At 38.7% G+C, this 72,089-nt stretch overlaps 2 protein-coding genes and 1 non-coding gene across 4 annotated transcripts; 2 read left to right on the top strand and 1 right to left on the bottom strand.

The window, feature by feature from the left end:
- Positions 1–22,064: 22,064 nt before the first annotated feature.
- NHLRC3 (NHL repeat containing 3) lies at positions 22,065–33,039 on the bottom strand. Its single transcript, XM_047723244.1, has 7 exons — positions 32,747–33,039; positions 32,151–32,303; positions 31,699–31,846; positions 29,351–29,551; positions 26,828–26,919; positions 23,258–23,370; positions 22,065–22,530 (listed from the first exon to the last, which is right to left on the bottom strand). Exons 1-7 carry the CDS (start codon positions 32,828–32,830, stop codon positions 22,278–22,280), a joined length of 1,044 nt encoding a protein of 347 aa, XP_047579200.1. The 5' UTR covers positions 32,831–33,039; the 3' UTR covers positions 22,065–22,277.
- A 1,059-nt stretch (positions 33,040–34,098) lies between these two features.
- On the top strand, positions 34,099–61,352 carry PROSER1 (proline and serine rich 1). Of its 2 annotated transcripts, XM_047723242.1 has the most exons (13): positions 34,099–34,233; positions 36,894–36,959; positions 39,090–39,158; positions 41,157–41,251; positions 42,414–42,507; positions 44,441–44,551; positions 46,058–46,141; positions 47,506–47,584; positions 48,186–48,281; positions 52,792–52,836; positions 56,800–58,579; positions 59,041–59,191; positions 59,989–61,352. In XM_047723242.1, the coding sequence occupies exons 1-13, from the start codon at positions 34,189–34,191 to the stop codon at positions 60,109–60,111; spliced, it is 2,838 nt and encodes a 945-aa protein (XP_047579198.1). In that variant the 5' UTR covers positions 34,099–34,188; the 3' UTR covers positions 60,112–61,352. The 2 variants fall into 2 exon arrangements, with proteins under 2 accessions (XP_047579198.1, XP_047579199.1); XM_047723243.1 differs by lacking the exons at positions 34,099–34,233; positions 36,894–36,959 and adding an exon at positions 38,890–38,992.
- A 1,250-nt stretch (positions 61,353–62,602) lies between these two features.
- LOC125096663 (small nucleolar RNA SNORA1) lies at positions 62,603–62,723 on the top strand. Its single transcript, XR_007126326.1, has one exon. It is a non-coding gene; the product is annotated as a small nucleolar RNA SNORA1 (small nucleolar RNA).
- The last annotated feature ends 9,366 nt before the right edge of the window (positions 62,724–72,089 follow it).

Raw genomic sequence — 72,089 nt, 5'->3', positions numbered from 1 at the left:
GAGAGAGAGAGAAAGAGCAGGGAGAGGGAGAAGCAGACTCTTCGCAGACCTGGGAACCTGTTGCTATGCTCAACTCCAGGACCCTAAGATCATAACCCGAGCCAAAAGCAGTTGCTTAACCAACTGAGCCACCCAGGGGCCCCTATACATTTTATTTAGAACATTTTTCTGCCACAAAATCTCTGTGCCTATAAATGTACATTTCCTCAAAATCTTAAGGTAGTGCAAGGGGATGGGCTCATTATAGAGAACGAGGTAGGAAGTTATGGGTAGAGAAGCAGGGGAGAAAAATAATGTTTTCCCCTTCCTTTATGGTATGCTCTCTCTTACTTTCCCAATTTGGTAGAAGGAGCTTAAAGGATAAGAAGAACTAGGACAAACCCCACTGCCCGTTCTGTGGTCCCCCATCCCTTCCTGTGTCAACTATCCCTTCTTTCCAATTTTTAAATTCTAGTCTCCCCTCAGCAAAATATTTACAGTTCTCTCCAATCTTAAAACCAGATACACAAATGCATTAAATCCTGGATCCTTCCTAGTTAGCTACCACTCTATTTCTCCCCTTCTCTTCTCAGGTAAGCTTCTTGAAAAATTATACTCTTCATCTCTCCTTCTTCATCTCCAATTGATTTCTCAGCCCACAGAAAATTGGTTCCAATTTTTCCTACTTGCTTAACTGAAATTGCTGTTAGCAGTTACTCAGAACCTCCTCTTGTCATTGTTTGACCTGTCTCTAAAAAGTTTTAAGTACTGACCACATCTTCTTCTTAAAATTATTCTTCTGCTGCTGTAACTTCTGACGCATTAGTCTCCTCTGGATTTCCTCCCATTCTTCTGGTTGCTCCTTCTCAGTGTCCTTAGCCAACTCTTCTCTCTGACTCTCCTCTTAAAACTTGTTGTCTTGAGACTTTCTCAGTCTTCTATTGGTCTTTCCACTCTGTGTGATCTCACCTGTTGGCTTGGTTTCCATTGCTGCCTAAGCAAAGATGTTTCCCAAATCCCCATCTCAGCCCAGACCTTTGTGCAGAGCTCCAGGCTGGGATATCCAACTGCCTGTAAGAAATCTAATGTTAAATATACCACAAGCATCTCAACTTCAAACCATGTCCCAAATTAAGTTCTTTGCTTTTTCCTCAGAATCTGTTGAGATTCTTTAGCTTCCTTTTCCAAAAATCTCAAGCTAGAAATCTGGAGTCATTCTTAACTCCTTAGTGTCCCTCGCTCTCCTCATCTAGTTCTAGGGAATCCCAGTACCATGGACTCTAAGGTCATATGATTCCTCATTTATATTTCCTCCTTTATACCAGACTGCTAGAGGAGGTCATCAAAAGGATGTGGCCACCTGCTGGACCCTTGAGCTGAACCTGGGCAATTGGAGGCTCCTCACTTCCTCTCCCATCTCTGAAATGTACATTCTGCCCACCATTTTCATACAAGAAGTTGCCACAGGGATGCAGTCTTGAGAGAGTACAGTGTTATTGAGACTACCTGGCCTATACACAGGACTGAACCCCATTAAGACCTCTATATAAATTCTTTAAGATTCTTGAGGGCAGTTATGGAGATCTATTCATTTAGTGGCCACCCAAGACAAGCCTCATACGTCATTTCCCTTGCTTATTAAAATTGTTACATACCAATCTGGAATGGTTTCTTTCTTTGGTCTCTCCTTGCCTTCCATGTACAGGGTCCAGATTCAGATTATAACTGGGACTTCTAAGGTTGTGAACCAACACCGATTGCCATAGATCCTCTTCATACCTGACCTCTATTACTTCAAGGACTTGGAGAATCCTTGCCATTGGTCATCTGTGCCCTTTATCTTCTTTCCCAAATATCCTCCCCAAGGTAACCACTGTGACTTTCCCAAACAGTAAATTTTACCTTGATGTTATACTTCTGTTGGATACCTATCAAGGTCTTCCCACATCAACAGTCCCTAAACATGCATTCAGGGATCAGTGCTGGGCTGTTTGTTTGTCTTTTTTAATTTTATTTATTTATTTATTTATTTATTTGAGAGAGAGAGGGAGAGAGAGAGAGAATGTGAGCAGGGGGAGGTGCAGAGGGAGAGAGAGAATCTCAAGCAAACTCCTCACTGACCACAGGGCCTGATTTGGGTCTTGTCCTTTAGGACCCTGAGATCATGACCTAAGCTGAAATCAAGAGCCAAACACTCAACCAACTGAGCCACCCAGGTGGCCCAAGAAAATGTATTTTTTAAAAGCTGCCCCCAGAGTATTCTAATGCACAGACGAGTTTAAAATTCTCAGAGGAAGAAGCTGACCCAGAATCACATGGGCAAAAGGAGATTAACCATTTTGGATGAGCCACTCACACTAATGGGATCGTGAGCCAAGCAGTACCCTGGATACTCAGGACTGTGAGGTAGATTCAAATGAAAACTCACCTGGTACAGAGCGGCATGCCCTATAACCTGGCCCCTGTTTTAATTCTCTGTGCAATCACCCACCCTCCCCAAGAATCCTTTGTTCCAACAACATCAAGCTATCCGTAGCTTCCTGAGGTTTTCATACTATTTTGTATCTCTATCTATTTGTAGATGCTTTCCCTGGTTCTGGAACATCTTTCTTCTCTTCTACCCAGAAAACTCCTACTCATCCTTTAGGCTGTTTTTAAGCTTCATTGTTAAATCTTTCTACACTCAGAAAATCAGAGCAAATCACTTCCCATTGATGTCCATATTCTTCCTTGGACATATTTCCATCAATGCATTTACATTGCATTTAACTTTTTGCTTATATGCCCATGCTACTTATTAGCCTGTGATATCCTTAAAGACAGAGATAATATCTTAGACATAAGGCATTGGTACCTGAAACAATACCTAATCTACATATATTTGTTGAATGAATGAATTCCTTCAAAGGAGGTCTTTCTAAAGTATCAATTGCCCAAATGTTAGAAAATGAGGCTAAACGGCAATAATTAGCCTTTGATCTAAATTAGTTCCAGTAAGTGAAGAGCTTGATGATATCAATCACCAGGATCTTTTAGTTCCTAATCTTTACTTTTCCATCTGATGCTCTGACCCATGGGTCATTTTCTAAGGGGTATAGCAGACCCTGGAGAGCTTAGTGTTTAGAGTATTTATTTATCCAGGGATGAAACAAACAAAAAATTTGTTTGTGATTTCCATCAAGGATCAACTCTTCTCTCTTGAGAACCCTAATCCAGGCCAGGGATTGTACCTGCCATTGAGCATACAAAGATTAAATACAGTGGAGTTATGCCCAAAATCTAATGGGGCACAAAAATGTATTTGATTAATTTCTGCCTAAAAGACTACACTCAGTGTATGATTTCACAGAATATTAGTTTATAGAAACTAAAAGGTGATTTTTATTTTTTTATTCATTTTTTAATATATTTTTATTTATTTATTTATTTGACACAGAGAGAGATCACAATTAGACAGAGAGGCAGGCAGGAAGCAGGCTCCCTTCTGAGCAGAGAGCCCGATGTGGGTCTCAATCCCAGGACCCTGAGATCATGACCTGAGCTGAAGGCAGAGGCTTTAACCCACTGAGCCACCCAGGTGCCCCGAAAATAAAAGGTGATTTTTAAAGATAAATGGTTATTGTTCACAACAGAACTTGTACAAACAAGATGAAAATAATGCATTTGTAATAGCTGCCTGGATGGGACGGGACAGGATGGGAGCTCAAGCTGTGTTAGATACCCAAAGTGGCTCCAGCAAGACTGTAATGGTGAAGTATTCAGTGGAGACATACCTATGTGTAGTTGTTTATTAATAGGCTTAATTATTTTTTAGATCAAGGAGAGCCCTATGCCTTAATTATATTTGGCAATGGGTAAAACTATTGACTGATCCTGCATTCCTGTTGTGTAAGTAGAAATCACAATGTAGGCTCTTCATCACTGGGTCATGTCAACTTCAAGGAAGGCAGGATTTCATATAATCTTATTTTCTTGGAAAAAAGAAAACCTATTATTTTATACAAAAGGAAACTGAAACCCCAGAGAGATTTCAATAAATGATTCAAAGGAGCATACTGGCAGTTGATTTCATTTTAGACTCCAAGCCCACTCTCTTTCCACTGCACCCAAAATTGGATTACCATAAATAATGGGCTGGATTTACAACACAAGTGTAAATTGTCACTGAATTCACTTAACTGATCGTTTCTGTTCCAAATATGCTGTGGCCCAGAAAACGGTGCACCAAATATGAAAAGGGTGCATTCCATCAACACTCTTATGTCTGAAGCCTCTTATTAGATGTAATACATGAGTAACTCAGGAGAAACTGTAATTTTTTCAAGAGTACCAGGGGACGAAAGTTATGGTTTAAAATTTCAGGCAGCTTCAAGAGGAATCAAGTCAGTGAAATTTCTCATTCTGATTTCTGTCTTCATGTGGTAGAGCTTATGACCTAAAAGATGAAAAACATGGCAAGAATTCTGCTTATTAGGCATATACTGGCCAGTAGTGGGAATAGCCAGGCTATAGAGGCAGTCAGATTTGAAACCTGGCTTGGTCACTTTCTATCCTTATAACGTCTGCATTTGGCTTTGTTATATAAGTGCTAATGCTACCAGCTGCCTTGAACGGTAGCTGTCAGGAGTAGAGGAAAGAACGTAAGAAAAGGAAATTGGTATGGGATCTTCTTAGTGAGGCTTAGTGTCCTTTTCCGTGTGTGACTCCAGGATTATTTCTCAGGCTCCAATTGGTTCCCCCAGCCCTTCCCTTCCTCCCCAAATTGGGAGTAGGATGAGGTAAATGAGGCACTCAGCTCAAGCATAAAATTTAAGGGGTTTCCAAAAGTGCAGTAATGAAGATAAAGAAATACATAAATGCAGTATTTCTAACACTCATCTTGCATGACTTGGCCTCAATTGCTTCCCCTGATACCATCCTTGTCAGATCCTGTCTTTACTTAAAAGTTTGACATTTTCTTCTTCATAGGTTTCTTTTTCTGCCTTTTTAAAAAATTTTCAAAAGTATTTTATTAAAATATTATTTATTTTGATTACTGAGTATTTTGGTGAACCTTCAATTGTATATCCAAGCCAAATGGCTCTCTTGCCTCCTCCGAATCCTAAACCCAGCTCTTCTTTCTCTCCAGCCTCAGGTCCCAGCGCCTTTCCATTCTTCTCAAATGCCAACATTCTAGCCTTAGGACTCCTTAATTCTAGACTGGTGGTACAGTGGGAGGCAGGCTTTTCAATGCTCCCCTTCTCTTGACTCCCAAAGGCAAGAAAAGAGATTTTTGTAATCATGTTATACAATTCCATTTACTTGAGAATTGTTTAAGATGATGTGTCTTGGGGGCACCTGGGTGGCTCAGTTGGTTAAGCATTTATCTTCGGCTCAGGTCATGATCTTGGGGGGTCCTGGGATCAAGCCCCCATCACGCTCCCTGCTCAACAAGGGCTCTTTCCCCCTCTCCTTCTGCCCCAACCCCAGCTTGTTCTCCCTTTCTCTCTCTCTCTCTCTGTCTCAAACTCTTGCTCTCTCTCAAATAAATAATATCTTAAAAAAACAAAAAAGATGGTATGTGTTGGGGGGTCTTCCAAATAAGAGGCATGTAGTTCTTTCGCGGTCCTACAACTGACTTGAATTCGAGGCAGTTACAAAGTGTGTTTCAAGTTCTTCAAGTGCAGTATTTCAATGAATCCTCATGACAACCTTGTGAAGCAGGAACCATTGTCATGATCACATTTAGAGGAGGAGATGGGTCCAGAGAGCTTGAGTGACTTGCCTGAGATCACACTGCAAGAGGAGGGTGGAAAGAGGGCCACCATTCACTGCTTTTCCAAATTCCTTCATTGTAACATGAAGGACTCTGAGACCATGTTGCTGATTCCTACGCAGAGGTAATTTGACTATTCTGTGGATGCATGTTGTTAAAACGAAAATGTCTACTTCAGTGTATCCCCAAATACGGAGATATCCATTTTCAAAAGATTCTTCTCATTTTGGAGAAGTACCTTTGGGGCATTTCCTTTTCTTTTCTTTTCTTTCCTTTTTTTTTTTTTTTTTTAAGATTTATTTATTAAAGAGAGAGAGTGCACACACCTGTGCATGAGCAGGAGGAAGAGAAGAGGGAGAATTGGGAGAGAAGCTCCTGCAGACTCCCTGCCGAGTGTAGAGCCCATCACAGGGCTCAATACCATGACCCTGAAACCATGACCTGAGCTGAAACCAAGAGTCAGACACTTAGCCAACCGAACCACCCAGGCACCCTCCACTTTGGGCATTTCCTGCTCTATATCTGTGTGCCTGGAATATATCTGTGTGACTGGAAATTTATTCAATATGCACAGACATTATGCAATTCAAAGGTATAGAGGAGCGACTTGGAAGAAGGCAGATGACATAGCCAGTAGGACATTACATCTGGGAATTCCTCACTTCACCACTGCATCCCATAAGTCACTGTATTAGATGGCAGCATTCCAGGTTCTGGAGGTCCACTGATAGACAAGAGAATATAGGTGAGCAGCTCATGCTACTGTCAATTTTCAATTTTCTCCTGATGAGAAAGATTAAGATTTTTTTTTTTACCCTTGCATATTCACATAGGGGAAAAAATGTTAACCTGTTTAAGGCTTTGTTTCTGACTTGACAACAGAGGGCTCCTTTAGGCCTAACAAGTGGCTCCTTAGGTTTTGGAGGAAGAGCCCTGCCTCCTTCCTGTGCTTGCACCAGCCACTGTGAGAGACTCTCCATTGATATGCCATTGCTGTTCTTGACTCCGCTCTGATACTAGAAATCCTGCCCTACAGCTCTCCTATTCTCCCCATTGAAGGATCTTGGAATACAGATATGATTGTATTAATTGAGCATTTATTATGTGCATTATGGGTGAGGCATTACAGAAGATAATGAAATTCCATTCTTTATTATTTTGCAAGCTTGATGGAGGTCAAGACATATAGAAGCAACTGAGAATAAGACATATTTAAGTACAAAACTGCTACATAAACAATAAATACTTTAAGAATTGAAAGGGGAGAGGCCAGTCCAAGAGGGGAGTCTTTAAGAAAGATTTCAAAAGCTATTAAAAAATTATGGTCATGATCTTGATAGCTGATGTCATGTCAAATGTTCCTTTTGACAACTCTTTTGTTTTAAACTTGCCTTTTCTATGCTCCTAGCCAGGAAAAGTAGTGGTTATTGTTATTATTATTATTATTACTATTATTATTATTAATTATAAGCTGTCATTTCTACATAGATACATAGAGGTCTGACATACCCAATTGGTGCAGGTAATAATCTTTGTGTGCATTTTCCAAATTAATTTACGATTGACTTTAAATTTAATCTCTAGCCATTTCTTGAGGAGTCAGATGCTTTATTGATGAGCTGAAATCTCTTTGTCCTCTTTTTCTTGGTAGAAACCATCCATCATCAGCCCTATTAAGGCCCTGGGAGGCTAAAGACATTTTAGTCCATTTTTTTGTCTACAGTGAACTTGTTTTCCGCTTTTAGGAGTTGTAACTTAGAGCATGCCCTGCATTACAGACTGTAAGGCCCACAACACACTGAGAGACTGGGCATAGAGTAATTCTTGAAAAAAAATATGTCATGGAGAGCCATACATTAAGGAGGATGTGAAATACTTTACTGTCAAAGCTACAAATTGGTAAAAGTTTGATGTCCACTGAAATTATTCTCTACAGAAAGGAGAGAGACTTTTTATAAGTCAGTCTGGTAGAAGTGTTTTATATTTTCAAAAGCCTCAGCTTATATAATTTGGAAAGCTCATGCTGCATTATGTATCAACTAATTATAGAAAGTAATTTTTCTTAGTCCAAATCATTCTTACCTTTCGCCTTTCTTATCTTTCATACATGCTGAACCTCTTCTTCACTAACTTAACTCCTACTCCTTAAACTATGTAGCCCTATCTATGTTGCTTTTCCTAACACTGTGTGCTTACTGGCCATATGTGCTCTGCAATTCCTAATCCTCAGTAATGCCTACTCACTGCTCTCTGGAGGCTGCAAATCATGCCTAAAGAAACTAAAGGAAATGAGAATACCTGACATTCAATATTCTTGCTCTCTGGTTTCAGCTGGCAATGAATTCACTCATTTTGTGTTTCCTGGCATCTGCTATTCAACAGCTGTTCACATTCTTTTTAACCTCCTCTTACACCTAATCACTTTCTCTCACTCACCAAATGTACTTGGGGGTCAAGGTTATCGAATAGGTATTCTCTCACATACCATTCTTCCATCTGAAAGTCTCTTTCCTGTTGCTTTCATTCTCCACTTTCCCATCTTCTGTTTTGTTTCTATTTGCATTCTCTAATCTTCTGTTTTGTTTTTTTAATCAAATCTATCGAGGTTTAATTTACAATCATACAACACACCCATTTAAGTGTACAGTTTGAAGAATTTTGACAGATATATAATACCTATGAAACTACCACCAAAATGCAGATGTAATTTTTCCATTATATGAAAACAGTTGGCTCATACCACTCATAGTTAATCGCCAACACCCATCATGGCTTCAGACAAACACTGATCTGTTTTCTGTCACTCTAGATTACTTTTGCCTTTTCTAGGATTTCAGATAAATGAAACCATACAGTATGTATTCTTTTATTTCTTGCTTTTTGTGCTCAACATGATCCTTTTCAAATTCATCCACATCCACGATTGTGTAATTTTTATAAATAAAGTTTTGTTTAAACACATCAACACTCATTTATTTACACATTGTCCATGAGTATGTGAAAAGACCGCATGGCCCATGAAGCCTAAAATATTTATTGTCTGGCCTTTCATAGGAAAAGTTTGCCAACTCTTGATCTATGTGGTAAAATTTCATAGTATGGAGTTTTTTGAATTTCTTTATTATTCTTTTAATGTCTATAGGATCTGTAGTAATAAAACTACTTTCATTCCTGATATTGGTAATTTGGGTTTTTTCTTAATCAGTATAGCTAGAGGTTTATAAATTTCATTGATCGTTTCTAGTGTCTACTTTTATTTCATTGTTTTCTGCTCAATTGATTTCTATTTGTTTTCTTCACTAATCTTTGGTTTAATTTGCTTTTCTATTTCTTTTCAAGGTGGAATCACAGACCAGTAATTTTAGATTTTCTTCTTTCCTCACATACATATTTAAAAGTCAAGTGTATTTCTAAGCACTGCTTTAAATACATTTCATATATTCTGACCTGTATTTTTACTTAGTATTTTTTTATTCTTTGTGATTTTTTCTGTGATATGTTACTTATAAAAATAACATTTAATTTTCAAATATTTGATGATTTTTCAGATTATTTTTTATTTCAAATTAAATTCTAATAAGGAGAAAATATGTTATGATTCCAAACTGATTAAATATATTAAGACTTGGTTTATTGCCTAGCATGTGGTTTATCTTAGTGTCTGTCCCCTGTGCATTTAAAAGAAATGTGTATCCTGCAGTTGTTGTACATAGTGTTCTATAAATATCCATTTGGTAAACTTGATAGTATTATTCAGATCATCTATATCATTGGTTTTTTGTGTGTGTGTTTTGTGTGTTTTTTGTTTTTTTGTGTGTCTAGTTTTTCTATCAGTAGCTGAGAGATAGATTTTAAAATTTTCAACTTTGAAAAAAAATTTTTCAACTTTGATGGTGGATTTCTCTATTTCTGTTTTATTGTTAATTTTCCCTTTAATCTATTTCCAAAGCGATACTATTAATCATATATACATTTTGACTTTTAGCTCATCCTGACAAAAACAGATCCTTTTGTCATTATAAGCTTTATCTGTGTTTATATTTCTTATTCTGAAGACTACTTTGACAATAATATAGCTACTTCAGCTTTCTTATAATACTGTTTATAATGGAATCATACTTTCACTTTTTTTTTTTTCAAAGATTTTATTTATTCATTTAACAGACAGAGATCACAAGTAGGCAGAGAGGCAGGCAGAGAGAGAAGGGGAGGCAGGCTCCCTGCTGAGCAGAGAGCCCGATACGGGGCTTGATCCTAGGACCCCGAGATCATGACCCGAGCCAAAGGCAGAGGCTTTAACCCACTGAGCCACCCACGCGCCCCATCCTTTCACTTTTAATTATCTTGTCTTCATATATAAAGCTTATCTTTGTATATTTTTATTCAGTCTGACAATCACTGAATATTAACTGGAGTATTTAAGCCATTGACACTTATTGTAGTATCTAATTATGACAGGGTTTAAACCTATCATCATGCTGCTTTCTAATTTGTCCCATTTGTTTTGTTCCATTTCCTTCTTTTTCAGGCTTCTTTTAGAATTGACTATTTGTATAGCCTTTTACCTTTTCCTACTGGCTATTACATATGCATTTGTTTCATTTTTGGTTACACTAGAAGTTACAATACTCCTCTCATTGTCAGACTCTATTTTCAAATGACATTGCATCTTTTCTCATATTCTTACAATAGTGTGTTTTCATTCCTCATCTCATCCTTTATATTTTTATCATCTTTTTACTTCTACATGTCATACAAATTCATCAAAGCACATTATTAGTTTTGCTTTAAACAGTTTTCTTTAAAATAATTTTTTTAAAAGAAAAAAAAATGTCCTTTATATTTAGCCACAAATTCTCCAATTCAGGCTCTTTTTATTCCTTTGTTGATACAAGTTTTCAAATGGTATCATTTTCTTTCAGACTAAAGATCTTCATTTAATATTTCTTATAGTATAGATTTGATGGCAATGAATATTCCAGCTTTTGTTTGCTTGAAATATCTTTATTTTTCTTCAATTTTCAAAGAAACGCTTGCTGGATACAGAATTCTAGATTGACCTTTTTTTTCCAGCAATGTAGATATTCCATTGTTTTATGATTTGTAGCCATTCTTACATTTGTTCCCATTATATAATACATATCCCCTCTCCTCTAGTTTTTAAAAACATGTTCCTCATTTTCTTCTGAGGCTTTAAAATTCAAATTTATACTAACAATCTGTTTACAATATACACATTCTCTAAGATGATATAGGCTTTCACCACTGTGTTCAGTTTCTTCTGAGCCCTCAGAAGTTAACTTCGTCATACTTCTACCAGCAGTCTAAAACAATCTAAGCTTTTTTTTTTTAAATCATATTCTCCAAAATTTTTCCAGCCTCTACCTATTATCCATTTCTGTGTTATACTTCTACATTTTTAAAGTATACTTTACAGCATGACCCCCTTTCCAGGTAGCAAATCTGTATTAGTATCCTGTAGCTGCTGTAAAAAATTATCACCAACTTAGTGGCTTTAAACAACAGAAATTCACATTTTTCACAATAGAAGGATAAAATCAGTATCACTAGGCTAAAATCAAGATCCAGGCAGGGCCATGTCCCCTCTGGAAGTAGTAGAGAAAAATCTACTCCCTGCCTCTTCCAGCTTCTGGTGGCTGCTGGCATTCCTTGGCTTGTGGCTGTATCACCAAGTTCTGCCTTCATGGTCACACTGACTTCACTTCTATATGTCAAATCTCCCTTTACCTCCCTCTTACAAGGAAACATATGATTATATGAGGGCCTACCCAGACAATCTAGGATAACTACATCTCAAAATCCTAATGTAGTTACATCTGCAATGTCTTTGTGTTTTGCATGTAAGGTAACATTCACAAGTTCTAGAGATCAGGACTTGGATATACTGGGGATAGTGTGGGGTTGGGGGCATTTTTCAAACCACCTGTTTTTTCACAGGAAATGTCATCCCAGCTTCACTGAATGTCAGTTGGATATATAAAATTTAGCAGTTGTATTGAAATAACTTTCAAAAGTAGATTCATGGGGAGAAACAATAGAAGAGCAGGTTAGAGATATCTGTGTAAAATGTAATATAGAATACAGAATATTTCAGAAGTTTCTTTGAAAAGTCACAGTGTTAAAATATAGTATTTAAATACCTAGGAAAAGACAAAAACTTCTTGTACGCAACTGGATGATGAAGAAGAGGGAGATAGCATAATAGTCATACCTTTGCAGAGAAAAATAACTAATAAAGATGGCAATAATAGTTTATGGTTACAAGGTAATGAAAACCATTCATTTAGTCAACACTTGACATATATTTGACCACCTACTATGTGCCAGGCACATAGAACACAGCAAAGTCATCCAGCCTTGAATTGAAGCTTATATTCCAGTGAGGGAAACAGTGAAAAATTAAATGAGCAGTATCAGAGAATTACAAAAGCTATGAAGAAAATAAACAGTGTAAGAGAATAGAGAATGACAGGAGTAGATGCTTATTTAGAACAATCAGGATACACCTCTTTAAAGACATGTTATTTAAGTAGAACCTCAAAGAATATAAAGACTGAGCCAAATAAAGATCTGGAGTAAGTGTATTCCAGGTAGATGGGAGAGTAGCTCGATAAATAAATGATGGTATTAGTTCATCTGAGAGTGGGAGAAAGAGAACAAGTATCCATTTGTGATCTGTTAAGTCTGAAATAGCTGTACATGTCCAAGTGGAAATGTCAAGGAAGCAATTGGGAATGCAAGTCTCTAGCACAGAAGAGTACTTTGAACAGAGGTGTTATTTTTGGGTATGACAAAGGTACATACCACTACCTAGGGAAATGTTGCCACAAAAATAACCAAATCTTTATCTGATGAAGCCTCTGGAACTAACTACCAATTTACAGGAACTACAGAAGACAGAGTAACATGTTTAATGAATCCACAAGGATGAAATCAACAAAATCCAGACTCTGGGAAACTGGAACTGATGACTGCTTTCTTCAACAAATACCTTATAAGGGAAGAGAAAGCGAGACCCAGAGCTGGAGCCACAGAGAGCAAGAAAAAGAGGAAGAGAAAGAAACTCCAGATTAAATTTAAGAAACAAATAAAAAAACGAAATTTATTTCAACCCTGGAAATTTAAAAAATATGTGAGATGCTGAGGTAAAATCAGAACAAGGACAATATTTAATGGTATTAAGGGACTACTAATGTTAAAGGTGGTAGCGTTATGTTCAAAAAATTATCATTACATTATAAGAAACATGCTGAGTTAGTCAAAGAAATAATATGATGTTGGAGATAATACAAAATATCAAAGGGGCAGGGTAAATATACAAGGATATCAATAAGATGACATTGTCTACAAGTTGATAACTGTTGAAATATTTCACTAAAGTTCAAAAAAAATGGTAACAGAATTATTTAGAATTTTATTATCTAAGCTTTAAAATACAAATAAAGATGGAAACTAATGCAGTCATTAGTAAAGATGTAATAATTCAACTTTACCAGTAATGAAGCTATGATTGCATTTTATTACCTTTCAACTTGATTTTTAGGATGTCTGAAACAATTAGGAGTGAATACCTCTGTGGGACACATAAAAAACCTACATGAGAAGTTTCCATTGAAATATTAGCTGCAGCATGTGAAAATGGTTTCAAGTTAAAAAAAAAAAAGGTAGAAAAACAGGTATATTGCCAGAGATGAACTGATAAAATAAATAAATACACACATACATAAATACTTAAAAGCTTTGTAACAACCATTTTCCTTTGTTCTTCACAGACTAACTTTGCTATCATTTGGAAAATATTTAACAGAAGATTCAACAATTTAATATTTTGATGTGCATGAAAATGTTTAATCTTTGAGTTAGGTGGAATTATTAGAAACACTGCCAAAAGGTCACACTACAAAGAAATCAAATTATATAAGTAAACAATGAAATGGAGTAAAAACAAATTGTTGGTCATTCTTATGAAAACCTAGTTACCTGCTGGGTAACTAGGTTATGAAAACCTAGTTAACATTGGCTAATATAATAGCCAATGTTAATATATTAACAATTTAAATTTAATTAATTAAAAATAAAGCTGAAAGGGGCGCCTGGGTGACTCAGTCATTAAGTGCCTGCATTTGACTCAGGTCATGATCCCAGAATCCTGGGATTGAGCCCTGCATTGGGCTCCCTGCTTGGCAGGAGGCCTGCTTCTCCCTCTCCTACTCCCCCTGTTTGCGTTCCCTCTCTCACTGTGTGTCTCTCTGTCAAATAAATAAATAATCTTTAAAAAAAAAACAAAACAAAACCAAAACCTGAAAATTCAGTTCCTTAGACAAACAACCTAGATTTCAAGTGCTCAATGGCCCCTGTGCTCGGGGCTACCATGTTGGACAACAGAAATTCGGAACATTACCACCATCATTTCTATCAAACCCTGACAAAGACTGTGCATTCAATCAGTGGTGTATACACCAAATGTAAGTATTCTTAACATTTAATTGAGCTACTGGCTTAAAGACCTTATCCCTTTCTCACACCTTCCTTGATTACAGTTTGAAAAATTTCTTTGTGTTACTTTTTTGGTCTAAAATACATTGTTTCATTTCACCTATAAAGATCCATGCTGGGGCACCTGGGTGGCTCAGCGGGTTAAGCCTCTGCCTTCAGCTCAGGTCATGGTCTCAGGGACCTGGGATCGAGCCCCACATGGGGCTCTCTGCTCAGCAGGGAGCCTGCTTCCCTTCCTCTCTGCCTGCCTCTCTGCCTACTTGTGATCTCTCTCTCTGTGTGTCAAATAAATAAATAAAATCTTAAGAAAAAAAAAAAGATCCATGCAATGAAGAAGGGATCTATTTTATCAAATGAAAATTAAATATGCACATTTCCTTCTTTGCCATGGCTTCCAGAAAACTCAGAAGTTAATACTTAATTGCCATAACTATTAATCCAGGTTTTGGTTTTTTTTTTTTTTTTAAAGATTTTATTTATTTATTTGACAGAGAGAAATCCCAAGTAGGCAGAGAGGCAGGCAGAGAGAGAGGAGGAAGCAGGCTCCCTGCTGAGCAGAAAGCCTGATGTGGGGCTCGAACCCAGGACCTGGGATCATGACCTGAGCCGAAGGCAGCGGCTTAACCCACTGAGCCACCCAGGCGCCCCTTAATCCAGGTTTTGAATAAACGTATTTTCACACCCTTCTATGCAATTTTTGACATTACTCTATTTTTAATGTATTTTAAAAATTTCATTCTAAAGAGGCTCAAAATCCTTTTGGAGATGGGTGGAATGTATTCAATAAATTCTACATAATGGCACTCTACTGCCCTCTTTCTTTCAAGAATAAAAGTTCCAAGCAAGAAATTATTAGCAAATAAAGTTTTTCCAACAATAACCATAAGGAAAAAACCTTTAATTAATCAACACATTGTACACATCAATGCTAAAAGCCATTATAAAATTAAGTAGCAATTATTAATAAAATTCCGAGGTTAAAAAAAACTACTTAAATATGAAAATTACCAAAACTCAGTAGCAAACATCATATTAATTGGTAAAGTACCAATATTTCCACTAAAATCAGAAATAAGATAAAGATACTTGATATACTATCATTTAACATTGTTTTGAACAATGTAGCTAATGGATTAAAATTTTAAAAAGCAAACAAGCAATAAATAATTGAAAGATGTATAGTTAACGTTTATTTTTACAATGGTATACCTAGAAAATCTGAAATCTATAATAGCTAATAAAAAATTAGTAAGGGTTTGGGCACCTGGGTGGCTCAGTGGGTTAAAACCTCTGCCTGTGGCTTAGGTCATGATCTCAGGGTCCTAAGATCAAGCCGGCAGGCATCAGGCTCTCTGCTCAGCAGGGAGCCTGCTCCCCACTCCCCCAACCTCTCTGCCTGCCTCTCTGTGATCTCTCTCTGTCAAATAAATAAATAAAATCTTTTAAAAAAATAAGTAAATAAAAGTAAAATAAAATTAGTAAGAGTTTATTAAGGTGAATAGAAATGACATACATAAAAGGACTGATACCTTTTCTCTATGCCACCAATAACTAATTTGAAGTGGGGGAAAAAGGGGTACCTGGGTGGCTCAGTTGGTTAAGCATCCAACTCTTGATTTCGGCTCAGACCATGATCCCAGGGTCATGAGACCCTCAAGTTACGCTCTGAGTTGAATGTACCTCTCTCCCTCTCCCTCTTCCCAACCCCCACCCCACTCCATGCTCTCTCTCTCTCTCACAAAAAGGGGGCAGGGGAATCCTACCCTAATAGCTACAATGAATAAATGCAAAGGATACTAATCTCACAAAACAAACTGAGGGTTGATGGGGGGAGGGGGGTTGGGAGAGGGGGAGTGGGGTTATGGATATTGGGGAATGTATGTGCTATGGTGGGTGCCGTGAAGTGTGTAAACCTGGCGATTCACAGACCTGTACCCCTGGGGATAAAAATATATGTTTATAAAAAATAAAATTAAAAAAAAATAAAATAAAATCTCAAAAAAAAATGCAAAGGATACATTTGACATAGGAACCTAAATGCGTCTCAAAAGAAAGGCACTGAATCTACATTGAAAAAAAAAAAAATAAATAAATAAATCTTATCAGAGGACAGAAAATAAGACATAAAAGCAGAGTAACTTATTTTCCTGGTTATAGAATCTTAAAACTATAAAAAAAAAAATCCATCCCAAACTAATGCAGGTTAATTTAATATTGAATTTCTTAGGAATGTTTTTTATCTGTAAGAAGACACCTAACTAAAACAGTGGCTTAAGTAACTAAAACATTCAACTATCTCACATAAAATATCTGGAGAAAGTAATTACCAAGCCAGTATAGTGGTTCCCCAATCATAAAAATCCAGCCTCCTTCTATCTGCCTGCCTTCTTTAAGAATGTTAGGTTTATTGCTTTATAGACCTACAATGGCTGCTGCCAACTCCAGGCATCACACTCAAGTCAAGTTAGGCAAGAAAGGAGAAGGCAATTGTGCTAAGTATACCTACCTTTTTTTTTTTTTTTAATAAAAAAATAGCATATTCTCCAGAAATCTCTCAGTAGACTTCCATTTATGTTGCATTGGCCAGAACCATAGCATGTGACTACCCCTAATGCTAGCTAAGCTGAGAAAGCAATCACCTCACTCTTCCAGTCTTCAAGGTTGTGTAAGATAAGTAGGTTGGGAATGGGTGTTGATTTAGCCAACCAAGTGTTAATATTTACCACAAATTCTAGTCAGAATCTCACTCTTTTCTTTGAAGCCATTGTTTTCCGAAGTAGAATGTATACTACAGAAGAGGAGTCTTTGCCTTGCTCACCACTATATTCCTGGTATCTAATGTATCTGTTGGATGACTAAATAGCTTTAGTGCCAACTGAAAATTTGTTTTTTTAAAGTAGCCATTTTTTTTTAAGATTTTATTTATTTGACAGAGAGAGATCACAAGCAGACAGAGAGGCAGGCAGAGAGAGAGAGAGAGAGAGAAGGAAGCAGGCTCCCCACTGAGCAGAGAGCCCGATGCAGGCCTCGATCCCAGGACCCTGAGATCATGACCTGAGCCGAAGGCAGCGGCTTAACCCACTGAGCCACCCAGACGCCCTAAAGTAGCCATTTCTAAATGATAGATGACTTAGTGTATCACAACTATATCTTTAGTTTCTGATAGTGGGACTAAACACAGAATCATACAATAGGGAAGGTCAATCTGGTCTCACCATCTTCCTGGAGTTAAGAATTTGAGCCCAAAGGTGTCACCACTGCCCATCTCTGGCTTACATACCACAAAAAAGGCATGGTGAGTGTCTACTATGTCAGGACCTAGGTGTAATGTTCTACATGCATGATTTCATTTCTATTCACAATGATCCCATGAGGAACCTAATATAATTTCCATTTCACAAAAGAGAAAAATGAGGCAGTCTCAAAACAACACAGCAAGTAAGTGGCAGGGCCTGGATCAGAACCCTGGCCAACCTAACTCTGGATTTCAAGTTCTGACTCACTGAACTTTACCACTTTCAATATGAACACAGTCTGCTCCACTGTTACACAGCTCTTTGCTAGAATGTTCTTTCACTAAGCTGGACCAACTGGCCACACTGTTATTTCTACTCTTTATCTTCATTCTGGAGGAAAGCTCAGTAAGTCTGTTCATGCTACTATATGATCACCCTTTAAAGGTCTCAGAATTAGTTTCCAACACCATGTTATTTTTGGCCAATTGTTTTTTGGATTAGAGTCTATTTGTAGGATTCTCTCTTAAATGTAGTGTCCAAAAGGAAATTCAACACCACAAATCTGTTTACCAAGGTCATAGACTATTGTAGGGGTAAAAACAAGCTGCTCCAAGATGGGCCACTTTGGCCTAAATTACATACAAGCAGAATTAAATCATAACAATACCGTGGGGCGGCTGGGTGGCTCAGTTGGTTAAGCAGCTGCCTTTGGCTCAGCTGCTGATCCCAGGGGCCTTGGACGGAGACCCGCATCAGGCTCCCTCCTCAGCAGAGAGCCTGCTTCTCCCTGGCCCTCTGCCTGGCGCTCTGCCTACTTGTGCTCTCTCTCCATCTAATAAATAAGTAAAATCTTTAAAATAAATCAATGAATGAATGAATATATCTTAACAATATCCTTTCATTGTTTACAATGGAAGAAATGAAAGTTTCAAAAAGTGCTATTTTCCACTGCTCAAATTCCACCCAGTTCTTACATACAAAGGGAGTATCTACATGTCATTAAATGTCTAAAGGATTCACTTACCCTATAAACTTATGGATTCTATGGGTGAAGTGTCTGATGGAGAAATTACTGGGCCTCTCTGTAAATAATCAATTTTTCTTATTTATAAAAGAGTCAGCAACCACAAGGAAAAATTATTTAAAACAAACCAAAAAATCTAGTAAGGATAAAAGGAATAATTTTCTGTTAATGTGAATGCATTTTCTATTGTACTAAACTCATATTCAAGTTATAGCTTAAAATGAGTTATTCACTTCTGGCTGTTAGGCTTTTATTGAAAATTTGTTTTTTTTTAAACATGGAAATGTCCAATTTAAACAGCAAGTTTCCAATAACCCTTGGAAAATATGTCACCTATAAGCTAACTTCCTCAAGATATACAAGCTAAAGAAAAAGAAGAAAAATTAAAAGTATGGTTAACCTCAATTTTTTTGAAAAATCAAAGTATAAAGAAGGCCATAGCTGGTTTCAAGAAATGCTCATAAGCAGGACTCTACTGCCCTCTTTTGTATCAAGAATGTAACACAATGCAAGTGCCTAATAGGGCACCTCCCAGGATGAAGTGTTCTGTGGGCTTGTTTTTCCAGATGGATGGTCAACTACCAGGGCAGAGGCCATTTCCCTAAGTGCCTTCACACGTTTGTTGTTTCGTATGTTTTTGCTGAATAAATGAGTGTGAGTTGTTCTGACTTTTCTAACAAGTTTTTTTTGTGTGATTATTGCCGAAATTTTAGACTCAAGAGTAAAATAAAGTCATACATACATTCAAGATTTTTTAAAAAATAATTTTAATGGATTTGGTGAGTCATAGGAGCAAAAAAATCTGACAGCTTCTAGTTGTCCTGTGGGCTCTCCCAATCTATCCTGCTTTCAAATCCAGTGTTTAAAAACCAACAAAACCGAAACAAAAAAGTTGGGACTTGAGTGCCTTTATTTAGCTCGACAGCCACATTGCTTGAAGCAGTCTTTGAATCTGTTAAGTGACCTAAGCACAAATTATATGGGTTTTCTAAGCTGACATCAGACTGCACACAGGTTTTCTCTGAGGACACAAACATTCCACCGTAGAGACCCGATGTCACAGTGGAGGCTGGGAAGATACCTCCAGCCTTCCTTCGGTTTTCCAATTTAGAAGCTACCCCACCTCCACCCACCCCAGCCCACCACACACAACCCTCAATAGATTTCGAAAGTGGAGGCACAAAGCGGTTCCATTTCCAGTGCAAAAATATGTGGAGTTAGCTAGCAACACTATCATTTGTACCCACCCCCCACGTCAGCCAGGCTGTTTCTGCTAAGACTTCGGAGGGACCTCTAACAAAATGCGCATCAGCCTACACTTTACATATGAATGAAGGAGGATATTCTCTCAGCGCCAGCCTGTGACTCAGGGTTGCTGAAACTCTTCAGCTGGGTAATAAGTTATAAACTGCTTTTATAACAATAAAATTCAACATTAAATAGAGAGCCAGAGAATATTGTCTTTTCTTCCAAAAATTTAATTTGTTATCTTTTAAATGACAAGAGAAGACATTTTCTCATTTAGTCAATTAATCCAAAGGAAAAAAGTGAAATACTATGATTACAGGAATACTGATAGACACTTCTAGCAAGACATATGGCAACAAAATTTTCAGCAAGTTTTATAAGACACCGGAATAAAACATGGTTAAATATAACATTTTTAAAAGGACAAGATCAGCTTACCTAATCTGCATTCCTAAGAGACATTTGGACTTCTTGTCCTCGCTTAAAGACAAAACAAAACAAACCCCTCAAATCACTTTCTTTTATAAAAATAAATTTACTATATTGGTTAAGCTGCATAAAGTTCAGGAGAATAAATTCTGAAAAAAACAAGAAACGCAAAATTAAGGCAGACTTGATAGTTGGTATCAGGTAAATGGCACATTTAGAAGGAACTTTGTTAACAATTTCGAAGCTATATTTCGGAGTATATATATAGTCTATATTTCAGAGTACTCAAAGTACTCTGAAGTACTCGAAGCTATATATTTCAGAGGGCACATTTGTCTCTGTTGTACATCTGATCCTAACAGCATTATTGGAGGAGGAATTTTTACTAAAGAGAAAAACTAAGATGACTCATTTAAGATCATACAGCTTGATCAGTGGCACAAACATACTTATCAAAGGCCTTGGAACATGGAAAAGTTTCCTGTTGGCTGATTTACCTTCCTAATTGCATCAAGATATGATCCAAGCATCTAAATAGTCTGAATTTCCTGCGGTCTGCAAAACAGACTGCAGCCATAATGAGTGATGGGAAAGGCAGCTCGGGATTTCTCACATGCTTTATGGCTTGCAGTGCAAGATCAGGATAAAAAGGGAGATGGATATAAGACACGAGGAGGAATGACCCAAAAGAATATCATATGGCTAGGTTCAACCAAAACCGAGAAAAAACGAGAAAAAAACTGAAAAGATGGTCTTCGCTGGGAAGCAAATATTAAAACCAAAGGGGCAGAAAGGTAAGAAATTATTCACCTTAATAGTGCGAAGTATTCAGTACACATCCCCATATAAATAATTCCAAAACTTCTTTGAGGTAGACAGATGTCAGGAATGAACTGAGTACATGTTTAACAAAAAAAGAAAGAAAAGAAGAAAAAGAAAGAGAAAGAAAATGAGAAATGGAAAGAGGCACTGAAGACAGGCCCTATTTTTTTTTTAAAGATTTTATTTATTTATTTGACAGAGAGAGATCACAAGCAGACAGAGAGGCAGGGAGAGAGAGAGAGAGAGGGAAGCAGGCTCCCTGCTGAGCAGAGAGCCCGATGCGGGACTCGATCCCAGGACCCTGAGATCATGACCTGAGCCAAAGGCAGCGGCTTAACCCACTGAGCCACCCAGGCGCCCGACAGGCCCTATTTTTAATGCTACCTTTAATTAAAAAAAAAAAAATTGCAGTCAATACTTGTAAAGATCCCTTTCAGTAAAGTGCTTAAACGCCTGCTGTTTTATTCCAACATTAAGAGGTTGAGATTAAGTATCTCACAGCTAAAGGACCCAAGCCAAGATGGGCTTTTAAAAGAAAGCCTACCAAAGCTCCCAGCAAGTCTGTAACTTTTACAGCTCCTCCACTTGGCCCACTTTGTTTTCCCCTCTTCAGTTTCTGAAGTTGGACTCAAATGGAGTTTCCTGGCAAAATCTCCAGGATTTCCTCAGTCAGAAGTAATGTTCCTACTCCCAAAAGTCCTGCTACACGTAAGCCTTGCTGTCACGATTAGAGCAGTTCACACACTTGTCTCCCCACTGGACTACAAGCTCCGGAAGAGGCACACAAAGCTAACCCTGTGGCTTCATCTCTGAATCTGTAGGAGCTAGCATCCTGTGGGTCCTCGTTAATCAAGAACCTATCTGACTCGATCTCTCAAAATGTACATTTTGTATAAGGTGAACAAATTGGAGGTCTGCAGTTGTTCACATGAAATTCAATGTATCCTACAAAACCCGTTTTTATTCCTTTCCCTCTTCCCCTCAGGGAAAATTAGTCTCCCAGGGCAAATACTCAGGTTACAACCTTAGTCCTTCTTTTCTACCTCATTTTTTCAGTGTTACATTTCCTTCGTTAAAACATCCTTATGCACTTACAAGTAAAACCAAGTCACAAGAAGAGCAACAAAACGTGTCTTCATGATATAAAAACAAATTTTTCTCATCGCCAGGTCACAGAAAAATAAAGAAACACATTCTTATGCTTGAACATTATTTGTAAGGATTTAACAATGAATTTGAGAATCTGAACTCTCCACGAAAGGAAACATTATGAACCGAATAAAGGAAAATTGCTATTCATAGGGACGTATTTTTGTACTTGCTTTGCTCCAATTTCTGCTACATAGATTGCTCCCGTCTTTCCACTGACATCTAAGAGATGCGGTAAAACCTGATCTGCTAGTTGGATTGTGCCGATCACAGAGCAGTTGCCAATGCTTCCCACTGGAGGCGCCGCTGCCAGTAAGAGCCTGCTAAGGTTCAGCTGGGCTACAACCGCGTACTTTCCATCAGGAGTAAATCTAAGGAAAAAGACATTTTACAGAATAAATGTATGCAAAATCAATTAAAATGTTGACTTTCTCAACGTTTTTATCCCCTGTGGCGCTAAAGAACACTAGACTCCTCTACTTGCTGAAAGATGCTTTCAAGGAGAACTTACAGATTTGTGATAGTAGACACAGCCAAAGAGCAGTTTCAATAAACAAAAACAATACGAGAGAACCACACAAAATGAAATCAACGGAGAGTCTGTGCTGGGCTGACGCTACAGACTCAAGATTTCTATTTTCATTCTACGTTTAAAAAATCATCACACGTATCTCAAGGGTGAAGGCTGTAGGAGGTCCAGCATATGTTATCTCTGAGACCTGGGTCCTACAGTGCATGGGGAGCTGAACCTCTTTCGCTCTGCTTGGGATTTAAAATACCATTACATGTTCTCTGCATACTTGGTTCTGCCCCCTTTTCACCTGTCGAAAATTAATAGTATTTTGACCTTTCAGCTAGCTCTTCAAAGAAATGAACATATACCAAATAAAACAAGTTTTTTCAAGATTTTTTATTTAAATTGTAGTTAGTTAACATATAGTGTAGTATTAGTTTCTGGGAGAGAATTTAGTGATCCATCACTTGCATATAACACCCAGTGCTCATCACAAGTGTCCTCCTTAATGCCCACCCCTCATTTAGCACATTCCCCACCCACCTAATAAAAGGAGCATTTTTAAAGGAAAAAAAAAATTTTACCTGACTGAAGAAGGTCCCTCTTCTGTGAAACAATTATCCCATGCTCCTAACCACTCCCCGGTGTCTTTATCAAATACTTGAATTCTTTTATTTCCTCGGTCAGCAACCCACACCTGAGAACCCAAAAAAAGTGTTTCTTGGAAAAGATCCATATCATAAATGAGTAAGAAAACAGAAGGGGAGAGGTATGGGAAGGATGTTTATTTCCATTCGTTTCACATACATCATCTCATTCAGTTCTCAGAGGACCCTAAAAGAGAAGGTACTGAAAGCCTTGTCTTTAGACAGGAAATTGTAGTTTGAAGTGAGTTTATAGTAAGTAGGAGAGCCACTTTCAGCCACCTGTCTTAACCCAAAGCCCACACTTAACGCTAGGTTTGCTCTACTAAACATCTGAATAACAAAAAACTGGAGTCTTCTCTTGTGATGCAGAGGATTAGCACAGTATTGAGAAGCAAGAGAATTCACTCATTCCTCCAACAGGAATTCTGTCCCGATTAGTTCTGCCATCCCATTCGTTAGAAGACAAAGACAAAGCAACCCAGCCTTGTTCCTCAGGAGCTGCGGAGGGGGGGGGTGGTGCGGGGCTGGGGATGGTGGTAGGTATTCATTCCTACTGCAGTATCACTGAATGTCTACCTGCTATCTACCAAGGAATGTCCAAAGTGCCAAACCACCCACCGAAAGAGGGTGCTTAGAAGATTTTAGTAGCATCCAAGAATGCCAGGAAGCTAACAGGTTTAATTTCGTTTTGCTGTAGGCTGGAACATGTTATTAAGCAAATTGTTGTTATGAGACAGGAAAGTAGATACACCCTAAATGACATTTCATGCACCATATTTGACGTATGCAACCTACGGCATACATACAGCAAAATGATTTTATGACATGAGGCTAGGATTGTAGAGGGGTAGGTAAGAATGGACTGGAAGTGTGGGCCAGCCCTGCTGACCTCCACGTCCTCCTCTGAGGATTTTTGGATTTCTAGGATTCATGGATTCAGGGACTATTTCTTCAGGGTAACCCTGACTATTTATCTGTCAATGCCTGTGAGTTTTAGTAGCCACTAAATTCATCTACAACAAGAAACAAATAAAGACTCAATGTATCACTTTAGAAAGGGTGTTGATCCCTAAGTAAGTTAATTTCTCAAGATCTTTCCCTGATTCATGATTCTTTAATAAGGATGGATTTCCTTAAAGATTTTGGGATTATGCCTTAGACAAATACCCAAAGAAGAAATATAGTTTCGACCCTAGGACTGAATATTTTAGATGGTTAGCATTATCTTTCCTACTGAACAGATTTTGATTATGAGAAATCTTGTTTAAAAAACAATAGCAGGAGCGCCTGGGTGGCTCACGTGGTTAAGCCCCCAACTTGAGATTTTGGCTCAGGTCATGATCCACAGGGCTGTGAGATCAAACCCTGTACTGGGCTCCGTACTCAGCAGGGAGTCTGCTTGAGATTTTCTTTCTCCCTCTCCCTCTGTCCCTACCCCAACTGGCACATGCACACACTTTTTGTCGCTCAAATAAATAAATAAATAAATCTTTAAAAAACAAAAGAAAACAAAAACCAGCAGCAAGTTCAGCTCTGGAGCTAATTAACATTTCATATAAGATTGGGGTGATGATTAAATGAGTTGATCATGTAAAATGCTCTGAATGGCATTTAAAACACAGTGTGCAGAAATGAACACCGTCATTATCCATCATTCAGTAATGCCAGAGTATCCCCATCAAATGTTCTCCAAGCTTTCTCAAAAGGGCACCATGGAGAATTCACCTGGGTCTAGGTCCTGTCTGCTCAGAAACTTGATCATATTCTTATTTTAAGAAGGAAGTATTTAACCAGGCACAGGAGGGTAATGTGTTTAAACCAAAATTCCAACTTTCTATCTCCCCATTCAGAGACAAAATTCACAGGTTCAGCTATCTTCCTATCTACAATGGGAAATACCTGAAGATTTTATGACCAAAACAATCTCACTTTGTCTACATGTAAGCCAATCACAATCAAAAGGTTGTGTGCGGGGCACCTGGATGGCTCAGTGGGTTAAAGCCTCTGCCTTCAGCTCAGGTCATGATCTCAGGGTCCTGGGATCGAGCCCTGCATCGGGCTCTCTGCTCAGCGGGAAGCCTGCTTCCTCCTCTCTCTGCCTGCTTCTCTGCCTACTTGTGATTTCTCTCTGTCAAATAAATAAATAAAATCTTTAAAAAAAAAAAAAGGTTGTGTGCTCGGGGCCCCTGGGTGGCTCAGTGGGTTAAAGCCTCTGCCTTTGGCTCAGGTCATGATCCCAGGGTCCTGGGATTGAGCCCCACATCGGGCTCTCTGCTCAGCGGGGAGTCTGCTTCCCCCTCTCTCTCTGCCTGCCTCTCTGCCTACTTGTGATCTCTGTTTGTCAAATAAATAAATAAAATCTTAAAAAAAAAAAAAGTTGTGTGTTCAACACAGAATCAGAAGTAGAAATGGATTAAATTTCTAAGGGTATGAAGCCAAGATGGTCTGATGCAACCATCCTACAATAAGACATTTAGTCACATAACAGTTACTCATAAGAAGACTACTATGTGCCAGGCACCAAGATATAAAGCAAAAGAGATCCATTATATGCCCTCCTACAGCCTACATTCTGTTAAGGGAGACAATGATTGATTATATTATAGTGTGATTATTACTGTAATGGGGAAGTATAGGCTACTATAGGAAAACAGAAGGAGAAACTAATATAAAACATTTTGGGTGGGGGTTTGGTCATAGGAAAGTAACCCCAAAGAAGTGGTATGTATGCTTAAAGGTGTATAAAAGTAAAGGAGGTAATAGTGGATAGGATGGGGAAAAAGAAATGGGTTGAAATGTGTCAGTTAAAGCTTTCTGTTCCCCGGAGTGGAGCTAGTCAAAGTTACCTGGGTAGCTCTCATTTTTAAGCCTCCAAGAGTAATCTCTCCCATCTCCCTTTTGAACAACATATTCTAGAATTACTTTAATTCTAAAATTAAAAATATATTCAAACACTCCTAGTTTTCCTTTTTTTGAAGATTTTATTTATTTATTTAACAGAGAGAGAGATCACAAGCAGGCAGAGAGGCAGACAGAGGGAGAGGGGAAAGTGGGTTCCCTGCTGAGTAGAGAGTCCGATGCGGGGCTCGATCCCAGGACCCTGAGACCATGACCTGAGCCAAAACCAGAGGCTTAACCCACTGAGCCACCCAGGTGCCCATCCTAGTAGTTTTCTTAGTAGGAAGGCAACTCTTTCCTTTTTCGGTAACTTATGTTCTACTCCATTATTTGTTCCTTCTACCTTAAAGTGACACAGGAAATCTATTTTGTTCATTTCTAAATAATTTGGGAACTCTCTTTATTATAGGACTAGACATTTTTAAGAGTATGTGGGTATACCCAGCCCCAGAAGAAATGCCCAGACCCACCCAGGTACAGATAACCACAAACATTCACAGTCAGATAACCAGACACACATGTGCACCAAGATCCATAAACAGAGAGGTGTACACACACACACACACTCTCAGACACACAGTTCCATACACAATGACAGTGTATTTTTACCCGACCAGATGAATCAAGAGTAACACTGTGAGGTATGTTGAACTTAGCAGGCCCCGTCCCACGTTCTCCATGTAGCCAAAGCATCATAAAATCTGACAATGGCAAATACAGTTGGTCAGAGCAACATATACAATACCTTGTACATTTGCGTGTTATAGCTTATGTCTTAAGTTGCAAATAATTATTCAATTATACCCCCAACTGATTATGCTTTTTTGGCTTTCTGTGTATAGAGGAGTTTGCCTAATTCTTAGGCTTTACGCCCCCTGCCAAAATTCCGTTTCAAGCAATTAATCGACTTCTTTACTATCTCCACTTGAGTGTTTCATCACTCAAAACCACTGTGTGTGATTCACGTCAGTGTCTCCCCAACTATTCTGTTACTTGGTATTATAATTCCTGTGAGCTTAAAAATCCACATTACATTTTTATAGTCTGTCTCCCTTATTACCCCTGTTGTAGGTTGAATTGTATGTCTACCCCAAAAGATATATCCGACTCACAGGTACTCCTGTCCCTGTGAATGTGACTTTATTGGTCACTGACTTTTACAGATGTATTAAATTATGTATTTATTATTAAATTATAAATCTTGTGATGAGACAGATCCTAAATTTAGATGGCCCCTAAGTCCAATGTCTAGTGTTCTTGTTAAGAGAAGGGAGAGGGAGTTCTGAGACACAGAGACACACAGAAGGCTGCCATCTGAAGATGGGGCAGAGACTAGATATGCTGCCACGAGCCAAGGAATGTCTAGAACCATGGGAAGCTGGAAGAGGAAAAGAGGGATTCTCCCCTAGTGCCATTAGAGGGAGTAGGGCCAGCCCTATAGAAATCAGACTTCTGGGGGTGCCTGGTGGCTCAGTGGGTTAAGCCTCTGCCTTCAGCTCAGGTCATGATCTCAGGGTCCTGGGATTGAGCCCCACAATGGGCTCTCTGCTCAGAGGGGAGCTTGCTTTCTCCCACCCCTCTCTGCCTGCTGCTCTGCCTGCTTGTGATCTCTCTGTGTCAAATAAATAAATAAAATCTTAAAAAAAAAAAAAAAAAGATTTCAGACTTCTGAATTCCAAAAATATGAGAGAATAAATTTTTATTTAAGCTATCCAGTTTGTGGCAATTTTTTATAGCAGCCACAAGAAACCAATATACCTGTATTCAATCTGTCTCCTGAGTTTAGTTGTTTCTTTAATCATTTTTCTGATTCTTGCTTTATCTGCACTTCACCTTCCTTTAACTATCACCAACCAAACTTAGTTACTGGGTAATAAGTTGACTACATAATCTCCATGTATGAATATATGCTCTGTCCAAATGACAAAGCTTACTGCAAATATATCCTGATACAGTACTAAGTCTTATAAAAACTCTGCTTCTATAACACCACTTTCCTAAAAAAAACCTCAAGACATTTTAAAAGCAAAATTATGGCTTTAAAATTCTTAGGTAAACCTCCAAGAACATTCCAAATCTTATTACTCTTCCAAAATTACATCCTAATCTCCCCTCCTAGAAGACTTGTTAATTACCTGTAGGCCTTGTGTGATAGAGCCTTGTAAATGTTCCTCCCCCACCTCTTCTCTTCCCACCAAAACCAGTTTAGTTCAAGAGCCACTTGCTTTATGAACACTTGCCCTACTTCTCCAGTCAATAGTATTTCCTCCTTCTCCTAATCTTATTTTAACAATCAATACCATAGATTAGCATTTAGCGGTTTCAACTGAAATAGACCTGCACCTAGAATACTACTGAGGACACAGAGCAATAAATACAATGAAACTTTAGCTGATCAATCAAACTGAAGGGTATCTCAGCTCTGGGATGCCGGGTTCCTAAACTTCTCTTTCTTTTTTTAAGATTTTATTTATTTATTTGAAACAGAGAGAGAAAGATCACAAGTATGCAGGCATAGAGAGAGAGGAGAAAGCAGGCTCCCTGCTGAGCAGAGAGCCCGATGCGGGCCTCGATCCCAGGACCCTGAGATCATGACCTGAGCTGAAGGCAGAGGCTTAGCCCACTGAGCCACCCAGGCGCCCTAAACTTCTCTTTCTTAACTGGATAGAATAAACACTTACTTCTTCAGCCCACTATAAATTCCCAAACTGCCTCCAGTTTAATTCAAAGGAGAAAAATAAGCAAGCTTATTATCAGAATCATTTATTATTGGCCATCCCACACATCCCACTCAAGCCCATTACACACAGCTTCATATACAATATAATACACAATAGTTGTAGGGGAATCTGGGTGGCTCAGTCAGTTAAACGTCCAGCTACATTTTGGCTCAGGTCATGATCTCAAGGGTCATGAGATGGAGCCCTGTGTCAGGCTCCTTGCTGGGCATAGAGCCTACTGAAGATTCTCTCTCTCCCTCTCCCCCTGCCCTCCCCAATTCCCCGATTATACTCTCTCTCTCTTAAAAAAATACACACACACATACATTACAATATTATACCAAGTACTGAACAAATTAAACACATCCAACTTATTAAATAACATTCTTATGATACCATGGAAGCCATGTACCTTGGGACAATTTGATCAATCTGTTATTCAATCCTCCATCTCCATCCACAATGTAAATATCTCCTGTGGCGTCTACATATAATTCTGCAGGATTATCAAACTGCAGGGGATTCAAACTGGTGCCTCTTTTGCCTGGGGTACCCAAGACTTGAACAAGATCACCAAAGGAATTGTATTTTTTAATAGTATGACCGTAAGATCCTTTAAAGAAAAACATGCACATGTCACAAATATAACCACTGTCCAAATATTCATGTTTTTCAAGTAAGCACAGAGCAAGAATTTAGTGAATTAGACAGTAATAAAAAGTTAATAGGCTCAGATAATTAAATGCTGTATTTCACAAGCAATAAAGCTTCTTCATTAGTTACAACCAAATCTGTCATGATTAAAATTCAGGTACTCCAAAATAAGTACATTCTAAATTCAAATAAAACCAAAAAATCTGACTCCTTATGCAGAAAGCTCATGATGTTAAATTATTCTTTTGTATTCTTTTACAAATTTTCTTTTGTAATCATAACTATAACAGTATGACCTTGAATAAAATTCCTTGTAAAAAGAAACCAAGAAGGAACTAGAAAAGGAACTTATGTTTGGAAATCATTATTTCAGTCAATCATGTGCAGATCTTAAATTTTAGTAGGTCAACAAAAAAGTTCCCTACAACACAAATTTCTTAAAACTATACTTTCTCATAGAAACAAGTTCAAAACTCGATCCATTAACTTTTTTTCCTAAGAGATGAAATCTTTCCAAATCACTAATATATTTTCTCACTTATATCAAGACTTGAGTTAAAATTATCTCACAAACAAAAATATAAAGTACAATATTAATAATTAAGAAAAAACCATAATGTGGTTAACAGAAATCAACCTGAAGGCATACCAAGACCAAACTAACAAATAGGCATGCAAAAGATACACTGGATACACTGAACTCACTGGAAATAAAGTGAATCAACCCGCAGTACAGCTCCATCTTAAAAAAGATTTATTGTTATACCTGATTTGAATGCTTGAGATAATTTGTAGCAATAAGAGAACAAAATATTATTAACAAAAGCAACCTTCAAAGTTTCTAAAGAGTTGGCAAAAGACACAGAAGACCAGTATATAACACTGTTCTGTTTTGTTTTTAAGGCTCATTTACAGCCGTATTTTTAGTAAAGGGAATGTATTTCTTCAAAAACTGGGAAGGAATACATATTCAGATCTGTGCATGAGAAACCCTTTAATGGAAAGAATGAAGAAGTCATGTGTGTTCTATTTCTGGGAATCAAAGAAGTAATTTACAAAAAAACGATCCCATGAATGGAATAAATTAAAAAGTAAAGGCCTTTAACAGTGAGTCCTGGGGAAAAAAGAAGTCAAAATAGTCACATCTCATTATAGCATTACAAGGAACTCGGAGGTAATCTCAATTTTTTAACTGGAATTTTATCACCCAAAATACATCTTGAAAGTAATGAATCGGGTGAGGCTCAGAAATCTCTTGGGTTCTGAGAAGAACTGGTAATGGCACTTCTAACAAAAACTGAGAGTTCATTAACTCCAAAATGTTATCTGAATTAGCCAGAAATGAAGAAACAGAATGTCCTTCAAGCCCTGAATGTAAGTGGGCCAAAGAATACTAGAAAGACTGTCTTTATGATCCCATTCATTCCTGAGATCCTGTGATAATAATGCCAGGTTATCTCTGGTACTGTCTTAAGCCACAAGAATATGGAAACAGCTATCTCTGAAAATATCCAGAGCTATAAACCCAGCTGTCCCTACTTTGATTTGCAACACATTCTTTTAAAAGTATTCGGTGGAAGAAGATTGCAGACATGATGCAGGAGGTAGGATTTAAGAAACATTAACATCAGCAGTTTCTGCAAATCTTGCATTTTGGGCAACAAAGTAGTTCTGGTTTCTTAGCAGAATTTCTTTTGAAAGAAAGAGGGTGAAGGAAAATAAGACAAGGACTCCATTCGTTAACATTCAGAGATTGCTGTTTGGGGCTTCAGAGAAGAGATTTAGAATTTTAACATGGGAAGAGCAACTGATGCTTTAACAAATTATAAAAATGATCCCTGAAAGTATGGTGTCACAACTGATGCTTTAAAGAGGAAAAGTCCCTTGACAAGTAAAAGTAAAAACCGTAATAATTATAGCCCCCCTGTTAAGTATCTTGACTCTACAGAAGTATAACATAGAGGTTTTTAGAAACAAGTGATTTGATAAATCATTAAAGAGATTACAATTAGATGTAGCAACTCTTGATTTTAAAGCATACAAGCAAGAACATGGGCAAAAATATGATTTCTAGCAAGAGAATTTAATAGATATTACTACACATACCACTTCCTACATCCGTGATCCAGACAGACTGTTCATGTAGTGTACTGGCTGCAAATATACCATGAGGTGTGTCAACTGTGTAATTCCAGGATCGTAGGAAATATCCATCCTCTGTGAACACTAATACCTTTGGGATGTTATCCCCTCTCTGAAGGCATATAAAAATAACTGCTTAGATAGGATCAGTTTTTAGAAAGTAATCTTTATTTTGGTAGAGAGAAACAAAAATTGAAGGTTAATCGAGAAATTTAATGCTTAAAAAAAGAGCTTCAAAACCTAATATTAATATCTACTACATTCAAAACCTAAGTATTTACTTAAAACCAACTCAAAAAAACAAACTTCACAATTAACATAATATAAAAACATATGGTTACTTAGTACAGCAAAACAAGAAAAAACTGCTTCGTTTGTGTTCATATTTTTTTCTTCTGAATTCCAATTTTACTAACCTGGGCTATGTAAACCAATCCGCTGAGGGAGTCAATTGCAACACAAAATGTTGTTCCAGTAAAATACTCTGAATGCTTAGGCCAATCCACATCCAGCCGGTAAGGAATTTCCTTGGTTCTCCAGGAAATTTGAAAAGCAAATTTCCTTAAAACCTTTAAAAAAAAAATTCAGAACATTAAGATTCAGTTTACCCCCTACGTTAAGAAAAGAAAGAAGAAAAAAAAAGTCTTATTTTTAAGCATGCCTTGACAGCTGGCACAGAGGTGTTGAGACTGCTGGACAGAAATGATTCGGAAGAAATGGGTTTATAAGTCTAAAGACCAAAGCGATCACAATACAAATCCGCAAATTACTGGAAGATGTACTGGGATCTAGGGAAAGAAAGAAAACGGGAAAATGGCGAGATCGCATACACAAACTTTTTAAGACTAAGAGACAAAACAAGACATCGGCAGTTCCGCCTCCGGGGCAGCTTTTGGAAAAGACAAGCTAGTGCGGGAGCCAGGGCCCGCCACCTCCATCCCACGACAGCGGCGTCGCCTCTCAATAGTGCTATCCACATACCCGATAGATATTTCTTCGCTGCTCAACTCACCGGGGAGCCACAAAAACGCGAATGCAAAACCAGAAATCCAAGAAAGAAGCCCGCGCCGGCCAGGCAGACCCAGAATCTCGCCATGACGAAACCGTAGGGTCTGCAGGCGGCTGGGGGCTACCAGACTGCCTCAGATCCACACGGTTCTTCGCTGTACACGGCGTCCGCCCACCTCCAAGCCGAAGGAACTATCTCCAACTACGCCTCCCTGAATGTGCGGGGCTTGAGAACCAGACCCGGGTGAAAGAAAGTCAGAACTCGGGTAGCGGTTTCCTGGATCGTTCCCCGGTCTACGCCCCCAGGTCACGTGGCTCGCGCAGACCCACTAACCACCCCTTTTCTCCCCTTGGGGCGGTCCAAGCGGTGGACTTCTCCGTTCCGCCAAAAATAAGGGCATCCGTAGATATGCCTTAGCCACTCGGAGTTCGTTTTTTAAAATTTCAGATTGAGGAAACAAAGTCAAGCATAATCAAACCCAAGACATAGAGATGTGATGCTGAAAAAGTGACTTTTAGGCTCTGAGAAAGATTTCAGCTGCATCAGATACAGAGCCATCTAGGCATTCGCCATGAACACCTACGTTCCCACACCAGGACCCCCTCCGTTGGCTTTCGGGAAAGAGAGGCCTAAGCTGTCGGCGCAGAGTTGAGTTTACTGGGGCGCGACGGGTTTCGTTAAAGGTCCTCAGGAGCCAGTGGGAGCTGTAGGGGTAACCAGGCAAGGCTCTAGACGCTTTGGGCGCCGCGGTACTCAGGAGTCCCCCTGCCGGAGAGCGTGCCCCCCTTCGCCCAGCTCCTGGTGCTCTCTGGCCGCCGGCCCGCTCCCGGAAGCCGTGGCAGCTGGTAACAAAGAGCCCGCCAGGCCGCCGCTGCCCGGGCTGCGGGACTCAGGAGCCGGCGCAGCTGCTGGGGTTGAGCGCAAGTCGGGCCATGAGTCCAGGTTCGCGGCGGTGAGAGGCGGCGGCCGTCGGCCGAGGCGCTCGTGCGGGCCGAGAGGCGGGTGCCTCCTTCCTCGCCGCCCGCGGGAGCCGGGGTGCAGGTGCCTCTCATCTCCCACACAGGAGAGCGGCTTCACGACCTTTCCCCGGCGGCGCCTGGCCTTCAACTGCAGGAGATCGAAGCTCAGCCCTGGCTGCCAAACCCTGGATTTTTCTGCAGGACTCAGAGAGCACCGGGTTCTTACCCGAGGTGTCCTGAAGCTTTGTGTGAAGAAGCTGAGGAAGGAAACCCGACGGTTTTTGTTTTTAATAAAAAGTTTTTATAAGTGTGCATTTTTAGAGAATTTTGCAGAGTTTGAAGTACTCTCTACCTCTTCGCACCCTTTTTCTTGCTCCTGGAGTCTTTTCTCCTCAGCTATAAACATTTCTACTATTGGAGCAGACCAGGGATGAACACTTTGTAATTGAAAGTGTAACTTAAAACCACGTCGAGACTGTAGTCAAGATGGACAAAAAGTCCTTTGAAACGGTGTTGGATGAAATTAGAAAGGTAATTTCACTTAATTTCTTAAACCAGTCTATGCGCTACGAATTCTCGTAGTTAATCCTTTTTGAGGGACTGCGGGCAGTTTGTGCAAGATATGGTTTAGGATTGCGAAATAGATGGAATGTTAACGTACAGTATGGGAGCTTGTAGCTTGATACATTTCACTGTGCAAATAGGAATTGAATTATGTTAATGCTAAACTTGACTCTCAAGTCAAGTGCGGTATTGTGGAAATTATATCAAAGGGTTCTCATTCCCAAGCCAGCTCTAGAAATCATTACAAGCTCAGTGCTTGTGGAGTGGTTTAATATTTCTGAGCTGATCATCTCATCTTTCAGTGACCTAAAGACTGAAAACTGGAGGTAATACGTATAAAATTTCTTTAATGGTAGTTATTATGGCAAGTTTTTCAAATCTGAAGATAGGCAGACTGTGCGTTGCCTGGACGGACAAAATTAATGTCCAAAAGGCCTTAGGTTTAAAGTCATCTTTAGGAGTGGGCTTCACTAACTTGAATTTCAAAACTTTTTCTTCCTGCTTTCCAAATTTTTGTTTTGTTTCTAGACCGTTGTATGTAACCTACCTTCCAGAATGAGCCAGATAGGAAAAAAAAAAAAATTGGAATGTAGCCTTTAGCCTAAAAATACCTAGAGCACAAAAGTAAGAAGTTTACCTAATTAAAAGTGGAAGGACTTTCTGTACCATTCTTATGCTAATACAGAGTGCTTTGCTTAGAATTTCAGGGTATCTTTCCATTTCCGTACCTTTAAGACCCTTGACTGACAGGGAAGGATTTGTTACTTTATGCTTCAGCTTATGAAATTATTAATAAAATTGCCTGTGAGGGCCCCTCCATGGCTCAGTCGTTTCAGCTTCAGCGTCTGTCTTCATCTCCATGTTCCTGGGATTGGGTCCCACATCCGGCTCCCTGCTCAACGGGAAGCCTGCTTCTCCCTATAAGCTCCTCCCTGCTTGTGATCTCTCTCACTCTTTCTTTCAAATAAAATCTTTATTTTATACTTCAAAAAAATTGCATTTGTACATGCTGTTTTTCTGCATTGTCTATAAAGCAAAATGTTTTTCTTCATCTGTCATAAGACTTTTTTTTTCAAATTCATGTTAAATTTACACATTTGACGATGTTGAATGTTCTTTTTGAACAAAACTGCTTTTGCAAGTCCAGTTTGTGTAATTAAGATTTGTATTAAAATGTCAGCTTGCCAAATATATGTTTAAAATTTGTAATAATTTGTTCATGAGCTGATACTTAACTATTGTTTATGAGGAAGTAGACCAGTAGATTTCTACTTTTGGAAGCTGTAGGATGCAATTTGCATATGTTCTCCCTTCTTCTTGTGAGAAGATCACGTAGTAAGTACTAGTGAGGGACGTAGGATATTTTCCAGAGATGAAAATCATATATGAGAGAGCAATTTACATTCTTATTTAAGTCCTTATTTCTGGTCTGCAGGCAAAATACCTTTTGTTGTCTATGCCAAATAATTAGATTCATCACCATTGTCTTAGTGTATTAAAATGGGACTAAAATGTAGACGTATGTAAGTAAGAATTAGTATTGGTTTTTTTAAAAAATTGCTCTCAGACTTTGTAAATGTAAGTTGGTTTAAACCAGGTAATCACTTCCTGACGTTACATCTCAACAATACATTCTCTAGAGTACGTTATCAGAAATGTCATTCTCTCCCCCTCACCTCCCTTTTCAGTCAAAATTAAACTATTAAACTACTGGGCAACGTGGATGTTTCTTTCAGTTAACTGGTCATGATAGTTTCTCCTAGCAAAGTGAGGTATATGCCAAGTACAAATATTGTTTTGTAGTAAAAGCAAAGGGATCAGTAGGTTTTTTAATGATTAGTAGTTACCAAATTATGATTGTTTCCATCTCTAAGCTCTGCAAACAGTTGCAAGGAAAGCATATATGATTTCAGCTGGTTCTAGATAGTGCTGGGTCAAGGCCTCTGTACTTCTCTCTGAACTTCCCATTGATAGGGGCCTTGTAAGGAAAAGAACCATCATTTACTGAGCAATAGCAATACTATTGATATGTCTCTTCTTGACTATTTTAATCTTAATGTGGGTAGTGAATGGTGTTCCCCTTTTATGGGTAAAAAGATTCTCAGGGTACTTAAAATGCCTTTCAAAGGCCACACTGCATGCACACAGATTGAATTGAAGGCCCTCTTTGGCTCCTTGGGTACTTATATCCCGGTGGAAATACTTGTCATTCACATTTCTCTATTAGCACATAACAGCTGCTCAGTAACTGTTGAATGAATAATGCCTGATATAATAGTCCTCTTAAAAATGACAATTTGGTTGAAATTGGGATGTAAATTACATTTACAGGAATTCTGTTTGTTATTTGTAGTAATGTCAGATCTTGTCTATTACAGTTCTGTTCCTTTTCATTGTAGGAGTGAGTAGGGAGGCCCGGAGGTTTTTCTGCTGTCTCAGTGTATCCCTTAACAGCATGGAACCTGGAAAGGTAGAATGTCATGTCACTATAGTGACTTTAGCTGCCTCTTTGTGCTCGGGCTGAAGAAGGTCTGCCATGTTTGAGTTGCTTAGGTAGTTTTGATAATATGCATATTACTGTTTTGCTTACATATATTAATGCTGTTTTTCTGTGTTTTTTTTTTTAGGCTGTTCTGACAGAGTACAAATTAAAAGCAATTGAATATGTGCATGGATATTTCTCTAGTGAACAGGTATTTCTTGTATTTGTTTAAGCAAAAGTGTTTTTTTGTTTTTTTCTTTACTCTGATAATTCTGTTTAAAGTCTATTTACCTGCTGGTCAGGTTCAGAATTGCTTTTACTTTGTTTGTTGCTGTATTTATTTAGAAACATTAGGAGCTTTCAAAATGATAGACAACTTTGCAGAATTTATAGTTTGAGTATTTTATAAACATAGCTACTTTCACTGATTTTAAAATGTGATGTCCAAGAAAAGCATATTTATCATTCTGGGCACAATATCATAAATTTATAAACTTCTAATGGTAAGCATACCCAAATTTGTACAGAATTTATAAATCAGTATTAACAAAATTCACTACACGTTAAAAAGAAAACTCCATCAAATGGTGAATTATAGTTCTTATATGAAGTCACTACATAAAAATTTTAGCCATAAGAAAAGAAAATACAGGGTCTAATAAGTAGTTTCTGTCACTGCCAGCAGAGTAATGTTTTAAAGTTTAGTTGAAAACTCACCCGGCTTCAGGTGAATTTAAAAAAAATGTATGCATGTACATACATAGAGAAACCAGATTTCTGAGGAATACTTAGAAAATATTTGATGCAGAAATAGAAAATATTTGATACAGAAATATTTGATACAGAAAGAGAAATGTGCATTTGGAGAAGAGTTCTGGGAAAGGGTCGGAATGTGGAGAGGATAGATAGTGGATCAGTCTGTTTTGGAGTTAGTAAATACCCCAACTTTTCATCTGTTTCTCAAGACTTTCAAAACTTGAATTTGAATAACTTTAAGCCTGTTGAAGTTCTGGCTGCTAAATCCTTAAAAGCTGCTCTATGATTTGCATATCTTGCTGCCTATTTAATGGGTGTTTTTTAGCTGTCCCATTACTTTTTAAAAAATCACCTTATGCTGTTTTTAAATGTTTTGGAAAGGTTTATAATGTCTCATAGGTAACTTTTCTTTCCTTCTCTTGACTGTGTTTTTATGTGTGAAATTTTGTAGAAAACTTCCCTTAGTGGTTATTGCACTTTGCTAAAGTCACTGAAAACTTTAAAAAACGAAAATCTACTTGCTCGGTATGACCTGCTAAGCCTACTTACTGTATTGAAGGTTTCTCTTCCTATATCAGGCATATGATAGTTGGCAACTTTTTTTGGTTGATTAAGTGGCAGGTAGCGTTTACTGTAAGGAAAACCATTATTCCCATGAAAGCGAGGAAAGTACGCATAATACCCATTTGTGATTTAGGCATCCCATTATAAGGAGTAAAAAGTATTTTTACTCTTCTTCATATACTACTCCAGCCTCTAGCATTAATTTTGCTTTGTAGAATAATTGAAACCTTAACACATTTTCAGGAAGTTATGGTAAAAGAATTCATTAACCCAGATTTCATTACCCTCTCTTCTTTGAGTCATTCCTTTTTTTACTTTTGGAGTTCCCTTGGAATCAGTGAACAGGGTGGTGGTGACTACGCAGGGACTTCATTGCTGTGACCTTGATGCCCTCCTCACCTCCTACTGGCTGTCTCACATTATCTCCCTCTTTCATTTGAAGTTCAGTGGTGGTGATGGGAGAGCCTGGCTAACTGTGCTCTCAAAGTGACCTACTTACTGTTTAGAAGCTGCTAGAGTAAGTTATGGTAATTCTTACATTTTTAGGGAAGAGATCTGTAGTGTAAATACAAGTACTGAGCCCCTCAGACTCAAGGGAAAGAGCAGGAGATGGTAGACCTACACTAACCACACCCCTCAACACCCTTTTATGACTGATCATAAATGTCACCCTGCTATATTTTTAAGGTTTTCCATTTGTAATATAGCTTTATATTTCTAACCTGACATTTTGTCTCCATCTAATACTTTTTCGATCTTCCTTTTCTTTAGGTACTTTTTCCTGTACTTTATACTTTCCGTTTATTTCTCTACCAGTGCTGCCCCAGACTCTGTGATGATGGAAGTGTTCTCTTTCTGCACTGTCCATTGTGGTAGCTACCTACTTCTTACAGCTGTTGAGCACTTAAACTGTGATTTGTGCCAGTAAGGAACTGAGTAGTATTTCAAAGTACTGAAACAAATCTTGTAGAAATATTTGCAAACGCATTTCATTAGAGCTAAAGTAATTCTTTGCTTTCAGGTGGTTGATTTACTGAGATACTTCTCCTGGGCTGAGCCTCAGTTAAAGGCAATGAAAGCATTACAGCATGTAAGTAACTTATTTTTCTTTAGAATGTAGAGTTTAAGTATTTTGAATTCTCCCCTAGTTTTCTCTAATTGACCTCAAGTTGTAATTTGTTTGCATTAGAAAAACTGACCCTAAATTTTATTATACTTTATTTTATTTTTATAGTAATCAAATAATCACTAAAAAATTAAGAGTTCCCAAACTGAATTTAAATTGTATGTATTAAATTGTACACCATAGGATCCTAATTGGCATATTGGAAGAGGAAATATTTATAGGCAAGCAAAGCATAGAATTTGAATTCTTAAGTGTTTTTATGCACTTCCTTTTCTATTTTTGGTGTCTTTATCCTCTTGTATTTAGTCTTAGAACAATAGTCAAATGAGTTTATATTCTTTAGACCAGCACTATCCAAATGGACTTTTAGCAACGATAGAAATGTTTTATATCTCTGCTATCCAGTATGGTAACCACTAGCTACACATGGCTTTTGAGCATTTAAATGTGTCTAGTCTGCCTGTGGAACTGTATTTTTAATTTTATTTAATTTTAATTTAAACAGTGCCTAGTGGCTACTGTACAGACAGCACAGCTCTAGAGCCTAAATTAACAGAGGCATTAAAGTCAAACAGTATCTGGCTAGGTAGGAAGATTTTCCTTGGATTATAAGTGATGGCTAGTTTTAAGGGAATCTACAGATCCTTTGCTTCCTAAACTAATCAATTTGCTGAAAAAAAGTGGCCGGATCTGTTAGTGCTTCTCCTCTTCAGCAGTTAGTTTTTATCGACTCTCCAAAAAAAAAGGTTATCTTACCCATCCACCCATCACCTGACGGTAAAAATCTTTTCCCAAGGACCAGAGAGACCATGTAATCCCCTAAGAGGGAAGCAAAGCAGAGAGCTTCTATAAGAAAGACTGATGGGGACCTCTCCTTACTTTATCTGGACAACAAACTCACGACAAAGCTCTGAGGCCTGCTTACTTTTCTACCTGCTTTAGAATTAAAATTCAGAGGTGAGAAGGCTAGCATGGGCACAACTTATAAGTAGACTTTGCTGACAAACTAAGTCTGATTTGGTTGTTTTCACACTGAAGACTAACCTCTACAATTAGGTTATACAATAGACATTTTTGTAAGTGAGATAAATGAATAGTTCCAAAGTTTTTACAAATATATAATAAACAATATAAATCAATTTTTTGTAAATATTTAAACTTGTGGTATAGTTTTTAGCTGTCAGTTTAAAAACTTGCAAGGGGGTATATAGTTTTACCAATTCTTTCGGGGCTACCTGAATGAAATTGTCTGAACAGCATTGCCCTAAGTTTTAGGAATCAACTGGGTGTTGATTCTAAATGATCTTCTTGCATTGACTTTGCTTTTTAATTTCCTCCACTGTTAATATAAATCTGTAAATTGACGGAACCTTATCTTCAAAAGCACAAGTACCCTAGTCAAATTATGTAACATTGCACACCATCTTCTAGTGTCACAATTAATATTAATATAGGACTCTTAAGAAAATTCTGCAGTAAAGAATCCTGTTTAACCCATCTTTTCCCTACCTGAGTTGACTGTAGTACCCTTTTTTAGTAACACTATTCAGCATCATGGACCTCACTTTAGGAAGCCCTGACTACAAAATGCTTAGCCCTTTAACTAAGGAATGTAATTTTTCCTAACTTCTCAAGCATTATACCTCCCAAATTATAAATACCCCCTTTTTTAGAACCTTTCTGAGGAAATTACTACCTGTAAATAATTTTTTTCCTATAAATAAATATGTTGAGAGATGTGGATGGAAAAAGCACATAGGAGGACTTAGATCTTCAACTGAAATAGTTAAATTGAAAAAGTCTAAGTTTAATTCACATAGTTGTTAGGGCTTACTTTTGAATAAGTAGTTTCACCTCAAATACTTAAATATTAAGAACATTTAACTATATTTCCCTCAAAATGGCAATGTCTGCAATGAAAATTTCTCATGTTGAAAATTAAATTATTTTTTATATTAACAGAAAATGGTGGCTGTTCACCCAGCAGAAGTGGTCAATATACTCAATTGTTTCACCTTCAGTAAAGACAAGCTAGTTGCTCTTGAACTGTTAGCTTCGTGAGTATTTCTTTTTCTTTTTACTTTATTGGAGAAGATTTGGAAGACTTGAAATGTCTTTTAACTCATTAGTGTGTATTAATGTCTCAGAATTATATTAGTAAATGGGACTCAAATGAAATCTGTGAAACGGTAGACTGAATTTTTATATCTAAATATCTAGGGGCGCCTGGGCAGCTTAGTTGGTTGGGCGTCCAGCTCTTGATTTCAGCTCAGGTCATGATATTAGGGTCGAGGTCGAGCCCCACCTGGGGCGCCACTCTGAGTGTAGAGCTTGCTTAAAGATTTTCTCTCTCCCTCTTCCCCTCCCCTTCTTCATCTTCTCCTCCCCTTCTCCCTCCCCCCACTTGCACATGCTCTCTCTAAGGGAAAAATAAATAATTAAATACCTAGCGTGCTTATTATACGTGGTTACAACGTAAAAATAATGGGGGCATACTGAGATGATGATTTGGTTTGTCTTCATTTCAGGACTTCCATTGCCTTCCGACTCTGAGTAGTTTGAAAGGCTTATTGAGAAGGCCATAGGTTTTATAGTTAGGTTCTGTTACATGTACTTATTCTTTCTGGACCTTATTTTCCTCACTTGTAAAGTCAAGGATCTCACCTACTTAATAGCATATGTGAACTTTAAATCCGAAGATCTGTGCAAACACTAAGCATAGCATTTAATAATGATCATAATGAATGTGAGCTCCACTGTGCTCTTCTGCATGATGGAAGACTGTAGATTGCTGTTCATTTAGAGCACTTGCATTTTTAAGTCCCTTGTGTGTTTATAGATATCCACAAAAATACAAAATTAAAGCAGAAGGTAAAACTTCATTTTTAGATCAACCATTATTTTTATGCATTTGGTACGTGGATTTTTTTCTATTGCCGTAGATATCCACTCATTGAGAGGGTATATTTTCAAAAATCCCATGATTTTTGTTCATAGAATTACTTCATTGCTTTTAGGTAACCAGGTGAACCTCAGTTCATTTATATTTATCATTTTTATAAAAATGTGGTTTACATTCACCAATTAAAAATAAATCACTTTCCTCCATATGTCCTGGGGCGAAAGGTTACTCAGATATAGTTGTTTGGTAAAGGTTGTTGGCGTTGATATGTATGTCCAGGTTCTTAAATGAAAAGCTCAATTGCATTTCCTTGGTAGAAACATTGTTGATGCACAGAATTCTCGTCCCATCGAAGATTTATTCAGGATAAATATGTCTGAGAAGAAACGATGCAAGAGAGTACTGGAACAGGTAATTTTCTCAAGATTGCTATATAAATAGAACACTGGGTTTTTCTGATTTTTGATGGAGGAAAAAAGTACCAGTCTCATTCCTGTATGAACTGTGATGAATAACCTGACGGCCCTTTAGAATGGGTCAAGATGGCATCCCTTCGGTCAGTGTAGGACAGGAGCTGGGTGAAGGGGTTCAAGGGGATGAGGAAAGGGCTTGAAAGTGAGACGCCAGTTGGCTCCTCAGCTTTAGCTTCAGCAGGTGTTTATTCTTGGTCCCTTGGTAGCTTTGCCACGGCTCCAAGCTTTTGTCTTTAACCTATGTATTTAGGAACATGACGTTCTGAATTTATTTTGTCATCAGTCTTACATTATTCACATTTGTAAGAGAGGGGTAATAAAGCAAAGTTCCAGTTTATTAATTTAAGATCTCTAAGAATGGGAGGAGTAGCATGTACCTAAACCTCCTTGACTTCAGTTGTCAGTTAAGGTAGTTATTTGGTAGGATTGTGATGGCTGGAAACAGAATTAATGATTTAGAAACCTGGTTGAGGAAGATGTGCGCTAGTCTCCTAGGACCTTGTAGCCCAAGCATTTTTAATCCTTGCACCCTCTGCTAAGCTCAGGGGTAGCAGAGAACTTGGCCTACTCGTGAGCTTTTTTGTAGCAGAAGCAAGACCTGAGCCACATTTCTTTAATAAGTTCTCCATTGGTTTTTCTTGACTAAATTTTTTAAGGTACCATGCATTTACTGCTGGTGTTTTCTTCCTTATAAAGAGTTCTGATCATGTCAGAAATAATGTGGTCCTGAGTGTTTTCCTTCTCAGAAATAATGTAGGCCTGAGTATTCTGTGGAATAGACTCTCTGGTCAGTATAACTTAGTACAACTTTTCTGGAAGCTAAACTTGAAGAGCCTTAAAATGTTCATGCCTTCTGACCCAAAAAATTCTATTTCTAGGATTAATTCTAAGGAAAGAAAAAAGTAATTTGTATGTAAGGGTATTTACTTTGGTACTATTTATAATAACCAAAGATTGAGATAATTTTTAGGGTTGGGGGTTTAGTAGGTGACTGGATTATATAGCTAATTATGTGTGTTTTGAATGAATTTATGAAACCAGTATCTCTCTATAACAAATGTGAATGAATTTATAAAACCAGTATATCCCTACAATAAAATCCTACATACTTATGAAACGGTATATAGCTTCATATCCTTATAGCATAATATATATCTATTAAAATATATGTCACAATGTAGTGTTTTTCATCATTTAATATTTATTAAGTATGAACTCAGTATTTGTTACTGTATCATTGTAAAAGCTGAGAATGCAATAATAAATAAGGTAGAACATCCCTTAACATGTTTCATGATTATGTAATGCTATGTTGAATATAGTATATGTAAATAACTCTTGCTTTTTCAACAGTTCAGTTCTTTGGATACCCAGTGTCCCATGGTATTTGTTTGTGTTTTTCTCCACTAAGTTCTAAACTTCTTCAGAGCAGAGTCCATGTCTCTTTCATCTGCTGCTCTCCTTTTCTTGCTGTAATGTGAGTTTGGTGTTTGTACGGTTGGACGTTAATTCTTGGTTTGGAGAAACAGGACATACTAAATAGTAAATGAACTTGTTTGCACACAATTTGCAACATCTGCTGTGGAGATATCTTTGTATAGGAGTCTATTAGTTGTGGCTAATAGAAAACTAATTAAAAACATTATGTTACCTCTATAATAATACCATTTATATAAAGTGATTTTACTTATGAATTCTGGTCATGTTCACTATTGTAATTGCTGATGAATGCACGAACAGATTAATGTGATACTGTTCTTAATTCATATTTTTAACAGGGCCTCCAAATATCCAGAATACTTAACCTATGAGAAAATTTGGTTATTTATTTATTTATTTATTTATTGCCACTATCTTGTTTTTTGTTACAGGCTTTTAAGGGGGGCTGCAAAGCTCCTCATGCTATGATATCTTCTTGTGGAACGATCCCAGGAAATCCATATCCCAAAGGAAAACCTAGCCGCATAAATGGAATTTTCCCAGTAAGCATATGTTTGTGGGTATGAGAAACTTGTAGCTGACTATCAAGTTTAGCATAATTATGATATTTAAAGAAAATGCTAGTTGATAGTCCTTCCACTAAGGAAAGGAATTTTATTAAGTCAGCAGTTTAATTCATGGATTCACCACTGATCGAAAGTTCATGTATTAGTCCATTAAAGTGTTTGTGTGAAATGTACAGAAGAATAAGACAAACATAAAAGAGGATGATTTTGTTTTGCTTTTCCAAGTATTTTAGAAGCACTGCTTTGCATTTAGTAAAGGAGCATCACTCACATTTTCAATGTTCCTCAGACGGTTTCACAGTTGAGTATGTTTGAGAAATTGTATGCAATGTTTCCTTCTTGGACAGTCACACTGCATGATAAAGGCTCTGAGAAGTCCAATAAGAAAGAAACCTGTTTTTATACCATCCAGTGTTCTTCAGATGTCTTTGTAAAATAATCTTTGTGAAGAGTGCTATATTTTGATTGCAGTGTAACAAGTAACCCTGAAACTCAGTGGTTTATAACTAAAGATTATTTTATACAGTTTCTATGAGTCTGGGAACTTGGGAGTGGCTTACGTTGGTTTTGGCTCAGGGTTTCTCATGAGACTGCAGTTTTCTGGGAGCTTGAGTAGAGCTTGAGACTATGCTCTGAAGGGGGCTCAGGTACATGTCAGGCAAGTTGGTGTCAGTGGTTGGAAGGGGGTCTTCATTCCTCACGTTAGGCCCTGCCCGTAGTGCTGCTTGAATACCTCATGACATGGCAGCTGACTTCCACAGGAGCAAATGGTCCAGGGGAAGGCAAGTGCAAGCTGTGTTGTGTCTTGTGACTTAGTCTTGGAAGTCAAATGCCACCATTTCTGGAATATCCTATTTATTATGTAGGCCAATCCTGTTCACTCGGGAAGGGGACTTCACAAGAGCATGTAGGAGGTGAGGACATCTGGGGGCCATCTTGGAAGTTGGGTTCCCTACTTGTATGTGCTATTTAGGCACACGCTCTTAGGAGGACACATTGTGGCAGTCTGTTAGCTTATTCTGATCTGTTAACAACAACAGTCTTGAATGAGGTTTCATCACTTAATGCTTATAGAGACCATCATTTTTTGTCATCTAATTTTAACTGAAATACAGGTACTGTTTTTGATTCTTTGACCATTATACATGCTGGCACATTGGAAGTGGTCACTCCTGTTGTGCAGGGGAAAAATTAAACCTATGTTATCCTGCTCTTCTGTCATCCCCTTGTGAGTGGTATACTTGTTTCTGAGTGTCTCTGTACATGTGGTGAAGCTTCTCTGGCAGAGGAAGGTTGAGGACCTTAGCAGGGTCTTACAGCCAAGGCAGGACTGGATCTGGAATCCAGGTCCTTAAACTCCTACCAAATTAAGTCCTTCTCTTCAGTGTAATACAGTGAGGGTTTTGTTTTGTTTCTCCTTTGGTTTTGTTTTTTTTAAGTCTCAATTATCTATCTTTCTTTTTTTTAAATTTATTTAAATAGGGAACCCCCTTGAAAAAAGATGGTGAAGAATGTACTAATGAAGGCAAAGGAATAGCTGCGCGGATTCTTGGACCGTCCAAACCGGTATGTTTAGAGAATAAATGATGACACGGGCCTTAACTCATACATGTAGTTTTCTGTCTGTTCACAGCACAAGGCATCAGTTCCGTTTTTGTGTTGTGAAATTCACAGTATACTAGAAACTCAAGGAAAGTGAGTGATCTAGGGAACTATAGCATAATTAACAGTGTTCAGGGCCCTTCTGAAGTTTCTTGTTTTATTTTCAAGTGAAACAAGTCCAGTTGTTTTTGTTTTGCTTTGTTTGATTTTCCCCATCCCTGTTCAGCTGCTCCCTTGAAGGGAATGGAGTGTGCAGTATGCTTTGAGGTTGTGGTTTGGCGAAATTAGTATTAATAGTAGTGAATCAAGAGTGGAGCCCGGAGGTTGAGAGTATTTTTTAAGGGAGCGATCGTGATTGCTTAGGGTATCAACTGAACCCAAAGACAGCCCTGTAGATTGAAGGGATTGCTCCAGCTGAGCTGGAAGAGGCCTTTTTACAGCCGTCTTGCATCCTGCTTGTTTGCCTGACAGGAGCTCCAGTGACAGCTGTTCATAGCATAACAGCCACAGATCCTAGCCCTTGCACAAGGCTAGTGCATCTTACAGGCCACCATGTAGGAGACCTACAGAGAATCTAGGTCCTTTACTGCCACTGGATCCCCTCTGCAGGAGTGCCAGCTCCCCAGAGCAGGGTCTTTCTCTCTCTCTCTCACTGGAGTTAGAAGTATAGCAAGCTTAGCTCCAGATACCTCTGGTTCTCTAGAGACCAATTCCTGGGATGCTTTTGTTACATAGTTCTATCAACTACAAAATAAAAGATCCATGGATTTCAAAGGCAAAAAGACTAAAATACTGAATTCATAATCCCAGTTTACATTCTACTCAAGTTGTCAAAGTGCTGAATGCTGAAGAACATAGGACTTTGTTCTTCCAAGGAGAAAAGAGGGTAAGAATGGTAAGAGGAATCTCTGATGAATTTCGGAGGATGTTGGAAATTCTTGGGTAGCCAAGGTTCCTAAACCTAGTGGATTTCTTGTGTTACAGAGGAGGAGAGAGGAGATAAACATTCTTGGATTAAGTTCGGCTCAGTCAGAGGAATTTGCTGTTTAGGATAAGGTCTGACCCTTCATTGGAGATGATTTAATCCTGAGAAGAAAAAAATAAATAAATAAACCCATCCACAGCAGTCTTTGAAATTTATAAGAACCACATTTGGTAAAGCAAAGAAATTTCCCTCACTTGTGCTATGTATTAGGCCAGTAGCATTTCATATGCTGGAGCTTTGTTAGCCTCTTACAACTAAATGTTTTAAAGACAAGTTGTATTTTGTTTGCTGGAAGCCCGCTGACTTAGTTTACTTCTAACCGCTCTACTTTCCCCTCATCTAGCCTCCTTCAACGTACAATCCACATAAGCCTGTTCCTTATCCAATACCTCCATGCCGGCCGCACGCAACCATTGCACCAAGTAAGCAGTTCAATTTGTGCTTTACTTTGTTTCTTTTTGCCTTTTATTAAGTGGAAGGTTAATGTTGGTATATCTACTTGGGAAAATTGGAACATTTGTGAAATATGCTGTGCTGAATTTAATTCTCTCCATGGTGGGCTATACAGATTCTTGGTCTACAGCAGTGCAGCAGAGTTCAGGACACTTGCCTTTTGATAAGTTCATTATAGATTCTTTTTAATCATTATTATGGGTTTTCATTTTGGTAAATCATCATGAATCCCTTTTCAGTAGTTGTGTTCGGAGGTATCCTCAGTACATCTGACTTTAAAAGGTCAACTGTATGTGCTTGACAGAAAAGGCAGGTAATTGAAGTATGGCAGGATCTTCCTGCCCGGCCATTCAGCGAGCTTATGTCTGGAATGAGCATGCAGTGGGAAGTCAGAATCTCCAGCTGTCTCATTTGATCTCAGCTTTGTCCTTACCCCAGACCCAAACCTCTGTGTGAAATGCAACTCACATTATAAGAGCAGTTTTAAAAATTAGATAGCTGTGTTAATATGCTTTGAACTCTCGGCCACAGAATGATACTAAATTTTTTTTTACTATGATTTCATTTTAGGTGCTTATAACAATGCAGGTCTTGTCCCATTAGCCAACGTCATAGCTCCGGGTGTACCCCCTCCACCTCCATATACTCCTAATCCAGTAGGAACAGGTAAAATCATGTTGTTAAGGGGTGCTAAAATTACACACTTAAACACAGATTACATGTGGAGGGGCCGTTGTTTGACATGGTGTGTGTGTGTGTGTGTGTGTGGTGTGTGTGCTGGTGGGGGAAGGAGCTCACAAGCGTGATGACGGATTTGAGTGGGATATACAGGCTCCACTGAAGTGGCCTTGGCCCACCTGTGTGAACACGAGCAGGCTGTAGACAAAAGAACCATTTCTCATGATGGAGAAACTCTGGCAGGCTATGGAAAAGTATGGTTCACTTGATGAGTATTACCATTAGGGGGCATTACTCCTGTGGGGAGGAAAGGTCTGTAAGAAGGTGCTCTGAGGGGCTTATCCTTTCCCCTGCACTTTTCAGTTCAGCATTTTCCTTTGAGTCTGTTGGGAACGTGGGATTAGCTTACATTTTCATTTGTGTGTCTTACAAAAATTTAATTTTTATTTCAGTTAGGTATTGTTTGTTTGATCCTTCTGAGTTTAAGTCTTCCCTAGGAAACCCTTCCCCATCCTGGCAGGACGAAAATGTCATCTGTATCCTCTAATTACTTTTATAGGGTTTCTTTTTTAATGTTTAACTTTTATCTATTTCTAGATATGTGCAGGGTAGGGATAGAACTTAATTTTTTTTTTTTTTCTGCCCTTCCCACAGACTTGGAGTTACCTGATAGCATTTATTCACAAATTCTTTTTTACTAGCCAGAGTGGTTCTGTTGTTTGCAGCTGGGTACTCCGATGAGCGTTGCTAAACAACTTGCCCCAAAATTATCGATTTCCTAACCCTTGTTTATGGTATCTTTAGCCCTTAGAGTTTTACATTTTTGCATAGAGAAGGAGAAGCTATGAAAGAAAAGCTGGAACTATTTTGTCTTGTTTCAGGTCTTAGCCCTTAACCCTAGAGTCCTGGTGACTTGGGTCTTAAAAGACCTTACTGCATCTGGAATTTATTTTCATACAGGGTGAAATAGAGGTTCATCCTAATTTTTTTCCAGATGGTAGCCTGTCATGCCAGCACTACTTACTAACTCATCTACTTTTCCCACTGATCTGAAAGGCCGCATTTAAGTTTTCATATATACACATGGTTATAATTCTGGGTTCTTTATTCTATGCAGTCTACTTATTTCATGTTATGATGATATATTGATTTGACTAGCAGATTTATTCTATGTTCTGGTATCTAGTAAGGCTAGCTTTTTCCTCTTACTATGGTTTTTATTTTTCTTACTATATTTGGAGATTTTTTTTCTATCTGAACTTCAAGATTATTTTATGTAGTTAAAACGGTTGAATTTATGTGTGCATGTATGTAACATACAAAATATGTCATATACATGTTATATAATTATATATTACATTATTACTCTAATATTATATAATTATAACAATATATAATAATTATATGTAGTTACATATATTAATTTGGGGAGATGTGATGTTCTTATGATACTAAGTCTTACTCTTCAGTCATACGTATGCTTTATATTATGTCAGGCGGTAGTGTTTTTCCTCCAAGGCTTGTTTTATCTCTTTTAAGAAGATTTTATAGTTTTCTTTATGTAGGTTCTTTGCCTTCGGATTGTCTCTAGAGACTTTAGAGGTATTTTTCATCAAAATTATAAATGGAACATTTCATTTCTAGGTGCTCGTTCCTAGTTAGTTATTCTACTTTCTTTTTCTTGAAAGTCTCAAGTTTTCTAAGTATAAAAAAAAGTCAGCTGAGTTATACTTTATTTCTTTTTTGCCTGGCCTTATTGGGTATTAATATTGTCCTAACCTTTTTGTAAGTATTTTGCTTTTATCTTTACTTTCAGTTTTTATTTTAGAGTTTTATTTATTTGGTAAGTTAGTTGGGTTTATAGATAATATATAGCTGGATTTTGAATTTTAAATGGGATGGGGAGGACTGGGGGAGAAACTTAATAGGAATTTTGAGTCATCATAAAAATTGCATATTTATTCTTAGTGCTTCCATTTTATTTTTGTATTCATTACTATTCTCTTATCCCAGTTTTTCATTTTTTTTTACTTCTAATTGTATTAGTCAAATTGCTGTTTTATTTATTTATTTTTTTTATTTTTTTATTTTTTAAAGATTTTATTTATTTATTTGACAGAGAGAAATCACAAGTAGGCAGAGAGGCAGGCAGAGAGAGAGGAGGAAGCAGGCTCCCTGCTGAGCAGAAAGCCCAATGTGGGGCTTGAACCCAGGACCTGGGATCATGACCTGAGCCGAAGGCAGCGGCTTAACCCACTGAGCCACCCAGGCGCCCCTGCTGTTTTATTTTTAACAACTCTTTTCTCCTTGCCCCATCCCAACTTAAAAATGTTATCTTTCATATTGCTAAGGATTGCCTTCATATTCTTTTTTTTTTAAACCATCATATTCTTAATGGTTGTCGTTACACAAAAACTAAAAAGTACTGCTCTGTACTCCAGTGACTTCCATTCTCACTCATCTTTTTGTCGATTTGTGTGTTTTGTCGGAATACCATTCATGTTTTATTCTGTGCCTTTCAACTTCCAGCTTCTTACACTTTCCTCTGTTCTTTGATACCCTGTCCTGATATGCTCATTCTCCTTTTCTTTGAGAAGAAAATTTCTATAAGTAGTTTTTTAAAAGAGCACATATGCAGAGTTATAGATGAGAAACCTAATTCCACTCAATTTTCTTTTATTAGAACCTTGGTCTCTTCCTATAAGCTTACAAAGAAAATATCTCTCTAGAATTCAGAAATGTCTTTAATCCTGGAGTTTGGCTATTTTACCAGGATGTCCAGGTGTGGATGTTAGCATTAATCTTTCACGAAACTCAGTAAGCCCTTTGGATATGAAAACTTAATTTTTTAAAGCTCAGGAAAATTTTGTTTTTATTATTCCCTCAGTTACTGCTTTTTATGTGGTCTTTTTTCTATTTCTGATACTCCTATTTTGCTCTATATTTGCCTTCTAAGTCTCTTACCTCTGCATTTATGGTATCCTCTTTTTTTTTTTTTAAAGATTATTTATTTATTTGACAGACAGAAATCACAAGTAGGCAGAGAGGTAGACAGAGAGAGAGGAGGAAGCAGGCTCCATGCCAAGCAGAGAGCCCGATGTGGGACTCGATCCCCGGACCCTGGGATCATGACCTGAGCCAAAGGCAGAGGCTCAACCCCCTGAGCCACCCAGGTGGCTTTTTTTATTTTATTTTATTTTTTTTACATTTTTTGCCATTTTCATTGTGATTTTGTTGTTTCTTATTTCTAGCTAAGTAATTTAGCTTTCTTAGTGTTACCACTAATCTTTACCATTCTTTGCATTTATTAATTTGGAGTCAGGTTTTTATATCTAAAGTCTTCATCTTCTTTGCTTGTATTTTCTTGTGTGTTATGTGTTTATATGTTCTTAATTTGCATTACAGGTTTTGAAACTTATTTTTCATTGAATCTTTGTTGATAGACAACATATGTTCTTGTTGTTTATTTGCATCAAGTTCCTTAGACAAGCTATGATCTCTCACTGTGTCAGGGCTTCTAGGTTCTTTCCACACCTTATACCTGTCCTTGTTGGTTTCTTGGGCAGTTACTGTCAAGCCGTGAGAGGTAATTTTTTTCCCATTGTATCTTTGCCTAATGGTCTAGTTAGGTGCCTTCTGTGGAGGGTAGGGAGGAGTGTGCTTTTGGTGTCAGTGTCACAAACTTCAAATCAGATTCTCCTGGGGTGGTTCTCAGCAGCTCCTAGCATAGGGTCTTTTCCAGATACGACTGCAACAGGAAGGCTGGGCCCCTTTCTTTTTGCTTGGTTCATTGCGTGGACTGCGAAGTGGGTCCCGTAGGTGGTAGTGGGTTCTCCACTCAGCGTCTGCCTCCCACCTTCAAGTCTCCCTGCTGTTGAAGTGACTGTCAGGTTAGCCAGTAATGGTGATCATCTGCATTCCAGCTGTAGACTACACTTCATCCTAGGCGGCCCACTCAGGCTGTCCTTCCCAGAAACTGTTTCTAAATATATCTGTAAAATAACAATGCTTATTTAAAACCTAGTAAGTTGTGGCTTAGTTGATTGAGCTTCCACCTCTTGGTTTTGGCTCAGGTCATAATCTCATGGCTCATGAGATTAAACCCCATTGTAGGGCTAGTGTCTGTCTTCTTTTCCCTCCTTTTCCTCTGCCTCTTCCCCCTCATTGCATGCTTTCTCTCTAAAATAAATAAAACCTTTTAAAAGTAAAATTTAAAAAATATATAATAAATAAAATAATAAATAAATAAATAAATAAATAAAACCTGATTAAAGAAAAGGCAGGGTGGGGATCAGTTGCTCATAATGCTGTAATCTTTGTATAGTTACTACTTTTATCTTTATTTCCTTCCTCTTTCCATAAGCATACACTGTTTTTCCTGACATAGCATGCTTACGTATCCTGAGTTTTTCTTTTTTTTATGCCAATCTTTTGATTATTATGGTTGTGATTAATTTGAATAAAACTTGAAATCAAACTTTTATTTATTTTCATATAGAAAATGAAGACCTTTCCAATCAGTCAAAACCTACACAGAATCAAAGTAAGTATCAGCTTTGCTCCAGATATAGCTGAAGTGCCCTGGTTGTCTGCTCTGTTATGCACTGAGAACAGTCTGAATTGAATGTATTTGGAATCTATGCTTTGAAGAAAGTTCCTAAAGAATTTAATCAATACTTGCTAGAAGTGGCTTGATAATGGTACATTATATACACACAGCATGAAATGCACATATTAACTGGATTTAAAATTAATGATATGCCTTTGTGTCTTGTATGAAAAACTTGCAATATAATCTGAGTGGTCTATGGCATTACAGCCACTTTCACTTTACATTATGTGATATTATCAGCCTCATCTCTGTTTTAATATAAACATATTAAATCCTTTTTCCTAAATGCTATTTCAAATACTAGATTTAGATTTAATTATTTTCATAAGTGTTGGGGGTAGCATAGCTTAATGTAGAAAAAAAAATACAAGGGGTGCCAAAGCAAAAGTGAAATTGAAAAAGGAAGATGTGAGGCACCTCGGTAAATCATCCAACTCTTGATTTCAGCTCAGGGCTTGATCTTAGGATCTTGTGTTCAAGCCCCATGCTGGGCTCCATTCTGGGCGTGGAGCCTACTTTATTTTCTTTTGTTTATTTTATTTATTTATTTTTGGCATAAAAGAGTTGAAAGTATTTATTAGGACAGAGAAACAAAATTTGCCATGGTTACTATCATTGGAATTATAAAGTAAATACATACTTTAATAGCATAATAACAGTGATTTTTCATTAAGGTCTTCACATTTAGTAGCACATTTAACAAACTTTGGAAAGACAATGTCACAAAATTGTTTTTAAGCACTACACATTAACCTGAAACTAACATAACACTGCGTCAACTATATTCAAAACAGACAAAAGAAAACACTGACATGTTAGATTATCATTAACATTGTACATAAGGACAAAGACAGCAAAATTCTTTAACCACATCATCATATTAGTGTCATACATGTTATCTATCAAATTTTATTTTGGAAGTCCGCTCACTTCAATATCAGATTCTGTTTTACTGAACAATGTCTAGTTTGGCAATTTTGAACTTTGTTGTAAAACTAAATAAAAGCAAAAATCCTTAGGAAAAATGTGCTTTTCCTTTTTCAAGAAAAATGAAGTTGGGTCTAAGCAGGTGACACAGCGTCCTCTTCAAATCTACTCTAACAGAGGAACCTGTCAAAACACTCCTCTAAAATAACCTACTTTAAAAACAAAAAAGAAAGAAAAAAAAGGAAGATGAGAGGTGGCGTCTGTAATGCCTGCAGATGGCAGCAGTACTGCAACATTTTATTTTTCTTCTAGTTGAGGCTCTCTGTGGTGGGGAAGGAGAGGCATGCTTTTGGATAGGAGACAAACCTGAGCTCAGTTCTTGTGTAGCAAAGTAGCACATCATTAGAGTGCTCAGTTAGGAGTCTCAGTGGGGATTCTATTCCCTGAGCAGGGTGCCTGAACAGTGCTTTTTTGCTGGTGGTTTCTAAAGGAGGCAGTATAATGGGCTGGAAAGAAAACTGAGATGGCAGGACATCATTTTGGGACCATGTAATTTAACTTCCATGAAAAGGAGGTTGAGGAAGCTTGAGCCTTTATGCTCAGCTTCGTTAATCTGTTTCTGAAGGGAGTAACAGATTAAGTGCCCTGAGAACCATCATTAGGAATAGCATACTTTGTTTTCCTATGCTGTGTTATGTTAGCATGATGAAGATTTTATTTTCCTTTTGAACCATGTCAGGAAACAAAAAGATAAACTAGTACAGTGGTTAAGGATATGGGTCCGTCAGAACTGGTCCAAATTTTGGTTCTATTACTTAATAATTGCATGACCTTTTTAAAAATCATTATTGTGATAAGATCTTAATGAGATCTACCCCCTTAAATTTTTAAGTACACAATATAGAATTGTTAACTATAGATACAGTGTCATACAGCAGATCTCTGGAACTTACTTACCTTTCGTAACTGAAACTTGATTCCCTTTGAACGTCACCGAGTAGCTGCATGATCTTTTACCAACTTGCTTTAACTACACCAAGCCACGCTGCCCATCTGTAAAACAGGGTTGTTTGTACCTATCTCAGGGTTGTGTGGGGACAAATGAAATGATAGGCATAAAGTACTCAGCGCAGCATCTGACAGATAATGTTTTACAGTTAACAACCAAATTACATGACAGGAAAGTCGTATTTATTGTGGTATGTTTTGGGGTTTCTTCGATTTGTTGTTGTTTTGTTTCATTTTAACTGCAGGCACTGTGTATGGTTAACAGTGTATGGCTTTTGCTTTATTATATAAGATCTTCAACAGAGACTGCTTATAAAGAATGCTTTGGGACAGTTTGGTCTGACCTTGTGATTTGTCATTCTACTACATGGCCTTCAGTGTGCAGTTACATAAGATAGTGACTTCTCAAATATTTCCCAACCAGTGTTGACCTAAATAAATTTTTAGTACATTATTTACAAACACAAAACTAGGTATATAGTCTTTGTGTTTCTGTTTTTTGTTAAACAAATGCAAACAAAAGTACAAATCCACTTTCATATGTCCTCTAAATTTAAAATATATAGTCTTATTTTCTTGAAACCAAATTATTGCTAATGACATAAATATTATCAGACTTTAGGCCTTTTGGGTTTGAAGTTCATGTATTTCTATATTACTGTTTGTCAATTCTGCCATCTTTTTTTTCTAAACTACCATAAAATTTGTTCAGTCCAATGTGGCACCTTTTGGACATCTCTTAGTCCAAATAGATTATGTATATTGCTGTTTTCTTACATTTTATTCCTGTGGTCTCTTCCCCACCATGATTAACATTGTACAGTACTTCATTGATTGTGTCAGCTTTCTTATGCAAAAGTCTTTATTATGCATAAGTTTAGAAACTTAAGTCTTAGCTCATGAAAATAATTTTCAGTTGATTATCACTGGGAAAGGAATATTCTCTGTTTACAAGTGAAACTCACTTTGATATGAGTACGGCAGCAGGTGATTGTTGTCATTATGACTTCAGCTACCTCAGTCATGCTTTCCATTTGACATTAACAAGATCATCAAAGGCTAACATTGTCCTTAAATTGATTCAGAGAGGAAACACAAATCATCCCCCCAAATACTTACGGTATTTGGTAATTACAGTAATTATTCATAGGGCTTATGAGAATAAAAATATTATAGCAAACTCTAGTGGAATTCTTGAGAGTAGGTCTTTGCATGGGTTTGGTAACTATAGTTAAGGTCATGGTAATAATATATCAAGTGTGGCAAACACTAAATACACAGGTGCCATGCACAATGCTAGGTGCTGAGGTTCTAAAGAGGATTAGACATGGCTTTTGCCCATAAGGGAGCTCCTCGGACAAGGCAAATAGCCTTAGAGGTTGAGATCGTGAAGACAGATGAGGTAGTATGGGAAAATGCTTGGGGGGAGAAAGCTATATAAATTGTAAACTGGAATATCAAGTTCAACTTACAAGAGTGGCCAGTGCAGAAGTTGGCATGAATCCTGGGATGCCTGCTGTGACCTAAAGGGAGAGTGATGTCCTGGAAGCTCTTCAGAGGGGGAAATGACTTGTTTTATTACTCTAGAGAAGTGGTTTGAGAGAGTGAAACCTAAAGTCTCAGTACACCAGCACTAATCACAATTAAATTTTTAATTTTTAAAAATTGGGAAAATACGAAAGGAAAGTTTATTTGCGAACTTTTCAAGACTTCCTCACTGTGCATGGGAGTGCTCTTCTGGCAGAGTGTAGAAGACAGGTGGCTTTACCTGAGGCTATGTATGGAAAATCCAGATCATGGAATCTATCAAGGTGGCCACTGCAGTAGCCTACCATACTGTTGCTGATTTTCTTCATGTTTGTCAAGTGTTACAAAAATGTTGACGTATTTCTTTTGGGTTAAAATGTAACATTTCAGCATGGTGACATTCTTGCCTCTTTCTGCTCCCCGCCCCTATAGCGTTTTCTACCCCAGCAAGTCAGCTCTTCTCTCCTCATGGTTCCAATCCTTCAACGCCTGCTGCGACTCCCGTCCCTACGGCGTCCCCAGTGAAGGCAGTAAACCATCCATCAGCATCAGTAACTGCGACCGTTTCTGGACTGAACATGGCCAATACCGTCCTTCCCGTGTTCCCAGGGCAGGTCTCCTCGGCCATTCATACGCCTCAGCCATCAACGCCAAATCCAACGGTTATCAGAACCCCTTCCCTGCCTGCGGCACCTGTTACCTCTGTCCACAGTACAACATCAGCTCCTGTCCCTTCGGTTTTTTCTGGCCTGGTGCCCCTGCCAGGTCCTTCCGCTCCTCCTGTCCCAGCCCCTCAGGCTACGTCCACACCTCGGGCCACTCCTGCTTCCAATGAAACATTTGCTTCGACTTCTGCCCCTTTCACTGGCCTCCCTTTTCCTGCCACCTCTACTGCTGCTTCTACCAACAATGCCAGTTCTGCTTCACTGTCGTCAGTGTTTGCAGGTCTGCCCTTGCCCTTAACGCCGACATCCCAAGGGGTGTCCAACCCGGCTCCCTCTGTCATTGCCGGGGGCTCTGCTCCCAGTGTGGCCTGTCCGCTCGGTGTAAATAATCCCCTTCTGTCTGCTTTGAAAGGCTTTCTGACGTCGAATGATACCAACTTAATCAACTCCTCCGCTCTGTCCTCTGCTGTTACAAGCGGACTGGCTTCCCTGTCTTCTCTCACTAACCAGAACTCTGATTCACCGGCTTCAGGCTCCAAGTGCTATGCCCCCTCCGCCGTTCCCGCCCCGCCGAGGTCCTCCACGCCCGGGCTGGCCATGTTCCCCAGCCTGCCCTCGACCGCTGCCAACTCCGCTCCCCCCCCCTCGACTTTGCCCGCACCCTCTCCACTGGTGACGCCCACGTCGTGCTCGGCTTCGGCGCCGACCAGCTGTGGCTCCTCCGCTGCGCTCTTGCAGGGCCCCCACGCGAGTAACTCGGAGCTGCACGTGGCGTCTGCCCCAGCTGTCACAACACTCCCGGTCATGATCAAAACGGAGCCCACCAGCCCCACCCCCTCGGCCTTCAAAGGCCCCGCCCACTCTGGGAACCCCGCCCCCGGCACCCTAGGTCTGTCAGGGACGCTGGGCCGCGCCTACACGTCAGCATCGGTGCCCATCAGTTTGTCCACCTGCCTTAATCCTGCGCTGTCGGGCCTCTCCGGTTTGACGACTCCCTTGAACGTGTCAAACCCCCTCTCCATCTCCCTGCCGCCGCACGCTTCCTCCGCTCCTATCACGCCGGTGTTCACTGCGCTTCCTCCGTTTACTTCTCTGACCAATAATTTCCCTTTAACGGGCAACCCCCCTCTCAACCCGTCAGTGTCTCTTCCAGGCTCCTTGATAGCCACCTCGTCTGCCGCTGTCTCGTCCGCTCCCGTCCCTCCGCCGAGTTCCAGCGCGGCCGTTCTCTCAGGGCTCTCAGCCTCGGCGCCGGTCTCGGCGGCGCCTTTCCCTCTCAACCTGTCCGCCGGTGTCCCCTCCCTCTTCTCCGTCACGCAGGGACCCCTGCCGTCTTCCAACCCCTCCTACCCCGGCTTTTCTGTCTCCAACACCCCCAGCGTCGCCCCCGGCCTGCCCTCGTTCCCGGGGCTGCAGGCGCCGTCCACGGTGGCGGCCGTCACACCACTGCCCGTCGCAGCCACCACCCCGTCGCCAGCTCCCGTCCTCCCGGGATTCGCTTCAGCTTTTAGCTCGAATTTCAACTCTGCTCTCGTTGCACAAGCCGGGTATGTGGATACTTGGGGGAGAGGGTATGGGCTGTGGTCGTTTTGATCTACCCCGTAGTTCGTAGTCTTATTTTGAAGTCGTTCGAATGAGCCTAATCCGATTGTTGGGCGGTGCGAACTTGTAGTTTTCTGGGCCGAAACTTCAATACTCAAAAAACACATACAGCTCTTTAGCCATGTTAAGTATATATAATGTTATTATCTGCTCAGATTATTTCAGTATTCGGTAATTTGTATAGAACAGCAGAAAGTATTACAGGCAGAACATAGACTTACTAAATGCAGAATAGTATACTTCAGAATAGAAAGTAAATTTTACTTTAGTGAGTGGCTGACTTTTATGGTTCCTTCCAGCCAGGGAGTTTAAAGTTTGTTTTACATCTCAAGATAATTTTTGACAAATACAGAAGCAATAGGTTTTGTCTTATCTGCGTTTTGACCTGTTCTGTCTGTTGTTTTAGCTTATCATCTGGCCTTCAAGCTACAGGCAGTTCTGTGTTTCCTGGCCTTCTGTCCCTCCCAGGTATCCCAGGGTTCTCCCAGAACCCTTCACAGTCCTCCTTGCAAGAATTACAGCATAATGCCGCTGCACAGTCGGCCTTGTTACAGCAGGTAAGTGAGAACGGTGGGGCAGAAATTAAACGGTAACATATGTGCATAGCTTCTTTCCTGATAACCCTGTAATGCCAATGATGATATCCCAACATTGGCAAAAATTCTTAGAAGAATGTCTGGAGACGTTATGATTGATCTTCCCAAATCTGCAAATTTTTGTTGTCTTCAGAAGGGTAACAGAAGTAATGGAATATATTCGTCTATATTAATTGTTTTTCCTACTTACAGACTTTCAAATCTTAGTTTGAAGATTTTACAAATGGAATCTTTATATGTGACATTTATATTTGAGCTTTTTTTAAAATAATTTAAGCTAAAATAATGGACATTAAAGCATGTTTTCTCTAGAAAACCTATTAACCTTTTTTAAAGAATAATTAAGTATTTTAATGGCATTTCTCTTGATCTCCACCATCTGAAGATTTTTGAATGTTTCTTAAAAATTTCAGGAGAGGCGCCTGGGTGGCTCAGTGGGTTAAGCCTCTGCCTTTGGCTCAGGTCATGATCCCTTGGTCCTGGGATCGAGCCCCACATTGGGCTCTCTGCTCTGAAGGGAGCCTGCTTCCTCCTCTCTCTCTGTCTGCCTCTCTGCCTACTTGTGACCTGTCTGTAAAATAAATAAATAAAATCTTTAAAAAAAAATTTTTTTTCAGGAGACTAAGAGGAGTTATCTTGCACCAATGTTCTCTCTTTCTTTCCTACTCTAAATATCTGTAATGTGATATAGGCAAAAGCAGGTACCTACTCGATTAAATTTGGCACTCCGCTAACCTGCATGTTCTTCTTTTTATCAGGTGCACTCAGCTTCGGCTCTGGAAAGCTATTCAGCTCAGCCAGATGGGTTTCCTAGTTATCCTTCAACACCAGGAACACCGTTTTCTTTGCAACCAGGCTTGTCCCAAAGTGGGTGGCAGTGAATAAATTTTAATTTGTATTCTCCTTTGGAGCAACATCAGAAATGCCTAAGGACTGCAGTGAACAATCTGACTAATGTCAAGTTGGCGAAAAGTCAGAGAATGAGAATAAGGATAATCCTGGGAAATTAGGATAAGAGTTTAAAACATGACGATTGCATTTTTTTAGTGGTTTTAAGTATGAACACTCCCCTATGTAAATAACTGATAATGAATTGTACGGAGGATAGTATTAAAAAGGTGTTTGGGGACTTTTCACCTCCCACCCTATGAAATTTTGAGTCTGTATGTGATCTGTGTAGGAAGAATACTAAAGAGGAAGTTGAACTCTTTATATCCGAATACAGCCTTAAATCTGCTTGTATAGCATCCACTGACAGAAGTAATAGTCGTACCTCAGACTCTGGGTTGCATTTGGCCCTAGGGGCATGACTGCCCTTGGTATGCACGAGTGGTTCCTGTTAGCATCTTTGGAACTCAGTAGTCCATATGTATCCACAGAAGGGAACTTGAGACCCACGGTTATTTCTAATTTCTCACATTTATGCTCATACATATACTGCTGAATTTAACTTAATATATTTCAGGTAAGTGAAAATGGTGCTTAATATATAGTCTTTAGAATGACTTTCAGGTGTTTTCGACTAAAAATATACCCAGAACTACTTTCTTACAGAAATGCAAGTAAGGCTTGTGATAATTTGCCTTCGAAACTCCTTTCTTAATCTCAGCAGTATCCAAATGAGTGAGGAACATTTGACTGACCCTTGGGCCACCTCTATTACTCATTGTACTCTGGAAGCTCTTGGTGAATGTTTACAATCATGGGATGTAGTATTTCTATTTGTACTTAAAGTCCAACGCTTCTCTGAAAGAATGACGTGACAACAAATAGAGAAGACTCACTCCGTTAGTAACCATGCAGTGTGTACTCTATTTAAGGATCTGTGGTAATATATAACATGATTGAATGTCATTAATTAAGTCTAAGAACTGCCACATTTGGGGGAACGGGGAGTAGGGAGAATGACTTTCAATCCTGTGATTAAAAGTGTAAACTATAGAATCTACTGTAGTACATTTCAGCATCTGGAAGTTTTACTTTTATAAAGATGGTGTCTGGAAGATGTTGCTAATGTATTTTCCTTCAACACGGGGAACAAACTTTTTAAGTATATTGATAAATATTCCTGTATGGTTAGTTTTTAACAGTTTTTTAAAATAAACTTTATGGATATGACAAATATCTTGTGTTTTATTAAGTGCTTCCATGGGCTTTTTAATTTTTTCACATATGCTAATACATAGAACGTTTTTGTCCAAATTCAGTCAAAACTCAGTTGCTTATTCCTTTATATAATATCTTATGTGAAAGTTATAGCCAACACTTGAAATAGATGATTGATGCCTTTAATTAACTGCAAATACAGAATGTAACTGCATAGTTAATCAGATGCCTGTTGCTGGAAGTTGTCATTTATTCTAAGTCTACACTTATAAAACCTTTTGAAGATTGTATTGTGTATATATATATGTTGACCATTCACTCAAGAAAAATTAGTGAGTAATCTTTCTCTACTGATGCTGCTACAAGATTTAGTTTTACTGTCCTGTGAGCCACTGTCATCATAGCAAAGGAACTATGTCCTGTTCATCTTTTAGATGTATTTCTGGCATCTTGTGTGTATCAGGCATTTAAAGGTTTATAAAAAAATGAAGAGAACATTTTTGGAGCACTTGCAATAATTACTGCGGACTGGTTTTATGTATCTCATAACCCTATGAGATAAGTACTAGCAACTTAATTAACCAGATAAATAACTCAAAAAGTAAGTCCCACAATAAAGTAAGTGGTAAATTTGAACTAAGCATTTAATACCAATACCAAACTACTTGTACTACCAAGTGCTTTGAAAATACTCAAGAGAGAACATGAGTACCTTTCTGCCTGAGGGAGTCCAGAAAGCCTCAGTGACATTAAAGTCTTAGGATGAATAAGAAATAACATCCTTTATAGAGGCACAAAGTATGACAGACCAGCACAGCAAAATAATCCCATAACTGGGTGGGGTTTGAATGAAGGGTGTAGTTTGGGGGATTCTCAAAAGCACGGGACATATTGCAAAAGACCTTGTAAGCCATGCTGAGAACTTGGGCATTTGTTTTGAGTCAGCAATTTGAAATAGAAAGCACTTTGCAAAAGTCACGCAGGCTATAGCATGGAAGTTGAGTTAGAGGTAGTACACTGGGTGGGTTTTTTGCAGAAATCCAAAAATGAAGATGGTGAGGATCTACATTATGGAAAAGGATTAGAATGTACCTTTGCATTCTCTTTCCATAAAGCCCCATAGTCACACAGGATTTGCAAACACTTAATCATATAATTGATGATCCTTAATTTTAGGCCTTACCACTTGATTTGCTAGGAGAGTTTAGTCTGCATTTATAAAATATACTTAGTGTCACAATTTTAGAAAGGACTTCATTTACTCCAAGCCTCATTCTAGATGAAATTGAGCACGGTTTGTGGTGTCCACAGACGGTTAATGTGGCTATGTTGAGAAACAGGTTATGCTTCCATCATTGCAGAGGTGACAATGAGACCTGTAACATTTCTTGTTAAAAGTGGATGGAATGAGACTTTTCCAGAATTAGGAACAATTAAGGAATAATATATTTTTAAATAACTTCACAAAATAGTAATCGAACTTTCTATAATTTTAACTAATAGGGCCCTTAAGTCAATTGCTTGAAGAAATTGGATTCCAAAGATTACAGGTGGGAACTTTCCTGAAGTATGTCCATATCCAAGTGAAGATTAAAAAAGTCCAACTGGGAGGCACCTGGGTGGCTCAGTCGGTTAAGCTTCAGACTCTTGATTTTGGCTCAGATTGTGATCTTAGGGTCATGAGATGGAGCCACGTGTCGGGCTCCACACTAGGTTTGGATCCTGCTTAAGAATTCAAAAAAAAGGAAGAAGAAGCATTGGGAACTGACAATGACAACTGTGGATTGAGCAAAAGTTCTTTTTAAAAAGCCTGGAACATTATGACAGAGTGGGGGAACTAAGGTGATTGGTAGTAGGAGAAATCACATGTGAAATTCCTTAAATATAAATTGATTGACTTAAAAAAAGGCTTTACTCCAAATTAAATTTAGTGAGCCTTTGTTGGTTCTAAAGGTGACAACACTAGTAAATAATTTGGGTCAGTTAAGTGATAAAATATTGGGCAACATTGGCAAGTCAGTTGGGAAGGGAGATCAAAATTAAAGTATCCAGGTCCTTGTATTCAGGAGGGGCATTTTGATACTGATTAAATTTTTAAATTCCGGGCGCCTGGGTGGCTCAGTGGGTTAAGCCGCTGCCTTCGGCTCAGGTCATGATCTCAGGGTCCTGGGATCGAGGCCCGCATCGGGCTCTCTGCTCATCGGGGAGCCTGCTTCCCTCTCTCTCTCTCTCTGCCTGCCTCTCCGTCTACTTGTGATCTCTCTCTGTCAAATAAATAAATAAAATCTTTAAAAAAAATTTTTTTTTAAATTCCTAATTTAATTAATTTCTGGTAGAAGTCTTAGAGTTCAAAGTCATTGGTGTTCAGGGCTCCTGGGTGACTCAGTCAGTTAAGCATCCACATCTGATTTCCACTCAAGTCATGATCTTGGCTCAGGTCACGATCTCAGGATCATGAGATTGAGCCTTGCCTCCTGCTCCATACTCAGTGGGACATCTTGAGGATTCTTTCTCCCCCTCTTCCTCGTCCCTTCCCCCACCCCACTCCCACAAGCACTCTGTCTCTCTCAGATAAATCTTCAAAGTCATTAGTGTTTTTAACTCCTAAATGGTGGAGAGGGCAAATAGAATAAGAAAAAACAGAGAAGGTACAGAAAAGTGGAAGAAATAAGCACACAGTAAGATGTCATACTTGCCTGTATGTTGGTATCAAGACACTTGTAAATGGAAAGGAAGCAGTACGCTCAGAAGCTTTTCAGGCTCATTCTACTGCACACACTCTTCCAAGAGAATAGACCAATTTATTCTTATAGACCTATTTAACCTTGATACCAAAACTCAGACAAGCACAGTAAGAGAAAAAAATGTAAGTCAACCTTACCCAAGAAAATAGAGAAACATAAATTATTAGCAAGACAAAATTATTCTTAGGAAATGGTATACCATAACCAAGCTGGGTTTCTGTCAGGGGTAAAGGATAGATTTATTAATAGTAAAGCAAGGATAAAATTAAATCTAAAATTGCAATCATCACATGGAGAAAAACCCATCTTTTCAGTCTATTAAAAAATGGTTGATAAAAACCACCATAATGGTTAAAAAACACATTTATCAAACTATGAAAAGAATGAAGCTTTAGTAGTTAAAGGAAATCTATAAAAGTATAGCACACATTATTTTTAATTATGGAATTTTAGAAATAGCCCCTTAAAAGTAGGCTGGTCAAGTAAAATGAAGTTCAGCATTGTACTACCGACTCGCTAATATGACAAGGTATAAAAAAGTAAAAGGCAAAAAGGTACAAAGGAAGATATAAAGCTTAATGAGATTTACAAATATATTCAAAAGTGAGTTGCATTTCCAAATATGAGCAACAGGAAAAAACTTCATTCAACAAAAGGAATACCAGGCAATGGAATACTATCCAGAACTAAAAGAAAAGAGCTACGAAGCTATACAAAGACATGGTGGAACCCTAAATGCATATTACTAAGTGAAAGAAGCCAATCTGGACAAGTTTCCATAGGATTCCAACTAAATGACATTCTGGAAAAGGTAGAGCCATGGACACAGAAGATCCGTGGTTGCTGGCGTTGGAGGGGAGGGGCAAAGAAGGATGAATAGGTGGGGCACAGGGTTTTCAGAGCAGGGGTGTAGAGTATTTCTATGCTACTATAGGGATGGATGACATCATCATAACATTATCATGACATTATGCATTTGTGCAAGCCCATGGAATGCACGACTCCAAGAGTGAATCCTAATGCAAACCACGGACTCTGCGTGATAATGATGTGTCGATGTAGGTTCATCAATTGCAACAAGTGTACCACACTGGCGGAGGATTTTTATAATGGGGGAGCCTATGGATATGTGGGAGCAAGAGGTGTATGGGAAGTCTTTACCTTCCTCTCAATTTGGCTGTGAACATATAAGTGCTCTAAAAAAATTTAAGTCTATAAAAAGAAAACAGTGACGTATGACTTCGGAATAAATCCATCAAAAGATGAGTAACAACATCATGGAGAATTTTTTTTAACCTTATGACAATCATTAAAGAAAACTTATTTAAATGGAGAATACACAACTATCATGGTTACAAAGAATAGATACTCTTCTAAAGAAATGAAGAACCTGCTCTACCAAATACCAAGACTAATGAAGGCACAGAAACGAAGACAATGTAGTATTCACTGGAGATAACCAAACTGATAGTGGAGTATAATAAGGAAACCATGAGCACTCACTCCGATGGGACCAATTTATAACAGCTGGCATGGCAGATCAGTTAAGGTATTGGACGGTTTGTTACAAAGTGCTCTGATGACTGGTTATTTATATGAAAGAAAATGAAAATGGATCCTTGCACTACACGATGCACAAAAAGCTACTCTATGTGGATTAAACACTTAAAAGAGAAAAGAACTCTAAAAGATTTCAAAGAAAATACAGAATATCCTGTCTTAAGGATATCCTGTCTTCCATAGAAAAGGATAGCTTTTTACGCAAGACAAAGCAGACACTAAGTATATTGAAGCTTCCCATATTTGATATCAAAGGCATCATTAAAAAGGTGAAAAGATAAGCTACAATGGGGAGAATTATATTTGCCCTTCATGTAACTGTCAAGCACATATATATATACACATATATATACATTATATATATATAATATACATATTAAAAATAGATGCAAGTGTATATATATAGACTATATACAATCAGTATAAAAAATAAAAAGCACAAAACACTAAGTGCAATACAGGGAGGAGAAAACATGAATTGTAAACAGCCCTGTGAAAATTGCTCAGCTTTATTAAAATTCAGGAAAATCTGGGGTGCCTGGGTGGCTCAGGGGGTTAAAGCCTCTGCCTTCGGCTTGGGTCATGATCCCAGGGTCCTGGGATTGAGCCCCGCATCAGGCTTTCTGCTCAGCAGGGAGCCTGCTTCCCTTTCTCTCTCTCTCTGCCTGCCTTTTTGCCTACTTGTGTTCTCTGTCAAATAAATAAAAAATCTAAAAAAAAAAATTTTTTTTCAGGAAAATATAAATTCAGATTATATTTGAAATACTATTTTACACCCACTCAGTTGTCAAATATTAAAAGCTCCAACACTATCAAGTGCTTCAAGGATGTGGAACACAGGCAATACTTGAGAGCAGTACAGGGCTAGTGGAAGATTCCGTTGATAACAAACCACTTGAAAACAATCAAAATCCTGTTTACAACAGTCCTGTAAAGTTGAACATAAATTCTGACAATTCCATTTCTGAATGTGCACACGTTGATTTTAGGTAGAAGAACTCTTGCATATATATGCACCAGGACATATGTACAAAAAGATTCATGGTAGCATGATTTGTAACAGCAAAAACTTTTAAATATCTAGATAAGTCAGTGCATGGGGGCCTGTTTGTCATGTGTGAGGTACACTCAAAATGACCAAACAGTTGCCTCAAGCAGCAACGTGGACGAACCTTAAACACAATATGGAGCCACAAAGGTAATCACAGGAGACTACATGTGTATTTTTACATGGTCAAAGCAGATAAAGCTAAGTGATACATTGTTTCAAGATCTATACATACATTGTAGGGGCGCATGGGTCGCTCAGTTGGTTAAGTGTCTGCCTTCGGCTCAGGTCATGATCCCAGGGTCCTGGGATGGAATCCTGTGTGGGGCTGTCAGTTCAGTGGGAAGTCTGCTTCTCTCTCTTCCCCCTGCTTCTTCCCCCTTGTTCCTGCTCTGTCTCTGTCTCAAATAAATATATAAAATCTTTTAAAATATTTAATTAATTTTTAAAAGATACATACATTTATGATTTAAAAAAACTGTTTTAAACCCCAGAGAATAATCAGCACAATTATGGATTGTGGTTATGGGGAGGTACGATAAGTCTTGTGAAGGATACTCAAATAGCTTTAATGGTGTTGGTTGTATTCTAGTTCTGAGGTTGGACGGTATATGCATTGTTCATTTCATTTAATAAACACATACACATTATATACTTATATGCATTGCATATATTATTTCACATGCATCATCAAAATTTCCATAATAAAAATGTCTGTTTAATAGAATGTTTTCTAATGGACTGATTATTTCATTGATGGGGGATATACTTAGGTAGAGAGATTTCATCAGCTGATAGTTGAAAATATTTATTATTCGGGAGTGGAGTCTAGGTCGAACTGGCACTTTAGGGAGTTATCACTATAATATCCATACAGATCTGTGGACTTAAATTGTTATTTAAGGAGGTGGAAATTCAAGAATTGGATAAATGAGAAGGAATAAAATAGAATGGATGGTACACATCGGTGAAAAGTTAATGAAATCAGAGAACTTCATTTTTTTTTAAAGATTTTATTTATTTATTTGACAGACAGAGATCACAAGTAGGCAGATAGGCAGGTAGAGAGAGAGGAAGGGAAGCAGGCTCCCTGCTGAGCAGAGAGCCCGATGCGGGACTCGATCCCAGGACCCTGAGATCATGACCTGAGCCGAAGGCAGCGGCTTAACCCACTGAGCCACCCAGGCGCCCGAGAACTTCATCATTTAAAGAAAGGGGAACGTTTTCCTAAGGTAGCAGCAAATGTCCTAGAACGTATGTGTGCATCTTAGCAAGAAATGAAATGATGGCGGATGACAGGTGGTGGGAGAGGTTTCCTGAAACCAGAAGCTTAGAGAAGGAGAAAGGTCTGAGGCTAGAACGAATTGTTTCAAGAAGGCACTGGTGCCCGAAGATGAACATTCAAGGCAAATCAAATATACATCTTTAAGGACAACATCCTGTAGGTCAGGAGTGGGAATAGAATTAGGACTTCTAAAATCACAATTGTCCTAAAACAAACAAACAAAAACAAAAAAGCTGTCCTCATTTCCGGACCTTGCCCTAATTCAGTCATTGATAGAATGAAAATACAGAAACACAGAAAAACCTTCATTGGGAGCACATTCCAGCAATTGGTGATCTGCTTTATTTCCCCCATGACAGAGGGGAGAAAATTCCACTAACGTGGCTCACGGTGATTTCTATTTTACACAAAGGAGGAGGAAAGGTTGCAAATGATCCCGTGTTTCATTCACCTCCTGAACCCCCCCAGCTGTTCCAGGCATTCCGTCCTCGTTGAAAGCATTCTTGCTTTCTAGGCTGAGATCTCGGGACATTTTGCAGGAAGAAGAAAAACAGTTGCTTAGTCATCTTCCACAGGGAGGCATTTGTGGCAAGTGTCCCGAAGGCTCTTGCCAGCCACCACAAGGGAACAATTATTGTTCTGTTGTTTTGAACCTTGTGCCTAAGCGGTATCCAGCTAATATTAAGGGGACTTGTATCTAGAAATGAGCTAAAGCAGTACTTCCAAAATATTTTGCTGCATGACTGGAGGGTCATCCGATTCAGAGGAAAAAGGGGCTTCCTGTTCCAGGCAAGGATTGTCTATGACCTTGTCTAAAGAAATAATGGACATAGGAAGTTTTCCTGTTGCTCTTTTCCATGTGAGGTTAGTCCCAAAGTTATGATGATCTGGTGCTAAAGCAGAGATCCTGCAGGAAGAAACAGAACAGAATGGAAGAACTACAGGGCAGAAGCAGGAATGGCCCTCAAGTTTGCAAATTTGCAGGAAACTGGAGAGATGTTAGACAAAGGTGACAAATGTTTTGAAATACTGGACCAATCACTAATCCATCTTCCATGTGCTTGACACAAGGATGAAAAGAGACATAGTGTGAAAATTGACCCAGCATTCTCATGTTAGAAAGAAGATCGCTGAGGAGAGAGTCAAGATGGCGGAGAAGTAGCAGGCTGAGACTACTTCAGGTAGCGGGAGATCAGCTAGTACCTTATCTAAAGATTGCAAACACCTACAAATCCAACGGGAGATTGAAGAGAAGAAAAACAGCAATTCTAGAAACAGAAAATCAACCACTTTCTGAAAGGTAGGACTGGCGGAGAAGTGAATCCAAAGCAACGGGAAGATAGACCGCGGGGGGAGGGGCCGGCTCCCGGCGAGCGGCGGAGCAACGGAGCACAAAATCAGGACTTTTAAAAGTCTGTTCCGCTGAGGGACATCGCTCCAGAGGCTTAACCGGGGTGAAGCCCAGGCGGGGTCAGCGTGGCCTCAGGTCCCACAGGGTCACAGAAGGATCGGGGGTGTCTGAGTGTCGCAGAGCTTACCGGTATTAGAACAGGGAAGCCGGCTACAGAGACAGAGCCGAGGAGTAAGCTCTAAACTCGGGGTTGCCTTGAACCGGTCGCAGGCTCGGTCAGCTCGGAGCGCGGCCGGAGGCCAGGGTGATGGGAGTGGTTGGGCGCTGTTCTCTGAGGGAGCACTGAGGAGTGGGGCCCCGGGCTCTCGGCTCCTCCGGGCCGGAGACCGGAGGGCCGCCATCTTCACTCCCGTCTTCCAGAACTCTACAGAAAGCGCTCAGGGAACAAAAGCTCCCGAAAGCAAACCCAGCAAACCCGAGCGGATTACTCAGCACGGCCCCGGTTAAGGGCGGTGCAACTCCGCCTGGGGCAAAGACGCTTGAGAATCACTACAAGAGGCCCCTCCCCCAGAAGATCAATGGGAAACCCAGCCAGGACCAAGTTCACCTACCAAGGAGTGCAGTTTCAATACCAAGGAGAGCGGCGGAATTCCAGAGGAGAAGAAAGCAAAGCATGGAACTCATGGCTTTCTCCCCATGATTCTTTAGCCTTGCAGTTAATATAATTTTTTTTCTTTTTCAATTTTTTTTCTCTTCTTCTGCTAAATTTTTTTAACTTTTACCATTTTCTTTTTTAACGTTTTTAAAATAGTTTATCTAATATATATATGTATATTTTTTCCTTTTTATATTTTTTTATCGGCTTTCTTTTTTTAATAGTTTCTTTTTTTTTTTTCTTTTTTCTTTCTGAACCCCTTTTTATCCCCTTCTCCCCCCTCACGATTTGGGATCTCTTCTGATTTGGCTAAAGCATAATTTCCTGGGGTTGTTGCCACCGTTTTAGTATTTTACTTGCTCTTTCATATACTCTTATCTGGACAAAATGACAAGGCAGAAAAATTCACAACAAAAAAAAAGAACAAGAAGCAGTACCAAAGGCTAGGGACCTAATCAATACAGACATTGGTAGTATGTCAGATATAGAGTTCAGAATGATGATTCTCAAGGTTCTAGTCGGGCTTGAAAAAGGCATGGAAGATATTAAAGCGACCCTCTCGGGAGATATAAAAAGCCCTTTCTGGAGAAATAAAAGAACTAAAATCTAACCAAGTTGAAATCAAAAAAGCTATTAATGAGGTGCAATAACAAATGGAGGCTCTCACTGCTAGGATAAATGAGGCAGAAGAGAGAATTAGCGATATAGAAGACCAAATAACAGAGAATAAAGGAGCTGAGCAAAAGAGGGACAAACAGCTACTGGACCACGAGGGGAGAATTCGAGAGATAAGTGACACCATAAGACAAAACAACATTAGAATAATTGGGATTCCAGAAGAAGAGGAAACGGAGAGGGGAACAGAAGGTATGTTGGAGAGAATTATTGGAGAGAATTTCCCCAATATGGCAAAGGGAACAAGCATCAAAATCCAGGAGGTTCAGAGAACCCCCCTCAAAATCAATAAGAATAGGTCCACACCCCGTCACCTAAGAGTAAAATTTACAAGTCTTAGTGACAGAGAAAAGATCCTGAAAGCAGCCCGGGAAAAGAAGTCTGTAACGTACAATGCTAAAAATATTAGATTGGCAGCAGACTTATCCACAGAGACCTGGCAGGCCAGAAAGAGCTGGCATGATATATTCAGAGTACTAAATGAGAAAAACATGCAGCCAAGAATACTATATCCAGCTAGGCTATCATTGAAAATAGAAGGAGAGATTAAAAGCTTCCAGGACAAACAAAAACTGAAAGAATTTGCAAATACCAAACCAGCTCTACAGGAAATATTGAAAGGGGTCCTCTAAGCAAAGAGAGACCCTAAAAGTAGTAGATCAGAAAGGAACAGAGACAATATACAATAACAGTCACCTTACAGGCAATACAATGGCACTAAATTCATATCTCTCAATACTTACCCTGAATGTTAATGGGCTAAATGCCACAATCAAAGGACACAGGGTATCAAAATGGATAAAAAAACAAAACCCATCTATATGTTGCCTACAAGAAACTCATCTTAAACCCGAAGACACCTCCAGATTTAAAGTGAGGGGGTGGAAAAGAATTTACCATGCTAATGGACATCAGAAGAAAGCAGGAGTGGCAATCCTTATATCAGATCAATTAGATTTTAAGCCAAAGACTATAATAAGAGATGAGGAAGGACACTATATCATACTCAAAGGAACTGTCCAACAAGAAGATATAACAATTTTAAATATCTATGCCCCTAACGTGGGAGCAGCCAACTATATAAACCAATTAATAACAAAATCAAAGAAACATATCAACAATAATACAATAATAGTAGGGGACTTTAACACTCCCCTCACTGAAATGGACAGATCATCCAAGCAAAAGATCAACAAGGAAATCAAGGCCTTAAATGACACACTGGACCAGATGGACATCACAGACCTATTCAGAACATTTCATCCCAAAGCAACAGAATACACATTCTTCTCTAGTGCACGTGGAACATTCTCCAGAATAGATCACATCCTCGGTCCTAAATCAGGTCTCAACCGGTATCAAAAGATTGGGATCCTTCCCTGCATATTTTCAGACCACAATGCTCTGAAGCTAGAACTCAATCACAAGAGGAAAT

The sequence above is a fragment of the Lutra lutra genome, chromosome 3 (assembly GCF_902655055.1).
Source record: "Lutra lutra chromosome 3, mLutLut1.2, whole genome shotgun sequence".
NCBI classification, from domain to species: domain Eukaryota; kingdom Metazoa; phylum Chordata; class Mammalia; order Carnivora; family Mustelidae; genus Lutra; species Lutra lutra.
The sequence above is the reverse complement of the archived record's forward strand: the minus strand, read 5'-3'. Positions and strand labels throughout refer to the sequence as shown.

Bases quoted from the DNA above. Each gene is read 5' to 3' on its own strand.
- NHLRC3 (XM_047723244.1), bottom strand. From the start codon at position 32,830: ATGGCGAGATTCTGGGTCTGCCTGGCCGGCGCGGGCTTCTTTCTTGGA. The intron at 29,552-31,698 runs GTATGTGTAGTA...TTTTCTTTAAAG, and splicing joins GATCACGGATGTAGGAAGTG to GATCTTACGGTCATACTATT. The intron at 22,531-23,257 runs GTAAAATTTTTT...CTTTTTCCTTAG, and splicing joins GAGGGACCTTCTTCAGTCAG to ATTTACTCCTGATGGAAAGT.
- PROSER1 (XM_047723242.1), top strand. From the start codon at position 34,189: ATGGACAAAAAGTCCTTTGAAACGGTGTTGGATGAAATTAGAAAG. The intron at 47,585-48,185 runs GTAAGCAGTTCA...ATTTCATTTTAG, and splicing joins GCACGCAACCATTGCACCAA to GTGCTTATAACAATGCAGGT. The intron at 59,192-59,988 runs GTAAGTGAGAAC...TCTTTTTATCAG, and splicing joins AGTCGGCCTTGTTACAGCAG to GTGCACTCAGCTTCGGCTCT.